The 62,759-nt window shown below is 31.9% G+C and overlaps 2 protein-coding genes and 1 non-coding gene across 3 annotated transcripts; 1 reads left to right on the plus strand and 2 right to left on the minus strand.

Annotated features, from left to right (window-relative positions):
* The first annotated feature begins 39,753 nt into the window (after nucleotides 1-39,753).
* On the plus strand, nucleotides 39,754-41,390 carry LOC145032929 (expansin-A6). Its single transcript, XM_078981894.1, has 3 exons — nucleotides 39,754-39,985; nucleotides 40,100-40,418; nucleotides 40,761-41,390. Exons 1-3 carry the CDS (start codon nucleotides 39,838-39,840, stop codon nucleotides 41,068-41,070), a joined length of 777 nt encoding a protein of 258 aa, XP_078838020.1. The 5' UTR covers nucleotides 39,754-39,837; the 3' UTR covers nucleotides 41,071-41,390.
* A 7,468-nt stretch (nucleotides 41,391-48,858) lies between these two features.
* LOC145032996 (small nucleolar RNA snoR143) lies at nucleotides 48,859-48,990 on the minus strand. The gene has a single exon (XR_013677264.1). It is a non-coding gene; the product is annotated as a small nucleolar RNA snoR143 (small nucleolar RNA).
* Nucleotides 48,991-53,718: 4,728 nt separating this feature from the next.
* Nucleotides 53,719-57,024, minus strand: LOC145032930 (protein INVOLVED IN DE NOVO 2-like). Its single transcript, XM_078981895.1, has 7 exons — nucleotides 56,844-57,024; nucleotides 55,442-56,389; nucleotides 55,168-55,349; nucleotides 54,984-55,073; nucleotides 54,616-54,900; nucleotides 54,305-54,514; nucleotides 53,719-54,197 (listed from the first exon to the last, which is right to left on the minus strand). Exons 2-7 carry the CDS (start codon nucleotides 56,364-56,366, stop codon nucleotides 53,961-53,963), a joined length of 1,929 nt encoding a protein of 642 aa, XP_078838021.1. The 5' UTR covers nucleotides 56,367-56,389; nucleotides 56,844-57,024; the 3' UTR covers nucleotides 53,719-53,960.
* Between the last annotated feature and the right edge of the window lie 5,735 nt (nucleotides 57,025-62,759).

Raw genomic sequence — 62,759 nt, forward strand, 5'->3', positions numbered from 1 at the left:
CAGTGTAATATTCTATTTACAATATTTCACGTATTTTAAAAAACAAAAACGGGATTTTTTTTTATTTATTTATTTTTATTTTTATTTTATTTTATTTTTATTTTTTTTAGTTAATTCAAGTTCCGAAAATAATATTTAAAAAAAGAATTTTTGGATATTTCCATTTATTTTGCATTTTAAAATTATTTTTAGATTTGATCTCACGGTCTTACAAAATTAGAATGATCTCAAATGAACCTGAACATATATATATATATATATATATATATATATATATATATATATATATATATATATATATATATATATATTAGTTTATAACCTGTGGGAACCACGGTTACAAAATATATTAAATTTTCATAGTAAAAATTCATAAATTATTTATCAATTACTTTAAATAAATCATTAATTATGAGATATACCAAATTTTTAAAGTTATTATAGCTTCAAATTTAACATATAATTAGAAAAAGTAAATTTCAATTTTAAAGTGTTGCCTAATATATCTCTTTGACATATGGCATGATATTAATAAAGAGTTGTATTACAGTGATACATATCAAATAGAGATTAAAAACTATTAATTTATTAGAATATATATATATATATATATATATATATATATATATATATATGTGTGTGTGTGTGTGTGTGTGTGTATGCTTAGATTCATTTGAGACCATGTTAATTTTGTGAGACCGTGGGACTAAATCTAAAAATAATTTTAAAATGCAAAATAAAAAGAAAAATCCAAAAAAAAAAATTTAATTATTATTTTCGGAACTTTAATTACCTATTAAAAAACATATAAAAAATAAATAAAAAAATTACCGTTTTTTTTTTAAATACGTGAAATATTCAAATAAAATATTACATTGTAAATATTATAATATGATTTTTAGAATTTTAGAATATTATACTAGATTTCTTAGATATGTAAATATTTTATTTACTCTATTATAATATGTAAAAAATGCATTTTTTTTATTCTTTTAAATTTTTTTGGTATTTTTTTTGGAAAGTATAATTTCCGAAAATAATATTTGATTTTTTTTTTTGAAAATTTTCAATTACTTTGCATTTTAAAAATGTTTTTTGTTTTATCTACCAAATAAATGGCTAGGATTGCGTCTCACGGTCTCATAAAATTAGACCGTCTGACATGAACGTAACTATATATATATATATATATATATATATATATATATATATATATATATATATATATATATATATATATATATATATACTCCTAAACTACTTCTAAAATCCATTTATATCATCTGGGGACTTGAACCCTTAATCACAAGAAATAAGGATAATATTGGATACCACTAGGTTATAAGCCCATTAGACGCAAATGCATCAGATTATAACAAAACATACTTCCTTTTTTTAGTTTAATTTGTTTTAGGTCATGTTGTTTACCAAAAAAAAAAATTAAAAAAAAAAAAACGAATATACCATTGTTCGTGATTTTTCTTCCTCTTTCCATAGAGATCTATATTGATATATAAAAATTGATTTTTTTTTTCAAAAAACTCACTTCATTTTTTTTGTTGAAAACTATATCTATTTTTTATAGAAAAAAATATAATAAATATATCAAAATTCATTTTTTTGTGCTCTTTAAACATAGATTGATGTTTAAAAAAATTGATATTTCAATTCAGATTCAAATTTGAACATGTTCAGATTGACATTGTGAACTTTTTCAGATTCACAGTGTGCATAATACTAAGTCATATTCACAATGTGAATCTGAACTGATCGAGTTTTTTTCACATTGTGAATGTTAAAATTGAAATTTTACAGTTTAGATTCACTGTGTGGATTTACATTAACCGAGGTTATTTTTTAATAGTCGGTGTTGATGTTTATTAATATGGTACAAAAAATTAATATTTTTGGTATAATTTTTTTTGATAAAAATAAACTTAAATATTGAAAAAAAAAACTAATAAAATGAAGTGAGTTTTTTTTCGAGAAAAAAAATTCATTTTTTATATATCAACATGAATCTCTTTGGAAAGATAACGTAAAATCGAGAATAATAACGGTATATTCGTTTTTTTTTTCGATAAAAATGTGGCCTTAAAAAATTTTAAACGGAAAAAAGACATGAGTTTTTTGGTAAAGAGGTGGATTTTTTTGTATCATCCGGTGTGTGTGCATCCAATGTACAAGTGCACATCTATTTCTTTGGTAGTTGATCATTATGATTTCCAACGCTCACGATTGATTAATTGATTCTTTGTTAATTATAGTTTTCTATTGAACCTCACTATATATATATATATATATATATATATATATATATATATATATATATATATATATATATATATATATATGTAAAGGTTCAAATGAGAACCAAAAAAGGTTAACACCGTAAGAACCTCTAATTTTAGATGTTTACAAAGGGTTTAGGGTTTAGGGGTTAGGGTTAAGGGTGTTTATAAAGGATTTAGGTTTAGGGGTTAGGGTTAGGGTTTAATGTTACGGGGTTTTGGGTTTAGGGTTACCCTAAACCCTTTATAAACATCTAAAGTTAGAGGTTGTTACGGTTCTTAACCTTTTTTGGTTCTTATTTTAACCACAATATATATATATATATATATATATATATATATATATATATATATATATATATAGTATCTTATAAAAGAAATCATACTATTTCTAAAAATAGATTGAATATAATAATATTATTTTTTTAAGACGTTCAAATTATTAAGCTAATAGTATAAGTAGTTATTAATAAAATAATATTAAATTTTAACCTGTGTTTTGAATCCTTATATTTCTCAACAAATTCTATCTCCTTCCCTGAATTTCGGATAATTCAAAATTTGAAATCATCAAAAAATACATGTTGATTCAAATATCTCTACTGCAGATGACTCTTTCTTAACATGTTTTTATTTTAATCCTTACTTGTAATTGATTTCATCATTTTTAACTTTTTGTATTTTTATTTTATAAATATATTGGGTGAAGGCTTTATTATATCAGGTTTGTTCCTAAAAAGGTATTTACTATGTTTCTTTAATGTGTTGGCTTTGTAGGTTCAAAGAACTCAACCAAGAGGGTCAGTTAGAGCATTGTATTATCGTTAGTTTGTATATTTTGGCATATTACTTTTGCAATAAAGAACGGTTAAACACGATATTTGATATGATTAAGGTAGTTTGTATATTTTTCATCTTGTTTAGTCTAAAATGAAACATTTTTCATCATTGGTCCTTATAATATCAAGTTTCATCACATGGACTTCCTGATTACGATGATTATTGTCCTTATTATACGGTTCTATATATACATTTTGTTCAATATTTTAAGGTTTCGAGAACCTAAATCAATATGAATCCTTGAATTACATACCATCGTTGAAAATGTTTTAATTTGTGACCAAACTTGGTTTAAAATCACAATGAACAAGTTGACACCTGAGTATTTTGACCTTCTCAAAAGCATATTTATTGACTTTTGAATCACAACACCTGATATTCTAAAGGTTTATTTTTATAAACTATTATTTATATATTTTAGCATTTTACTTAGTAGGACATTAAATTAATAAAGGAATTAAGGAAAACGAAAAAAAAGAGAACGATGAACAGTACAAGTGGTTTGTGTATGTATAAATCGAAGTAATAACCATTTAGGGGGTGTTTGGCAAAAAAGCTTATTAGCTTATAAGTTAATAAGTAAGTGTAGCGTAACTTATGAAAAAATGACGTATTAGAGGTTCCCCACCGGAATAAGTTATTTTAATCCAAACACTTTTTTAACTTATAGTGATGTGGAACCTAATAAGTTGTTTTAAAAATGCTTAGCCAAACACCCCCTTAATATGGTATGGTAATGCTCTTGAATAATAGATGTCATTTAATATTCATTTCTCGAAGTGAATGCAAAATGGTTTTAACTCTAAAGAGATCAAATTATTCGCCGTCCGCCGCTTTGCGCGGGTACATGGCTAGTATGTGTATATATATATATATATATATATATATATATATATATATATATATATATATATATATATATATATATATATATATATATATAGGGTTAGGTTCATGTGAGACGGCCTAATTTTGTGAGACCGTGAGACACATTTTTTATTTTTTATTTTTAAATTTTTTTTAGTTAATTCAAGTTCCGAAAATAATATTTAAAAAAAGAATTTTTGGATTTTTCCATTTATTTTGCATTTTAAAATTATTTTTTAAAATATGTCAGTGTAATATTCTATTAGAATATTTCATGTATTTTTCAAAAAACTGGAATTTATTTTTATTTATTTTTAGTTAATTCAAGCTCCGAAAATAATATTTAAAAAAAGAATTTTTGGATTTTTTCCATTTATTCTGCATTTTAAAATTATTTTTTAGAATATGTCAGTGTAATATTCTATTAGAATATTTCACTTATTTATTTTTTTTAAAAAAAGGAATTTTTTTTTAGTTAATTCAAGTTCCGAAAATAATATTTAAAAAAAGAATTTTTGGATTTTTCCATTTATTTTGCATTTTAAAATTATTTTTAGATTTGGTTTCACGGTCTCACAAAATTAGAATGGTTTCAAATTAACCTGACTATATATATATATATATATATATATATATATATATATATATATATATATATATATATATATATATATATATATATATATATATATATATATTGTGTGTGTGAAATATCCATACGAAAGATTTGCATGATATATGTGTATGTCAGTCACATGCCATGTGTGTATTTTTGGAACAAACTCACATGAACTTGTGCGTATCATAAACAATATTGTTGTTTGTACACTATATGCAAGCCATCTTCTTGTTAGGTTGTTTTTTTATATATGGTTTTAATATTGTTGCAAATACAAATATATAATTAAAAATATGCATATTTCCTTTTTATTGTGTATCTTTTGGCTGGTAGAGTCATTAGGTAATACGTATAGTTGTTAGCTCCTATGATCAGATTTGGACTTGAATATATATAGCCCCCCCTCCCCTATGAATTTATGGGGCTCAATTATCTTGTTTAGCCGTTTAAAATTCAAATATGAAATATCATGCATGGCCATAAAATATATTTTGGGTCGATACATAAATTAATAAGTTTGAAGTAAAATCCATAGTTGTCATCAATATTCCTATCATACGAACTTACCTGTTAATGTGATGTCGGTTGTATGAATTTGGGATAATTATTTAAAATGATAATATATTTTTCGATTTTTACATATTTAGTCACTGAGTTTTTTTTCTTCCGCATTTACTCCTTCAACTTGTTAAATTATACATATTCCGTCCTTATGATCGGTTACTACAGGTCTGTCGGGAAAAATGACTTAATAGGGTAATATATTTCTCATTTAGTCATTAATATTTTTGTACACATTTAGTCCTTAATATTTTTTGTTTCAAAATAAGTCATTTTTGTTTTTGTACTCATTCAATACTTATGAATGATTTATGTAGTTTTTTCTCACAGTGTCTTACATGAGACAATCATTGATGAAGTGTGTGGGGCTGTTGATATTTTTGTGCAACGTCTTATTTTCACATCAAAAAAATTTCATTTTTAAATAAGGCAAAAGTCTCTAATTATAAATCCATTATTTAAAAAAATCGTTTATTCCAAAATACATTTATCGAAAATCAGAGTAATATAAGAAACGCAAAATTCTGAATATTGTTGACAGTCATGCCTTCGCCTTCTCATGATCAACGATAGAACTTGAAAACATAAATAATTGGGTAAACACAAAGTTTAGTGAGTTTCCCCCCAAAATATCGATACAAAAAACGTATTATCATGCACAACGGGCCCACACTCATCAGATTGGAATACGTTGGACCAATCAGTCATCGGACTGGAATGCCAACATGCAACATGTCCAATCACTGGAATGCCAACATGCAACATGTCCAATCAGTCATCGGACTGGAATTCCATGGTTTTTCGGCATGCCACCATAACCCAACTGCTCTTTTCGAGCCTTCGTGCCTACGGCTTACAGCAGACTAGCACCAGGTATCTTGGCCTACAACATATAGCATGACCACATCAATCTATCATACCACCATATGACTATCCTATATAAGATTTTGTAAGAAAAATCTAAAAAAATCATTAATAAGTATTGAATGCGTAAAAAAACAGAAATAACTTATTTTGTAACATATATATATATATATATATATATATATATATATATATATATATATATATATATTAAGGACTAAATGTATACAGAAATATTAAGGACTGAATGTGTACAAAGTGAGAAATATTTTACCCTATTAAGTCATTTTTAGTTTTTAACGGTTAACCTAGAGTAGCCGATCATAAGGACTAAATGTGTACAGTTTAATAAGTTGAAAGGATAAATGTGGATGAAAAAAAAAATCAGTGACTAAATGTGTAAAAATAAAAAAATATACTCTTTAAAGTCATTATTCTTATGAATACACGAGGCTAAGTTTTCTTTAAAACATTAAAAAACTATGATATACATATACTAAAGTAGATTTTCTCGAGCAATCTTATGGGTACGTCAAGAACATCAATAGGTCACGCCGTTTTCATGTTTTCTGTGTTGGTTTTGATATCCACCGGCATTGTTATATCTAAAATATATGATAAATTACGTAATCCATCATTCCAGCATGCTTCAACTTATGTGGTTGGAACCAATTTCATTTTCCTGTAGCTAACAAAACTGATATTTGACTATAAGTTAATATACAGGCATGGTTGATTCGCAAACTATTTTTGTTCCTATTTCTTTAAAACACGTTCGGTGTGTATGGCGGTTGATTTTTTTAGAACTTGGAGTTCGTAGTTTTTAACAAAAAAAACTTGATTAAACAAAATATTTTGTTTGAAAATACTTTTTTTTTTTTTTAGTTTAAACAAAAATCCTCAAATTTAAAAACTACTTCATATAAGAAAAACCTACATAAAAAATTATATATAATTTCATCAAGTCTGCATCTGTGAGTATAAATCATCTAGATGATGAGGTTATAGATGTATCTTTTATAATATAGTTCATAATAATTACAATGTTTTTATCCTGAATTAATATATAAGTTATTGTACCCTATGATACTTTAGAAAACAAATTGGTATTGTAAATCCAAATCCACCTCCATGCATGATCTACCCATAAATCACTAACCATAAAATATATGTTAGTTTCCTGTATATAGAACGGGATGTTCTCACACCACACCTCCTTCCAAAAGATCGTGTTGTGACTATTACCATTTGTTTCCATAAGGTACAATAACCTTGACATGAATTTTTCGAATCGCCAAAGTAATCCTCGACCACACCTACGTTATTCGAGACAAAACATTGACTTCATCTAAGCCTGCAAAGTGATTTTCAATCCATTAGCGTAGGGAATAAATATAACATTGGTATGAGCTATGGGCTTAGCTATATAGAATATGAGACATAATTTTTACCGATATCATATGAGTCATAAACCTTTAGATCAAATGCTTCATTTTTTATACGATTATGAAAAGAAATCCCATAATCTAATAAATAAGAGCATTTTTGCCACGTGACATTCTCTTAGCCCGCTCCCCTCTATTTTTCCTGCTTCTATCATCTAGCTGATTTTTCGAAATTGCCCCTCCTTCCTCTTTTATCTTTCCTTCTTGAACTCATCTGATTCCGTATCAATGTGAAACCAAATCAATTCTGTGAACATGAAATTAAAAGATGATCTCCACTTATCGCCACCGCTCCTACTCCACTATTGTTCTTCTTCTCTCTATGAATACCACTAATCTCATTTGTAACTTACAGTCATAGAATCCCTTTTGCAGAAAATCCTAAAATCCTCTACACATCTTCAACCCCGTTTCTCCCAAATCTCTTCGGACTCCCTCATTACTCTCTTTAATCTCCTGCAGGCCTCCATTAGCACTAGATGTCATCGCTACCGCCGCCCTCCTCTTGATGTTGTCTTTACCTCCACCGACACCCCTCTACCGCCCCGCTTCTACCTTAAGTCGAAATGAGAAACCCTAAGTCTATCTCACCGCCACTATCAACACCACCATCACACACCGTTTACTGGAAACCCTAACCCTAAAATGGCTCCACCATCCCCACCAGGCACCACTTAATATTCTGATCCTGAAGAACATGACCTGTGAAGCTTTTCATTATGATCCAAGAAGTAAAGTTAACGAGTACTAAGGTAATTTTCTAATTCCCTAAAGGTTTAACTTCTTTCCAGAAGGTAGCAACAAGTTTGTTTGTAAAGGTTCAATTTTATAGATTTCTTCATTTCATACTTCTTATTGACGATATTTTGTCCATTCTTTGTCTGAGTTTTAATAGAGAAATGAGAAGAAGGTTTTTGTTTCTTCAGAAAATTTTCTCCCCTGAAAGTTTTAGGTATATGGTTCTTCATCGCAAATTTGTCTACCCTTCTTTTTAATATCATAAATCTTAGAATAATTTTATATATACAGATCGAGTTGCACTATGATTTTGCTTCTATATGTTTGTTTTTAGTCTGAACTACAGGAGTTTAATCCCCCTTTCAATTATTGGGAAACTGAATGTTTATATTGTATCCATAGAATTGAAACATGTAACAAGTTATAAAGTTGGTGTCAATGGCTTTCAAGTCATTGAGAAGCATGATGTCTCTAGGTTCATTTTCCTTAATTTTACTGATATATATGATATTAATCCCAATAGATTTAAAACATATTAATGAATTTTGGATTTTCAAAAATGATGTTTATGAGTTTTGATGAGGTTTATCATAATTTAACTAAGTGATGTTTTGTGATAGTTTTAAATTTGAGTTTTGAAACCAATATTAGAATGAGAAAATCAGCCCAAAACTTAAATTACTCTCTTTTAAACTTGGTATTTACTTATTCATTTTCTTTTAATTGCAGGTGACTAAAGCTCAAAAACTTGATGTAAGGAGGAACAAAGAGTTTGCAGACCTCAACAATCTTATTTGCTTACGTTATCAACTATTATTCGAGAAATGTAATCTGAACATTTCCCAGTTGAAACCTTTTCACAAGTGGAAAAGGTGATGGAAATGTAGATGCCCCTGAATTTGTGAGTGGTGAACCTAGCCTACTACAAACTTTTCTCTATTTTTGTTTGTATTTACATATATGGTAACCCTAATATATATCATTTTATATACTTTCCTAAAGCTTATCCCACATTATTCCTTCAAAATGCAATATGGTAAAACCCTAAAATAGATTTCAACAATAGACTTTATATTAGAAAACTTTATTTTGGTTTCACACATTAATTATGTCATTATGAACAAATTCCGTAACCATTTTCTTTAAACGATTACTCTGATTTATGAAACAAAACATAAATAAATCGGTCTTTTCTCGCCGTGAAATTGGGGATGTCACAATTGGTATCAGAGCATTAGTTTAAGCGAAATAGGAATTTGTAGGATTTCTAGACTTAAACTTAGAATGCTAAGCGATGATTGTGAGATGAGTGTCTACCATATTTTAAGACACGAGCACCAGTATATTTTAGGAAAGTTGCCTAAAATGCTTTTGTGTGCTAAATGTTATATGTTTTAATATGTGATATTATTTGTTAGGATCTATGGTCTGTTGTCGACCGGATCTGGAAACCTTATGTGTTTAGGATTGTAAGCTTATGTCTACGGTATTAGAACTAGCATGTAAATGTTTCGGAGTGATAAAGATGATTTGAATATCTATCGTGAATGAGGATCTAATTTCACCTTATTCGGTGTATAGATAAAAAATGGTGAAGACAAGGAGTGGAGTTGGAAACGTGGACGAAAACAAGAATCAAATACCTGTAATAGAGCAAGTAGCTATTGCAGGAGCAGCACCTGAGCCAATAACAATGACCGGAGTGCAATTGATGATTCAGACGATGTTGGATCGTCAGATGGAGGAAACTAGACGTTTGGTTAGGCAGAATCGCGAAGAACTATCAATTCACGTCGAAGAGCCCGAAGTAAATGGAGGGCAGTCTGAAGGAGGAAACTTTAGTGGGATCATTGGTCAAGACGACCCACCGATTGTTAGGCAGAATAACCAGAATAGAGGAAATGATGTGTGTGGGTGCAAGTATAAAGATTTCATGGCATCTTCTTAAAGGTCGAGTAAAAAGTTCATTTATTTGAATACTAATTTAAGAGTCTCATCCCTAAAATTATGATATAAATTTTGTATAAAGGTATGTTTTACACGTTTTATTTGTTTTAAAGATTACTTTTTTCAAATTCGAATTAAATTATCTAATATTTTCGAAAACTATTCATAACCACATTAATGAATTTTTGCATGTTATTTATTAGTCATTACAAATTAGAATTATCAAAATTATTATTTTTATTTTACCCGTGGTTTCCACGGGTTTTAACCAAGTTTATATATATATATATATATATATATATATATATATATATATATATATATATATATATATAGAGAGAGAGAGAGAGAGAGAGAGAGTGTGTGTGTGTGTGTTAGGATTAAATTTGAAATTACAAGTATTGTGTGAAGTATGATCAAATTCTAGCCATTAGATTAAAGAAAATAAAAAGATATGATCTTATGGTGTATGTTATTAATATTGACTGCGCCTTATTATATAATTACACTTATTTAATTATAATGGAAAATTTGATATTTTATGAGGAGAGAGAAATATAAATTACCTATATTTTTTGCAACTAAAGTCAAGGTAATTAATAAAAAATATCAAATATTTTTTTTTATTCAAAGCCTTCAAATTAAATCATATTGTCTAAGAATACTGTGTCATTCAATATACATATACATATGAACACATATTTTCATTCTTACATTCTTAAAGAATCTAGGTTCATTCAAATAGTTTTTTTTTAGAATTAATATTCTTAAAGAATATACATGCATATATAAGACAATAACATATCATTCTTTAAGATATATGTATTGCATTATTATCCTAATATATATATTATAAAATAAAAACCATTCTTATAACATAAAAAACAATTTTTATAACAATAAAAAAGAATGTATATAAGAAAATTTTGAATAATATATAGGTTCAAAAATATTTACCAAACTAGTGTTTTCTTGTTTTTCTTATATATTTTCATTTTTCTTTGCTGTTTTTATTTTATTTAAATATCAGGTTTTTTTTTTTTTTTTTTTTTTTAATTTCAGTTTTTTTACATTTGTTTTAAATATCAATTTTTTATTTTCTTTATTTCACTTTTTTTCTTTTTTAACATATATTTAAAATAATAAAAAAATACACACAATCCCATGCATTATTTGTCAATTAAAAATAAAATAGTTTAAGATAATTATGGACTTCGGTAAAAAAACAAGGCACCTTATTACTTTCTCTTTTGTAAATAGAAATCAAAATAATAAAAAAAAGTAACAAAATGATATTTAAAAAAAAATAAAAAACACCAATTTGATAAATATTTTGTAAAATGATATTAAAAAAAGTAACAAAATGATATTTAAAAAAAATAAAAAACAGTAAAAAACTGAAATAAAAAAAAAACAACATTTAAATGAAATAAGAACAGTAAGAAAAAAACTCAAAACAGAAGAAAAATGAAAAAAAAAAAAACACCAATTTGATAAATATTTTTGAAACTGTATTAGATTGATAAGTATTTTTTGATATATATATATATATATATATATATATATATATATATATATATATATATATATATATATATATACACGTATAAGATTATTCATTATTTTGATTTCTATTTACAAAAGAGAAAGTAATAAAGTGCTTTTTTTCTTACCCAAGTCCATAATTGTCTTAAAATATTTTATTTTTAATTGACGAATAATGCATGGGATTGTGTGTTTTTTTATATTATGCTAAACATATGTTAACAAAAGAAAAAAAAAACTGAAATAAAGAAAATAAAAAATTAATATTTAAAAAAAATGTAAAATACTGAAATTAAAAAAACCTAATATTTAAATAAAATAAAAACAACAAGAAAAATGAAAATATATAAGAAAAACAAAAAAAACACTAGTTTGGTAAATATTTTTGTAATTATACTAAATTAGTAAATATTTTTTTCAATAACACTATTTTGGTCATAAACTCAAGAATATATCGTGATTCTTGAAGAAGTTAGGACATTTGAACCGAAACCAACAAAGAATATATATTTCTTCATTCTTACAATCTGTCTTTGCTTTGTCAATGTCTTACCTTTGCACATTTGAACCGAAACCAACAAAGAATTCAATTAAAACTTTTGTTTCCCTCTTATAAACAAGAAAGTGAAAAAGTTAGGACATTTGCTACCAATGCTATATATTTTTTAATTAGGGAAAAAAGATTTAATCATAGAAAAACCAATTTTTCCCATGATCGAATTCACAAATTTGGAATAAGCATTCTGAAAAACAAAAATGTTCATTCTTAAAGAATGAGTTAAATTTTTCAGTAGACTCATACAAGGACACACCATCTTTAAGGTCATGTGATGTATGCAAATGATATTTTCATCCACCACAACAAAATTAGTTCAGAGAAACAAATGAAGCAACAAAAATAGTAAATTACAAATGTTTTATTTAAATATGTGTATGTTCATAAATTTTATTGGATAACATTTTAAGCTTCTATGTCTACAAATTCAAATAAAACATTTAAATATGTGTATGTTCATAAATTTTACTTGAGAACATTTTAAGCTTCCATGTCTACAAATTCAAAATAAGAGAATGAATGAAATTGATTTTTATAATGAAAATTTTCAAGCTCCAACATTTTACCATCTTGGTTGTTTGGAGTTTTTTTTGTATTCTTTACTAAGTGGGTCTAAGTTTGGATTTAGATTTGAGATCAGTGGGATTTCAAATACAAGTTAAGGACCATCCTCACTGTGCTATGAGTAGTTTACAACCTGAAATAGAGAATATAAAATTAGGAATTGATAAAGTTATCAATAACTTACAACTAAACACATGTAACATATAATTGAATTTCGATTCTAGGCCATACTAAAGCAAATAAAACACAAAAAAGGCTATAGACAATTCTAAATTAACTATAGATTTACCATGAACAAACCAAAAGTGATTATGCATTGATTTTTTTTAATTTTTTATTTATAAGAAAATGGTTAGAAAGTAGCATGCTACAAGTGCCAAACGTAGCCACTTTATTCTAAGACTTATCATTTAGAGATAAAAAATAACTACAAAAATAAGAAAATTTCAAGGGGTTATAAACATGTAATATAATTCACACGATGCAAAAATGTATTCGTGTTTCACTTTATGCAAAATCCGTCATGTACCATTTAGCAAAATTTCTAAAAACCATGGAATAAACACCATAAACTAATGAAGTTACATGATTATAAGATATATATGCAATTAAATTTTCATTCCAAGTTTCTTCAAGAATACCCTCAAGAAGTTTAGTGCTACAAATTTAGTCGGACATTGTAAGTAAAGAGTTTATGATGGGTTCACCCTCTGTACCCTTTGTTTTAGTGGTTCCTCCACGAGTCCTGAACAAATAATAAAACAATGTTATGTTCGATTCAAACTAGAATTTTGAACACATTATTAATCCAATTCAATAGCTTATAATAGTATTTTCAATTCCCATGTTATGGTTATTACAATAGCTTAGCATCTAAATGCAATATCCACTAAAATATCGATACTATGTACACGTACTTAATTATGCATATTGAATAAATTAATTTAGGAATTAGAATAAAATTTATAGGTAAAACATTGATCTTATTCTCATGATGGTTACAGAAATCAAGGAATACCTTGCGAGCGCATACGTAGGTGAGAATGGTGCCCCAACCATCATTGTTGAAACTTTAGAGAGAGGATAAAAGATACAAGAGGTAACACACCATTCTTATGCAGGTGACTGTGAAACGAACCCGATCAAATATTAATAATGAAACTCTCTTCGAATAAATCAATTAGACAACGTGAACTGATTAAGCCCTAAACAAGCTTGTTGCGGTGGTCTTGATGTAATCAGAGGGGTTTAATGGTGGTTTCTGGTGGGTTGTATTGGAGAAGAAGATGGCGATGGAGATGTTTGATGAAGACGGTGTATCTAGGGCTATAAAGATTAGGTAAACGTAATTTAAGGAGATAAAACATGATCTTAGGCATTTTTATTATAATTAAACTTATTATTATAATTATATTATCATAATTTACATATTCACCTTTACAAGAATTATTTAATATTTAATTAATTCTAAATTCCTATTGGTTCATACATTCGCACAATACTTGTGGGATCTATATGAACCTAACACACACACCCTCTCTCTCTCTCTCTCCATATATATATATATATATATATATATATATATATATATATATATATATATATATATATATGTATATATATATATATATATGGGAAAATGTTATTGTAACACAATAAACTTTTGGTATTTTCTTGATTTGGTCATTAAACATGGATCTGATAATACTAATGCTATTTTTAAGTTACAATTAATATGTACATGCAGAATTTCACTTAACTCTTAAGGGCAAATGCAATGTAATGGATATATGACTTTTCTCAATTAATAGTAACATACTTATGAAACAAAAACTATAAACCCTATGAATCAAATTTATGTATAGAACCACATACCTTGTAGTTTAAGTCAAATTAAGCAATAAAAAACTCTTGATAATCTCCTTGAAAAACTAGCTCCAAAACTATACGAGCCACTAATGCGTCACACACAAAACACGAGGAAAACCCTAGAATCGAATACGAGAGAGGAGAGAATGAAGAAATCTGATTTCTTGAGGTACAAAGGTATCAATGAAGAGTATTCAGTTTTAAAGCATAATATTACAGAATTTGTTTCTAGAAAATATGATAAATATATTATCAAAGCATTTTTGAAGAATGGATTTTGTTTATATTAAAACTTTGGAATGTCATCGTCAATACAGAAACATAAGCATAAACAGACTTTGTTTACACTAGTGATTTACATCTCCTTTAATCTCTCGGTGTAATGTAGTTTCGTATCAACACATGTGATACAAATAAACTGAGTGGGTCTGGTTGGGAAGACCGGTAAGTACATAGGGTTTTCAACCCATACTAATAAATTTATTATGTTTTATCATCAAACAATTAACCGAATTATCCATCCCCATTATCTTCTTTATTTCTTAAGGATCTGCCCTAAGAATCATTTATCATTCACTCATTCATTCCTAAGGATTGTCCTAAGGAATAGGCACGAAGTCCATTGTCGTCAAGGTTTGAATAACACGCACTAAGTACATAGATGCCGATGTTATTTGTTAGGCACTAAGTCCACAAATGTCAGGGTTTATCTCTTTTATAGACAGTATTATTTTAGGGAGTCCACCCGCAATACATGTCGATGGGTTTTAGAGTACCTCTGATGAACATATTGTTCACAACACCTACTGGTTGCAAGCCTACTAGTGTTCTACTGGACTGACTAGAATAGTTTGTGGATGTCATATATACTCTACTTGATGACTGGGCCATCACTTGGTTCATCGCTTCTCATCATCTTTCACCTCTCATCATCTATATCATCATTCATCTCTCATATCATCTCATCTTTAATCTACCTGTCTTTACCCATCATAATTATAAGTATAAAATACATATACAATTTAAATCGAATAAAACATGTATATTTTGTTCATCCAACATAGATATCAAGAACACAAATAATATGCACGCATAGCATGTAATTTATATTAAATACTTCATATATATATATATATATATATATATATATATATATATATATATATATAAGATAAAAGTGACTATGCATTCACTTGTTAAAGTGGTGACTTCTAACTCGGGCAACGCTTCGCTTTTAACAATAATATTTTCCTTCGACGAAACCTACTATTATTACTGCTAGGTTTTAGTATAATATTTATTGCAACTATTTACAAACGATATTTTTTTATAAGTGTTAAATAATATTTTTCAACTACTATGTATAGACATGGGCCAGACATGAAACACCGGAGGGCAGGACTATTTTGGCATTATATCAGTTCTGAAATCCAGATTCCCCGTACCGCGAGTAGTTAAAAGATATGATAATAACAGTTTACATATTATATTTTAATATATATATATATATATATATATATATATATATATATATATATTGTTTATAATTTCATAATAATGAAAATAAACTTAAACATAAGCTATACTTAAAGTAGGGTAAACATAACTCACTTACTAGGAGGTTTGAGTAGGAAAAGGGATCTGCGGGAGCAAAACTTTCGAGCCGAAAGCGCTTCTTATCGGAGCCTTCTGGCGCTCCGGGACTCGCCTCTTACCACATGTGTAACATACACATTTAATTATCGTGTTTTGTAACTTTTAAAAGTAAATAATATTATGAAATATTATATGTTTATGAGCGTTGAGTTCTAACGGATAGTTTTTACTAGAATTGAAGTAAAACTACGTTTAGAATCATTCAGAAAGTATTGGAAGTCTTAGAAGATTCCAATCAAATGTCAACTATTGAAATTAGCAAGTTGAAAATAAGTAAAATTATATTAGTGAAAGTTGTAAAAGATCTCGTTAAAAACATTTAGGCGAAAACCTCATCGAAATCTGAGTTATAACAAAGAAGTTATGACTCCTTAAAGTTTCGTAACAGAACCAACACGATGTCATATGACGTAAAAAGTGAGTTTTCGATAAACTACATTTTAGCCTTTATGATCTAAATGAAAGTTGTAGTATTCGTTAAACCGAGAACTTTTATAAAAAGAACGTCAAAATCTGAATTCGTATGAGGAAGTTATGATTTTTTAAGATTCGGTATAGCAGTAGACAACTAAAAACTCGAAATAAAGATCGAGTGATTTTTAGCCAAGACAGCCTAAACAAGAATCGAAGGTCTCATCAATAGTAGTACAACAGTAAAAAGACATACGAAAATGGACGTCGGATGAAGAAGTTATGAATTTTAAACGGATTTATCATGTCTCGGACTGTTAAAAATATAACTTTAAAAATAAACTAAAAATTAGTCGACAGAGTCTAAACAAAAGTTTTAGATCATAATCTCACCTTCACGTGGATATAAAGAATGTCAAAAACGGAGCTCGTATGCAAAAGATAGGAATTTTTGAAGTTTGTGGCACAAATTACAATGTTGGACCGGAGAAGTACGCCTAGCGTACTTCATTCGTACGCCTAGCGTACTTCATTCGTACGCCCAGCGTACTAAAAAACAAGGTCAGGTGTCGGCTACATCGTCCTCTCTTTGCATAATCGACACACAACAGCCACGTCCGAGGCCCAATTCCGAACCATCAACGTGTGTCTCATACGCCCCGCGTACAGCGAGACTACGCCTCACGTAGTAAGGTGCTTCAGACCCCTATAAAATGGATACAAGGCTGCCCGGTTTTAGGTTACAAGTTCTTACATATTTCACTCTCTACTCTCCTTTTTACCTACTTTTAACCCATGAGGTCCCGGTATCATCCCCGACACACGAAGCAAGTCTCGACGCTCTGAAGTTCCCGAGAAAATCATATTTCCAGTTGAAACTCTGCCCGCGCAAGATCCGATTTTCAACAAAAATCCCCAGTTTCGTCAAAGAAAGTCATATTTAGAGGCGAAAGTGCTGCCCAAATTATCATTTTATCAATCGACTATTTAACAGTGAGTTCAATATAGGAACAATTGTATGTTATGGGGTTATATATTCAATGTAATTTCCTGTGTTATATCGGATTTATGTCTTTGGCCATGTAGAGCATCATTCGTATAACTTCTGGTATTGGCTTTGTGCCTTTGGCCATGTAGAGCATGACTCGTATAATTTCTGGTATTGGCACATGGCTATGTAGGGCTGAAAGCATGTATAAATGATAATCTGAAATTGTATTTTCTGTGCCATTTGGGCTGAAGCTTTATTGATGTATATCAAGTACGAAAATTATTATGTCTCATTGATTGTAAACCATTGAATCAGATCGTTGGTAAATATGGAAAGCTTGTCATATGATACACATATGCCTTTGTCGTTCTTTGTCCCTCTTTGCTTTTGTCATATTGATATGTATATGACATAGCGTTATATTGTAATTATTATTGAACTCACTAAGTGTCACCCGCTTATCCCTCTCAATGTTTAAATTATTGTAGGTGAGAAGCATCCAGTATAGCCATGTATTGGTAGAAGTTGTAGAATAGATAATATTATAGCTTTTGTATTTAGTGTTAAATTTCCTAGGAAGTTATGTAATATATATATATATATATATATATATATATATATATATATATATATATGTATATATATATATATATAAAATTTTGTTAAAATCTTAATAGTCGGTTTGTATCAAGTCTTTTGTAATTAAACTATCCATGTAAAAATTGTTTATAAATATACATGTAGCATGTTTTTGGAGTAATATGATGTAGTTATATCGAAAGGGATTCTCTCAACTTGGGAAGTACTAGAGGATGGGAGAGGTTTAGAGAGAAGTTTGAGAGAGAAAGAATGGGAAAGGTGTAAGTTTTTGGGGTGATTTGCGCCTCTATTTATAGGTTGAGTTCGGTGCGAACGCAGGGCGTCCCCTCCTTGAACGTTGGGTGTTTGTGGCAAGGTGTCATAATCTAGTGCCAAGCCATGGTGAGGAAGCAGTAGCTCAGTTCGCGCCACGTGTCACTCGCTGGTTACTCCAAAAACTAATTGTCTTCTAAAATACGTAACTTTTGCATACGAGCTCCGTTTTTGACGTATTTTATATCCACGCGTAAGCGTCGACGGGATATACAACTTTCGTTTAAACTCCATTGACTAATTTTGAATTTATTTTAAACGTATATTTTAACAGACTTAGAAAGTTAAAATCCGTTAAAAATTCGTAACCTTTTGATCCAACATCCGTTTTCGACTGAAACTATATCGTTGAGCTCCTATTAATGAGATATTCAATTCTCATTTAGGTTGTTTCGGCTAAAAGTCGATCGATCTAAAATCTGATTTCCAGGATGTGGACTACTATGCTAAATCTTAGAAAAATCATAACTTCCTCAAATGAAGTCAGATTTGGATGTTCTTTTTATCCACGCGTAACTTTTGCATACGAGCTCCATTTTTTACATTTTTTATATCCACGCATAGGTATCAACGGGATCTACAACTTTCATTTAGACTCCGTCGACTAATTTTGAATTTATTTTTAAAGTTATATTTTAACGGACTTAGAAAGTTAAAATCCGTTAAAAATTCAAAACTTTTCCATCCAACGTCCGTTTTCAACTGTCTTTATACCATTGAACTCCTATTAATGAGATATTTAATTCTCATTTAGGTTGTGTCGGCCAAAAATCGATCGATCTAAAATTAGGCTGTGCTAAATATTAGAAATATCATAACTTTGTCTAATGAAGTCAGATTTGGACGTTCTTTTTATGCACGCTCTCAGTTTAATGTATACCACGCCTTTCGTTCATATCGCTAAGGAAAAAAAATATTTTATCGTAAACTCACTTTTTATGATTCCCGGTGTCATGACAATTTTGCTGTAAAACTTCGACATGTCATAATTTCTTCATTATAACTTGGATTTCAACATTCTTTATATGTACGGAACCCTTGTGACATATACTATAAATTGTTTAAGATTTTTTTATTCTAAATAATCTTCTATCAAAATGTCTTTTTTAACGCTTATTGTCTCTAAATTGGCTAGCACGAATTTGTGGGTGTTACACCTTTACTAGTTCGGTATTCATCTCTCTACATACATTGTCTTCATTTACTTTAATTGCATATTTGAACTTGAGGGTGTATAGATAACTTAGATACCAATAACTGTCTAGCAACACATCAGCTCGAATGAAACATTATGTAATAGTAAGTTTGCTATTTTTTTTTATTTCTTTGAGGATTTAAACAAACATGTGGTGTGCGACATGAATTTATATTTCAAATGAGGAATAAAAATTTATAACTTTGGAATCCATTAAGAACTTTGGAATCTATTTTTGAAACGGTAAAAGCAATGATCTTTTACACCACATGTGTATGTGTGTGTGGATATGTGACAGAAAGAAACACAGAAGATGAAGAAGGGTTTTTATATGAAGAAGGATAAATTGTTAAAGATACATATGTGATACATGATTCGTGCTACTCCTTGAATCTTGATCATGATACTTCCTAATCGCCACAAGAGAGAAGAAAAGGGCATTTCTCCGACAAAATTACAGTGTAGGTGCTACTCCTTGCTTCATGTTGGTTATGACCCTCTTATAGTGGTTAAGTTAAGAAGAGAGAGGATTACTTTTTAGATTAACTGGGTGAAGATGAAGTCGTTGCGTCTTAGAACCCACTTCTGGATGTAGGCGTCCAAAGTCGTCTACAGTTTATTTGCAATGGTGGCTGACTGAGAAAAATCCCCCCTTTTTGAAATCTTGTGAAGTGATGCACTTTAGTTTTGAGAGAAGAAATGAAACACATATGGTTTTTTAATGTTGAGTTAATGATTTTGGTTGGTGGCATCTAGTTTTTACGAGATTTTACAAATTATTTTGATTTTATTAAAATAATATATAATTTTTGATGATAAATTTTTACAGTGTGAGTGGAATTGGTAGACATGGCGATGACATGGCCAACTTTTTCTACAAATCACAATGCTAAGTCATCAACTTTACCAATTGACCTCCTGAAATTGAGTAAAATTGTGTAATTGACACGTTTTAAATGAGTTAAGGGGTCTATTGCATAAAAAAATTGTGTAGTTGATGTTAGAAATATGGCTTTAATGGAACTTGGAAATCTGAGAATCGTGATTATCACTTTCAAATCGAAGTATTTGGGTGTTACTCCCAAATCCCCAATTGGATAAGACTCAGAATAATTAGAGAGAAAGAAAGAGAATGAGAGGGTATGTTTTCGTGAGTACCAAAAAACAGACTAAAACTGAATTTAGATCCTTGTCTGAAAACTGTCATATGACAGTTTAAAACTGTCACAAACCTCCAAAACGGTCATAAAACGGGTTTTTTGAATAAAAATCAAAATGAATTAATTATCGATCCCAGCCACAGGATCTGCCCCTTGGACCCCGACAGGGGCTGCCGACCCTTGGACCCCGCTCCCAAGGGCACTCTCCTCGGACCCATGTTCGTTCAGGGGCTTCGCCCCTAAATGACAGTGTACTTTGATACTTGATCTAACTTAAACAAATGTGTACTCCATACCTTCCTTCATTATTTAATATTTATCAAGATCACTTTTGGTTAACAAATTAATCTCATTACACTTAAATAACATTGATGATAACAAATCACCTATAAACCTCCCCCATTTAAGTGTAATCTTGATTAACTTAAAATGAAACATAACACCAACAAAGCGATGCATAAATGAATTTTCGTGACGATTGAATTTCACATTAGTATATTATACAATCCAAATATTCGAATATCATGGTGTCACTAAGGATTGAACCCTTTCTATCCATAGTGAATACATGAAGATAAGACACAATAGTTTACATTCTCATAAGCTTTAACTTGACACTATATTTTACTAGCTTGTGTTACATCCTTCAATAAGCATATCAAAGCCAAGTACTAACTTCTTGAAGCAGGTAAAATTCATGTATATATAGATTATGTAAATGCAAATTTTCAAAAGCATTATTAAGAATATAAATCCAACCACCTTTACTTGTGTGGCAACCCGAACCTTTTTCCTTTAACGTTAGCTCGATTTCGTTAAATAAATTTTGAATTTTTATTTAGTTCTGTCAAATCCTTATGGTTTGGAAAATCATTTAGGTTATATAATTAAATTTTATATAAGAGTCAGAACCAAAATCGCGCGAAAACCCGAGTTTCTTTGAAATCAGCGAAAACTGGCCTGACTGGTGTTTATGGTCGTGAACCCGATCACGGCCGTAAACCGTTAATGGCTGGTGGACCCCACACTAACCTTGAACCCAGACTATATATGTGTTCCTATGCCTCATTTACACTTTTCTGGCCGAAAGCTCATCCATTCTCTCTCTAACGTCTCAACCGTAAACACAAGAATACCCATTTTCTTCTGAAAATCATCAAAAATCACCTTTGGTAGGTGTTGTGGAACCTCTAAAATGAATTTTTCATCAAATCAAGCATTGTTGTTCTTGAGTTCATGACTGCAAACCCTTCAAATCTTCAAATCGTCAAAGGTCGAAATTAGTTCACGGTCGTGAACCCTTCAAACCTTCATATTTTCTTGAAGAACAACCGATCAAGGCTCTAAACCATTCAAGGGGTTGTTCACGGCCGAGAATAGTTCCGGGCGCAAACATTCCGAAGCCGTGAACTTTGCTGAAAACCTGCTTTTTCCAACACTATAATTAATGGTTTCGCTAATATTACGTGTATATGTGTGTTTAATTATTATTAGAATTCTGTTAATTCTACGTACAACAACTCGAAGGCCCTCATTCAGTTTCATAGTCCGACATCTTCACGCAACTAACAGTAAGTTCATACCCCTATGCTTTTACTATTTTTAACGTTTTTTTTGTGTGTGTATGTGTGTGTGTGTGGGGGGGGGGGGGGACACAAGCCAAACACAATTGATTTTGTGAACTTATACAAAAGAATTTCAACATGTTTATAACTTATGAAATTGATACAACCAAATGATTTCCACATTTTATAAAATATTTAGAAATTTTATCCATTTTGTAACGTGCTGAGCATAAGGGACATTTTCAACTTACAATCATAATTCCATAGTTTTCAGATCAATACACGAACCAAGTACATAACATACATGCAAACTATAATAGGTATAGTTTGGGATTTTCATACACAGTTTACAAATTCAGATCTTATACATTAACAAACATATAAAGTATGACAAACTTAGTTTATGATATACATTACTACTTTTGGATTTCAAGACTACAACATTAGATAATTATTTAACTATAATTATTGTTACACTACAAGTATACAAATGGATTCAAATACAAGAAAACAATACAGAACCACACATAAACTAGTTAATACAGGGTTGTGAGACACTACTTCAACTGTACTCTTCAGGGTGTTGGCTAAATCCCATCATGGTATAACCAGAGTCTCCTGGAGGGAGAGTACGAGATTTATGAATAGATCTATTTGGGACTAACTATCCCACACCTGAACTGCTAGCTACAATTAGGCAAGCATGTCTGGAATGACAAATGTCATAACGTCTGACGCCTAAAGAACATCGTAGGGGTCACTAGGTCATATCAAGCATGGTTATATGACTCACAACAATATAAACTAAACTTCGTTTATAAGATTTCATTCTTCATTAGTTTTTATTTAATTAATAGAACTACTTTACATTACGCTGGAGGATTCCAGGGGATACAATTCATGGTTTTATTTTAAGTAATGAAACTACTATGCATACTGGTGGTGACCAAGGTTTTCAAACAGAACATTCTATACAATAATGGTGATAGCCAGGGTTTTCATACAAAGGGTTTTCATTCAAAACAATGATATACAACACCGCTGGTGGTAACCAGGCATACGAACTAATACATTATACACTACTACAGAACACAGTAACAAACATATATATTAGAATATATTGGCTTTTCTTGGGAAACATACAAACATTTTCACAGATTCAATGACAGGTTTTCATTACAAAAACATTCTTATGAACTCACCAGCTTAATGCTAATACTCTTTCAAAATCGCTTGAATTCGGAAATCAGTAGACAGGTACTCCCGCATGCTTTTGAGAAGATGGAGCGTATAAAGTCATGTCTTTTATATTTTGTTATACGTTTGATGTATACAAACGATGTAACAAACAGATGCATATACCTATATTTCAATGTAGTGGTTGTGTTTACTTTGATTACTATGATGCAATTATTGTGATACTGTACATGACGTCCTCCACCAACGAAAGTTTCTGCCATTTCGGTTTGGGGGTGTGACAACTTGCAGTACTGAACACATACCTTGGGATGATGATAATAATGTGTTCCAATGTTCAAATATCAAGCTTTCTACATTGAATTCAACATATAATATTATATTAGATATGAATTGGGTATCTCGATATAAAAGATTTTAAGTGGACTTTAAATCTATCCCTATAGCCACCTTGTGCACAAGATCTCTTGCTAACCTGTTGGTTAGATGATCGGCTAAATTCATTTGAGTTCTTACAAACTCCACAAATATCACATCAGTCATGATGAGCTCACGAATCATGCTATGTATAAACACCTAAATGTCTAGACTTTCCATTGTACACTTGACTATACGCCTTAGCCAAGGTTGCAACACTATCACATCTGATAGAAATGGTAGATATCGGTTTGGGCCATAATGGAATTTCATAATTCAAATTCCTTAGCCACTCAGCTTCTTTACCAGCAGCAGAAAATGCAACATACTCAAATTCCATGGTTGAGTTAGTAATACAAGTCTATTTCTTGGATGCCCAAGAAATGGTACCTCCTCTCAGAAGAAACACTCAAACACTTGTAGATGAGTGGTCCTCTAAGTTGTTAATCCAACTGGCATCAGAATAACTTTCCAAAATATAAGGATATCCAATATAGGTTAAACCATAATTCATGGTCCCTTTCAAATACTTGAATACTCTACTCACAGCTTGCTAATGATGTGAACTAGGATTACTAGTATATCTATTAAGCCTTCCCACAACATAAGCTATATCTGGCCTAGTACTAATCATGCGTACATTAGACAACCAATAGCCCTTGAGTATTCAAGTTGAGACACTGGAGATCCTTTGTTAGGTAAAAGCTTAAGACTAGGATCTATAGGAGTGCTAACATGAGAACAATTGTCAAAGTTAAACTTTTTCAATATCTTCTCAATGTAATGAGATTGAGAAATTGAAATCCCATTGTTTCCTTTTCTAATTCTTATATCGAGAATTAGCTAAGCCTCCCCCATGTATTTCATATCAAAACTAGATGATAAGAATTTCTTGGCTTTATCAACTTCACCTTGATCAGTGTGACATCTCAAAAATCACGGCCAGAAAAGACCGATTTTGTTTATGCTTTATAAAAATCATAGTACTTCATTTTATAAAAAGGTTGCGGAATTTGTTCCCAGAAAAACACGATAAATACGTTATTAAAACATTTTCGAAGAAACGTATTTTTATTCATCTTAAAACGTTTGGGATGTCATCGTTAATACAGAAACATAAGCATAAACAGAACTTACATTTATTTACACTAGTGATCTACATCTCTTTAAATCTCTCAGTGTAAAGTGACTTCATATCAACACCTGTGATATACATAAACTGAGTGGGTCAGGTTGGGAAACCTGGTGAGTACATAGGGTTTTCAACTCACAATAATATAATTGTTATGTTTAATCATCAAACAATTAACCCCATTACCCATCCCTGTTATCTTCTTTACTCTTAAGGATTTAACCTAAGAGTCGTCTATCCTGCATTTATTTATTCCGAAGTCCCTTACTTCCAGGGTTATAGGACTGGCACTAAATCCATAGCTGCCGATATTCGTTCGTAAAGCACTAATTCCATAGCTGCTATATCTTACTTATCGGGTACTAAATTCATAGCTACCAGTGCTCAACAGGTACTAAGTCCATAGCTACCAATTCCTACATGTACTAAATCCATAGCTACCAGTGTCTAACTAATAGGTACTAAGTCCATAGCTACCAATTCCCAACAGGTACTAAATCCATAGCTACCAACGTCTAACAGGTACTAAGTCCATAGCTATCGGTGTTTGTCCCATAGGCACTAAGTCTATAGCTGCCAATGTATACTCACGTCATCTTCTATCTCTCATCATTCATCTACCCATCATCATACCCAACATATTCGTGTATATAAAATACGTATACAGTTTAAATCCTTTAAAACATGTATAAAACGTTCATCCAGCATAGACAGCAAGTATTCAAATAATATGCACACATAGCACGTAGTTTATATAAAATACTTCATATCTATGTGTAAGATGAAAGGGACTATGCACTCACAACACGTAAATTATATAATAAATACTTCATATCTATGTGTAAGATGAAAGGGACCATGCACTCACCTAATTAGGTGGTGATTCCGAACTCAGACAGCACTTCGTTATCTCAAAACAATTTTCCTCGACAAAACCTAGTATCAATACCACTAGGGTTTAGTTTTTAACGTTAACCACGACTAATTAATAGTCTAGCTATTATTACTATTATATAAGCGTTAAATAACACTCAATATAACTTATAATAATAGCCCAAATAATTATTTTAAGGTCCTAATAATGTTACTATAATTAAATAAAAGCTATATTAAATATAGTATAGGCATAACTCACTTACAATGGGTTTTTATTAAAAACCGGGCTTCGTTGGAGCAGCGTTTCCGAGCCGAAAGCTTTTCTTCTCGGAGCCGTCGGGCGCTCCGGGGCTTTCTTCTCGTGATAGGGAGGTTCCGTAGACTTGGGAGGGGTTTAGGGAGGCTAGAGAGAAGTTAGAGAGAGAAAGAGAGGCTTATGGTGTGAAGAAAATATGAGGAGTTCACCCTTGTATTTATAGGAGTTTTATAGTAAAGTAGCCTCTAAGCTTCGTCCGTAACTTTTGAATACGAGCTCCGTTTTTGTCTGTCTTTTTACCGTTGAGATCCTATTAATGAGATCTTCAACTCTCATTTAGACCTCATTGGCTAATTCTCATTCTATTTCGGATTTACAAAACTGTATCGAATTCGCCGCGCTCGAAAAGTAGCGACTAAGCTTCGTCTATATCTATCTCATACTATCTCCGTTTTCGACGTTCTTTATATCCATGCGTAGGTAAAAATAATATCTACAACTTTCATTTTGGCTCCGTCGGCTAATTCTCGACCGATCATAAATTTAACAGTAGGAGGCGTTTAGACTGTTAAATGATCCCGAAGAATTCGTAACTCTTTCATACGAACTCCGTTTTCGTCCATCTTTTTACTGTTGAGTTCCTATTATTGAGATCTTTAACTCTCATTTAGGTCGCGTAAGCCAAAAACCGCTCGAACTAAAATTCGAGTTTCGGGCTGTACACTACTAAGCTGAAACTTTGAAAAATCATAACTTCCTCATACGAAGTCAGATTTGGGCGTTCTTTTTACGGATTTTCTCATTTTAACATACTCTACGACTTTGGTTTAGATAACTAAGGCTAAAAAGTCCTCTATCATAAATTCACTTTTTACGCTTTCCGGTGTCGTACCGGTTTTGCCGTAAAACTTCGACGGGCCATAACTTCTTCGTTATAACTCAGATTTCGGCGTTCTTTATATGTACGGAAACCTTGTGACATATACTATAACTTGGTTAAAATTATTTATTCTAAATAATCTTTTGCCAAAAAGTCGTTTTCGACCCATATTGCCTCTAAATTGACTTGCCCGGATCTACGGGCGTTACAATCAGTACCAAAAATTAACATATCATCAACATATAGACAAATTATAACTCCTTTACCAGAAGAATCAAACTTTCTATATACGTATTTTTCAACCTGGTTTAATGCAAAACCATTAGACAAAATAAATCATCAAACTTTTGATGCCATTGTTTTGGTGCTTATTTCAAACCATATAATGATTTCTTCAACTTGCACACCTTATGTTCATTACCAGGCATAACAAATCCTTTAGGTTGTTTCATGTAAATTTCCTCATCTAAGTCACCATTCAAGAATGCAGTTTTCACATCCATTTGGTGAAACACAAGATTATGTATAGCTGCAAGAGTTAACAATAATCTAATTGTGGAAATTCTAGCAACAGGAGCATAAGTATCAAAGAAGTCAATTCCTTCCTTTTGCCTAAAGCCTTGGATAACCAATCTAGCTTTATACTTATCAATTGTGCCATCCACCTTCATTTTCCTTTTAAGGATCCACTTACTTCCTAAGGCCTTGCAACCAGGAGGTAAATCAGACAATACCTAAGTATTATTGTGCATGATAGAATCAATTTCATCCTAAATTGCTTCTTTCTAGAAATGAACATCCTTAGAAGCTATAGCTTCACTAAAAGTCTTTGGATCCTCCTCAATATTAAAACAATACTGATGTTGACATATAGTCTCATTCCTTGTTCCTTCAGCCAGATATAGTTGAAAATCAGATCCAAAAGACTTAGCTTTTCTAGCTCTTGTGCTTTTCCTAGGTTCAGGTACAGAACTTGCACCTCCAGAAACATCTTTAGCTTAAGTAGTACTCTTGCTGAAAGATTGAAGAATCATGTCCCCTAGTCTAGGTATAGATGTAAATATTTTTTCATGAAAGATATAAACTCTTTTAACTCTATCACTATGTTTACATACACTGAGTCATTAGATTCTAAAACATAGAATCTATATGCTTTGGAATGCTCAACATATCCAATAAAGATACAATCTACACCTCTCTTACCAAATTTTTCCTTTAGTTCATAAGGAATATTCTTGCTCCTTTTATTTGGAGTTCTATTCAAGATGTAACCTGCAGTTAACACTGTCTCACCCCAAAACCCTTCACTTAATAGGACAATATGGAATTAACCATTTCTTTCAAAGTACTATTCTTCCCTTCAGCTACACCATTTTGTTGTGGTGTATAAGGAGTTGTGGTTTGATGTATTATTCCAGTTGATTCAAAATAAACTGGATCATAATACCCACCACCTCTATCAGTACGCAAGACTTTTATTAATTCATTTTTTTGAAGTTCAACCTCTTGTTTATAAATCTTCAAATTTATCAAGAGCTTCATCTTTAGAATGTAGAAAATAGACATAACAATATATAGATGCATCATCAATAAAAGTAATAACATACTTTTTGTTTCCAAGGTAAGGTGTTGCATGGAAATCACATAAATCCCTATGTATAAGTTCCAACACCTTGCTTTCCCTAACAACATCTTTGAAAGGTTGTTTAGTGATTTTAGTTAGCATGCATGTTTTACATTTTCCATTATTTTGCATATCAAAAACAGGAATTAAACTCATTTTAGACATGTCTTTTAATCTCTTGTAATGAATGTGTCCTAGTCTAGCATGCCATAATTTCGTTTTATTAAAATTATTGCTAGTACTATTAGAAGCCATGTAAACAAAATTATCAATAAAAGGATAATAAATATTAAGTCTAATCATTCCATTTCATACATATCAAAATCCCATAAAAGAACCATGTCTTGACAAGATATACTTGTCACTTTCTAATACTTGTTTATAACCACAATTATTAAAAACAATTTCAGACACAAGATTCTTTCGAATCCCCGGTACATATAAAACATTGTTTAGTCACAAACACTTTCCAGAAGTAAAGTAAAGTAAAATAGATCCTAAACCCTTGATTGGTTCAGTTGCAACATTTCCCATTTTCACCACATATCCATCTTCAATTGATTGACATTCCTTGAACCAACGAAGATCCTTACATATATGGCTTATTGCTTCCGAATCAACCCACCATGCAACATCATCATGCTACACATAAAATGCTTCAGAAATCACAGAAATATAATTCTGAACATATTTAGATTTCTGCATGGAAACAAAAATCTGACCTTGTTACTTTTCTAGATCCTTGGATCCATTTGGTCGAGCACCATCCAAGTTCACTTTGCGAAGACGACACGGTTTGTTACAATTCCAACAAACCAACTTAGCCATTTTGTTGGAAGACTTGTCATCCTTTCCTTTAAACTTCCTTTTTCCATTAGACTTCTTGGGATTCTTTGAACTTTCTCTTTCCACCATGTTCATAGAAGAGGAACCAACTTGGTTCTTGCATTTAGGATTCTTATCAAGTTCTCGAGTTCTTAAGGACTATTCAATCCGTAAATGACTTCCAAGTTGAGTCAAAGTTAATCACTCTTTATTATGTTTCATATTATGTTTAAAACCTTTCCAGGAAGAGGGTAGTTTGTCAATTATCACAGCCACATAAATGGCTTCATCCATTTTTAGATTGTGTTGAGCAAACTGTCACAGGATCCTTAACATTTCATGGAATTGTTCCATAACAGTCCTGGAGTTAATCATCTTGTAACCCATAAAGTTACCGATAAGAAACTTCTTGTGTAACGCCCGTAGATCAGGGCTAGTCAATTTAGAAACAATAAGCGTCAAAAATGACTTTTTGATAGAAGATTATTTAGGATGAATAATCCTTTTAAAGTTGTAGTATATGTTACAAGGTTTCCGTGCATATAAAGAACGCCAAAATCCAAGTTATAACGAAGAAGTTATGACTTGTTAAAGTTTCACGACAGAACCGGCACCACGCTGAATGACGTAAAAAGTGAAATTACGTTAGAGTGATATTTAGCCTTAGCGATCTAAACGAGAATCGAAGATCTCGTTGTTAGTAGCGAAACGACGAAAAGTTAGGCAAGAACGGACGTCGGACGAAGAAGTTATGAATTTATAACGAAATTTTCTGCCCGACCTATCAAAAATAAATAATAAAAATAAAAGTCAAAATTAGCCGACGGAATCTAAACGAAAGTTGTAGAACGTAGTCTCACCTTCGCGTGGATATAAAGAACGTCGAAAACGGAGTTCGTATGAAGGAGATATGAATTTCCAAAGTTTATTAAATAATTAATAATTAAAATTAATTATTAAACCCCGGCATTATCCGAAGAAGAGTCAGCGGTCCGATCCGAAGTACGCCCCGCGTACAGCGAATATGTCGACACTCGCACTCGAGGACTTCGGATGACGAACGCAGTGACGATTTCGGACCAGTACGCCCCGCGTACTGGCGTACTCCCCGCGTACTCTGAGGCTCCAGCCTCCTATAAATAGGATGCAAGGGCAGCCGGCTTCTTTTCTATTTTTCTCCATTCTCTCTCCCGTTTTGCATCGTTTTGCATGCCAAAAATACCCCGAAGCCCCGGTATTATTCTCGAGCCCCGAAGCAAGTCCCGAGATCCCGAAGATCCCGAGAAGTGCGGTTCCCGAGCCGAAGCTCTGCCCGCGAGAAATTCAATTTTTGTGGAGATCTTCCAGATCTACCGAAGAATACTACTTCTGCAAGTCGTAGTGCTGTCCGATCATCTTCTAATCAAGTGAGTGTATACTACCTTTCATAAACACGATAATAATACAAGTATGGTTTGAGTGTATTAAGTTTATTGTTGTTTATATGTGTGAGTGTGTAGTTACTTTCTTCTAACACATAAATATGACGTATTTGCTATGAGATACGTGCTATGTGTTTATATGTTATTTGTCTATTTGAGATGGGCATGGAAATTGGAGTTTTATACAAGTGTTAAATGATTTAAACTGTGTAAGTATTTATATCTACAAAATGGTTGGGTAGAACATATGTAGATGGAATAGTTGGTGACTATGGAGTTAGCGCCTATTGTATAAACCTTGGCGACTATGGAGTTAGCGCACGTTGAGTAAACCTTGGCGACTATGGAGTTAGCGCACGTTGAGTAAACCTTGGCGACTATGGAGTTAGCGCTTGTTGAGTAAACCTTGGCGACTATGGAGTTAGTGCTTGTTAAGTGAACCTTGGTGACTATGGAGTTAGCGCCAGATAACTATGGATTTAATACTTGATAAATAAGCTTTGGCAGCAATGGAATTCGTGCCAAATTTCTTACGAATAAATGAATGAAGGATAGTTGGTTCTTAGGGTAAAACCTTAAGAAGATAATGGGGATGGGTAATTGGGTTGATTGTTTGCTGATTACATATAATAATTATATTATTGTGGGTTGAAAACCCTATATGCTCACCAGGCTCCCAAGCCTGACCCACTCAGTTTTCTTTTCATTACAGGTAATGGCACAAGGGTATAAGTTGATGGACTTGACGAGATATTTTGGATTATAGATCAGTAGTCATAAATAATTGTTGTAAGATTTATTTTATATTGTTTATGCTTTTGGTCTGTATCGAACATGACATCCCAAGGTTTTATTATTTAATGAAAATACATTCTTTTCGAGAAATGTTTTGATAAATGGTTATCATATTTTATTCTGGGAACAAATTTCGCGACTCTTTTAATTAAAAGATTACTCTGATTTTATAAAACAAAGCATAAACAAATCGGTCTTTTCTGGCCGTGAAATTGGGGATGTCACATCTTGCTAGAAGCATCTTCAGCCATGTATTTAGATTCAATAGAATCCCACAGTTCTTTTGCAGATTTGAAATTTTGATAGATATCAAAAAGAGAGTTAGACATACCACTGAGAATATGACCACGACATATGTAATCATTATTTTCCCACTTTGATCTCCTTCTTGTTGCCTCCAAAGGCTCATCTGCAATAGATTCTAGTAAGACTGACATGGGTGTACTCAGAACATACACCACTTTCAGAGTGGTAAAAAGAAAGTGCATATTCTTCTGCCATCTACGAAAATCTTGCCCTTGAAACTTGTTCAATTTGTCAAACTTGCTTGTCATATCCTTTACAGAATCACCACTTGCCAAGATCACAGATTACTTCGATTTTGGTTAGAAATATGGGTTTAATGGCACTTGGAAATCTGAGAATTATGATTATCACTTTCAAATCGAAGTATTTGGTTGGTACTCCCAAATCCCCAATTGGATCAAACTGAGAAAAATCGAAGAGAAAGAAAGAGAATGAAAGGGTATATTTTCTTGAGTACCAGAAAACAAACCAAAACTGAATTTAGATCCTTGTTTGAAAACTGTCATATGACAATTTAAAACTGTCACAAAACATCCAAAACAGTCATAAAACGGGTATTTTGAATAAAAATCAAAATGGGTCAATTCTCGACCCCATCTAGGGGCTCTGCCCCTTGGACCCTGCTCCCAGGGGTGCTGACCTCGGACCTCCGTTCGTTCAGGGGCTTCGCCCCTAAATGACAATGTACTTTGCTATTTGATCAAACTTAAACACATGTGTACTCCACACCTTCCTTCATTGTTTAATATTTAACAATATCGCTTTGGGTCACACAAAGTAATCTCATTACACTTAAAATAATATTGATTATAACAAATCACCAACAGTTGACGTGTTTTATACGAGTTAAATGGTCTATTGCGCCAAGTCATCAATTTTTACCTATATAATATATAAGATAAACAAAAAAAAACTAATATTTTCCAATGTTGTAAAAATCTCGACTATGGCCTGATTAATCTTTGATTAGTCTGTAGTCGCTACTCGGCCGATTAGAAGGCGCTAAACGATTAATTACTACTTAGACGGTGATGCATTGTTAATAGTGTCTACAAATTCTATATTAATAGAAACTATCTAATGAATGATTAGTGCAGTATTAATCACATTAACATAGTTTGTTATGTTATTAATGGTATTTAGTAACTTTATGATGATAATTGTTATATTTAATTTTATTAAATTGAACAAATTTATTATTAAAGATCTCTGATTCATACCCGTCTACGTTGATTAATCATTTAACTCTAGTCAAACAACTAACTACCATCGAACGTTTTTTGAAACCTTGATATTTTCGATATAAAGAAGTTATGAGCATCAAGCCCTTTACATTGCTTAAGTGAGCTCAAAGCGTGAAACCAAATAAGGCGTTGTTTGTTTTTTTTTTAAGCACAAATCCATAAAGTCTATGGACCACCTCAGTAGAAGGGGTGGACCAAACGACTGCAGACTGTAATAAGAAGCGTGTTTGTTTTTTTAACATTTGCATGTTGCTGTAGATATTAAAAAATTAAAATAAACTGGTTTTATAATCCAAAAAATAGTTTGTTTAATACCGAAAATTTAATAATGTATAATATTTCTGCAATAATTTATGATATTTCAACAAAAATAATGATATTTTAACAAAAATAAATAAATATATTTTAGCATAAAATAAAGATATTTCATCAACAAATTAATATATATATATATATATATATATATATATATATATATATATATATATATATATATATATATTAAAGATATGAAAGTTAGGAATAGTAAACTTAATAAGTGTTTGGTAAGATTGGTCTCTATGCAGGTTTGCTCATTTTTTTTGTTAATTTTTTTATCATTTTGGTACTCCAACTTATGTACATTTTAAAAACTACTTTTACATTGACCCTTCACATTTATGCTTTTGTTCACAAACAACCCTTTCACTTTCGTTTGAATTTTTCATAACCCTCATCTTTTATTACATATTATTAGTATCTAGTCTTTTGGCAGAAATGGTCCCTCATTATTATTATTATTATTATTATTATTATTATTATTATTATTATTATTATTAGACAAAATTACACGATTGGGCCATGTGGTTTACCAGATTTAACACATTAAGGACAACGATGGCGACCGAAATCACTCTTTTACTCCTAATCGATTTTTTTTATTAATTTATATTTCTCTTTTTGGTTTTAAATTAATGTTTTATTTATTAAAAAATACTCACCCAATACCATAAAGCCACCCATCAGCTGTCATCACCACCACCGCCAAAATTACATTAATGCTCTATATGGTTTACCCGTCGTCACAAATTCAGTCCCTACTACCTTAAAAGACCAAATTACCCTCACATTAACAGACAATAAACAACGGTCTATATTTTTCAGATTGGTTTTCCGGTCGCCGCCATACATGGCAATAAAGCTCAATTTGTGAGACAATTTCTTTATTTTTTCTCATTTATTGCAAGAAATAATGATTTATATTTATTTACTTATGTAATTAGATGACATTGTTTATCTTCCTTTACTAGATTATCTCAATGCAATTCAACATGCTACTTTACTTTACAAACAATACCTTCCGACCCCGGCAACGCCGGAGAATCTTTTCTAGTTATTATTATTCAATAAAAAAAATCAACAAGAATAAACAAAAAAACGAAAAAAAAATGGGAAATAAGATTTCAGCAATATATAATCAATATTTTAGCAAGAAAAGAAAAAGAAGAAGAAGAAGAGATTGGAAGCGGCAAAACACGTGCTGCGCCAAAAAGAACACGTGCATATGTTTTTTAATCCAAATACTTTTGAAAAACAAACAACTGCAAGATAAAAAGTGTTGTGCGTGTACTGCACCACGCAACAATAAAAGGTCTGAAGATGATTTTCCAAAAAACAAACAACACCTAAAACCAAGCTTCATCCAATCAAGCTCAAGGATATTATATTTTAATCATTTTATAAGCCTTGTTTAAAATTCTGCTAAACTTGTTGCAACCTTATTCGTCAATATGAACCAAGGATAAATAAGTTGTGTAATTTTTTTAACGCCGAGTTAATATATGTATGTGATTGAACCAGGGCCGTTCAAACATATATGAGGTCGGGGTGAAAAAAAAAAAAGCTCTTCAAAAACAAATATAATAAATATTCAAAAAAATATCATTTATTTTTCAATATAGACATGTTTAATTAGCAATAACAAGAAAACTAAATTATTTATCTTTTAAGCTAATTTGAGTTTTAACCAACTTTAAACCCTAAAAATCATTTAGGTAATAATTTTTTTTTTATATATAAACTAAATAGCGCATAAATTTTGCCCCTTCTGGAGTCGTGGGCCCCAGGCGGTCGCCCAGTTTGCTCACCGTCTGAACCGGCCCAGGATTGAACTCATGACCTCATTGTTATACAGGCCAAGTAAATAAGCCCAAAATTTTACTAATTAAGTGACAAAGGTAATAGAGTAATATAAAAATATACTTGTGGATATTTCTAGAATTTAAACATTTTTTTTAATATTCGTTAACACGTTAAAACATGATAATTTTAAAATTATACCATTAACAATAAGATGACAATAAATAATAGTTATTTTTAAGTGTTATCATAAGCAAACGTTCTATAGGCACTAATGTTATCATATCAATTAATTTTTATTTTTGCCCTTAAATATTTTCAGATAAAATAATAAGACAAATTTTATCGAGATAAGAATAAAGATGAGATAAATTTGTTGGTGATAAGGTATGATAGTGAAAATATGATCGATCCCCACTTCTAAATTGAATATATGCCGATTCAAGTTAGACAAGAATATTTTCATCATTTATGTGAATGTTTTCTATATGTGGTGTTTAATTAATGTTTCATTAGAGATAAATATATATTTTCCGGTTTTACACGTAACACAAATGGTGGATTAATTATAGTCGGAGATGAATCTGATACGAAACATGGACCATGCATTACGCTAAATCTTTCAAAATGGGTTAAAATTTAAAATAAACAATAATTTTTTTTTTTTTTGGAAACAAACGAAATTATAAATACTTATTATACCGGAGGAAGTTGTTGCGGTTCTACCGCTGTTTTGCCACGGTGTCAAAAAGAAACATTGCCCCTAGTGTGCAGTTTGAGACGTGGTTTTACCGCATGTGGTAAGCTTTGGTAGCACCTTCTCTCTTTCTTTACTACCTTTCTCTTCCCCCCTAATAACCCTTACTTTTTCAAACCTAAATGAAATTCTTATATCTTTCATTTGTTTTATCTTTAAATTCTATAGAAAATGTCGGCATTTTCGTCTTCAGAATAATTTAAATTTATGTGTGATGCTATTGTTAGTGCTGCTCAAATAGCGGAGCAAATGTATAATGCTTTATCCAATGACGAAGCCGAAGTTCGGAATGGAGAACACAAAGATATATTTAAAGAAACTGTGAATCAACCATCAACTGTTGATGTAAGACTACTTTGACGATGATGTTATTTTTTAAGGGTATTATTTTCGAATATGCTTCAGAATTTTCAAACTTTTATATGAACATATAATTGAAGATTTAACGAGGGGCTGCAGTTTTTTTCCAACAACGTCCTGATGCTAGAAGTATATCCGTTTTCACTCCCTTACAAAAATGCACAACCACACTTCGTCAATGAGCTTATGGCATCCATGATGATGTGTTAGACGAAAGTTTTAGGATGTCTGTTAGGATCATGTGATTAAGATTTATGGTAAAAAAATATTTTCATAAACATACACAAAATGACATCTTACAATTGCAAACTCATCATGTTAGCGTACATGGTTTTCCTAGAATGATAGAAAGTTTAGGTTGTCTCCATTGGGAATGAGAAATTTTCCCTACCTCATACCATGGTCAATTTACTCGATGTAATCATGGTCACTAACCGTCATACTTGAAGCGGTGGCGTCATAGGATTTGTGGATTTGATATATTTTTTTTGGTTCTCCTGTTTTGATTAATCACATTAACATTTCTAATCGTTCACCTATATTTAACAACATATATGACAGTTTGCACCAGATTCGTCTTTTCAAGTGCATCTAACGTCATATAAGTATGGTTATTACATTGTTGATAAGATCTATCCTGAATATGTTGTGTTTGTTAAATTATTTTCGTGTCCACATGATTCTAGAAGGAAAAATTTCAAGAGAGAGCGAGCCTTTGGAATTTTTAGAAACATTGGCACATATTGAAAAAACCAACACTTCGTTTGGCGAGGGAAAACTTCAATAAGTCATGTATGCATGTATCATATTGCATAATATGATTATTGAAGATGAATGAAGAGCGATATATGCGTATGATGAACATAAAACCATCCCCGAGACCCGACCATTAGAAATTAGTGGTGATGAGTACATGGGTAGGAAATGAGATATACGTAGCACCGAAACATTTTACAATATCCGTATAGACTTAGTGGAATATATTTACGAGATTCAACACATTAACTTCAATTTGGAGCCTCCAGATGACATAGAAGACGAGTTGTTGGATGAAGATTTTATGTAATATGTTTTTACTTATTTTAATTATGCTTTTTTTTTTAAGTTTTTTGTGTTTTTTATTTTTCAAGTTATTTTAGTTATTCTATTTTTTTTAAGTTTCTTATGTTTTTCATTTTTTAAGCTATTTTAATTTTAGTATATATTTTTCTTATTTGAATTAGTGAAATTTGGTGTTATTATTTAAGTTAAATAAAAAAAGCTGTGGCACCACACACTTAGTGTGTGGCAAAAAAAAAAACACAATTTTGTGGTAAGAATGATATGATAATAATATAACATGTCAAAAATATGATTGGCAAAAAATATGGTTTCAATGACATTATCCCCTTTAGCCTTAAACGATTTTATAAGTGACTGAAAATAGTGAGATACTCCTGCAAGTTGTAATTTTTTAATTACAATTAAATCTATAATTAAGTGTTTGAATTTTGAAATATTCTCGTATTTAAAAGTAAACAAATGTTTGACAATTTAATTAAGTAGCTCATAAATAAGAGATTCGGACTTCAACTACCTAAGAATCGATTCTTATATGGTAGAAAAAGCGAACCCCTATTCAAATAAGGAAACATGATTTTGGTTTGATATTGATTTTTGTATCGCATATAATTAATTTAATGGATAACTGTTAAGAAACGAACAAATAACGTTTTTATTTCAATATTTAACACCAAAAATGTCAGGTCACGGAAAATGGATGCATAATATTATCGCACAAAATCTATTACTTTTCCATTTTCTTTACAAAAAGCTATAATATGTGTAAATCGTGAGCGTTACATGCTTTTTTAAAAGTTTGATGTTTATTGTTCTGAAGAATCTTTTAAGTCATCATTCGGGATAAAATGATGTTATAGTGAAAATGGTAGGAGAATAAATGCAAGAATATATATTAGGGACTGAATTTGGAAATAGGAAAAAGTGAAGGGGTATCAGTAGCCATTATGATTATAGTAAAGATGGTTTTAATGGCACAACTTCATATTCAAGCAAAGCGGCAAATTTTGTGGCCCTTTTTCACACTTTTATTCTATTCTTTGTTCACAATCCCGAAGATTAATGTGAACTCGTTTTAAGGTTAATAACGAAATTCCAGTTTTAACCCTGTTCTTTTCTACAAAGATTGTCAGATTCTGGAAGCCTTTGATCCGGTGGAAGGGTAGTTTAGTCAAAGTACGGAAAGTACAATAAAAGGGTTTGTTGGACAAGATGACTTATCTTGTCAATCAGAATTAGAAAAATCCCCCACCGCTAGTAGTGGCTCTAATTAAGGAATCACCAGACACTTATTCTTTTTAATCACATAAAAAAGAGAGGGTAAAATAAGATCAATGTACATGATTATAAAAATATATATTTAACTGATTAACATTTTTCTTTGAATATCTTATTAAAAATACAATTAATGCTTTTTCTGATATTTATGAAAAGAAAACATGCCAAGACTCAAATAAATGTGAAAAACATTATAATATTCATAAAAATGCTAAGTATTTTACATATTTATTGCTATGACAAGAAATTAGTAACAGTTTAACTTATGAAACTTCTCCATTCCATATTTATATTGTTTTGAACAATCATTTCTAGATAAACTAGACGATGTTCTTGTTAGTTAATTTGTTAAAATTAAACGATGCATTGATTAAAATCAAGAAAGTGAAACGTATTATATAAAGTCTATGAAGTATACATGGATACATGCCCCACTCTAATCTATAAATCTATAAAACAAGTAATAAATAAATCTGCCATTCAAACCAATGGATTCAATTAAATCGTGGAAAATACGATTAAAACTTTATTCAACTTTACGTTAAAAATGGAAATATTTTGTACATCGATACCTAAATTGTGTCTTCCCTTCCTTTCTTTTTCTCTCTCCTCACTCGCCGCAATAAGTAGCGATACAGATTTCATTCTCTTCCACATTTTCAACTCCCACTTCTCACATTCCTTCTCTGTGTGAAAATGGAGGCCAGTGGTGTGGGTTACTTTGTAATTTTGTGTGCCATTCTAACAGCCGTCAACGCTCGTATACCGGGAGTCTACACCGGAGGGAAGTGGGAGAGTGCTCACGCCACCTTCTACGGCGGCAACGACGCCTCTGGTACAATGGGTACGTCACCATTTTCATTTCCTCACACCCTGTTTCAGATTCCCAGCTAATTCATCATCCTCTCTTTCAATTACTCTGTTTTTATGGAAGATTGAATAAATGATTATTTTACAGGTGGAGCTTGTGGGTATGGAAATTTGTACAGCCAAGGGTATGGCGTCAACACGGCGGCGCTAAGCACGGCTCTGTTCAACAACGGGTTGAGTTGCGGTGCTTGTTTCGAGTTAAAATGTGTGAATGATCCAAGGTGGTGCCACTCCGGCAGCCCTTCTATTTTCATCACGGCGACCAATTTCTGTCCTCCTAATTTCGCTCAGCCAAGTGACAATGGTGGGTGGTGCAACCCTCCGAGGACCCATTTCGATCTTGCCATGCCCATGTTCCTCAAGATCGCCGAATACCGTGCCGGCATCGTCCCCGTTTCCTATCGCCGGTTAGTTTCTCCGACTTGTCTCCATTTCTTCCAATTTTGGAAATGGAAGTCTGAAATTTTATCATCTACTTAAATTATGCGCTCATTATTTATCCATATTACCTTAAAAAATGTTTTAGCATTTGACTTTCCAACTGACAATCCCGAAAAATGGGGGACCTCAACTCCCTAAAACCGCGTTTGTGCTTGTACGGTTCAATTATGTTTATTTACAATATTACCCTTGAACAATTAGAGAATAAAGATCTTTTAATTTGTGTAACAATTCTACCTTTTTAGTTTTTATAACATTTTTCTATACAAAAAAGTTGAATTACATATATATTTTTTTTTATCACATAGGGTACCATGCCGAAAGCAAGGGGGAATAAGATTCACCATCAATGGATTCCGTTACTTCAACTTGGTTTTGGTTACCAACGTGGCGGGTGCAGGGGATATCACTCGAGTATGGGTGAAAGGTTCGAGGACTGGGTGGATGAGTCTGAGTCGTAACTGGGGTCAAAACTGGCAATCAAATGCAGTGCTAGTTGGTCAATCACTCTCTTTTAGAGTGACTAGTAGTGATCGTCGCACTTCTACCTCATGGAATGTTGTTCCAGCAAATTGGAAATTCGGTCAAACTTTTACTGGAAAAAATTTCCGAGTTTAGTTAAAAGCTAAGATACTATACCAATTGTTTTAAACTTACCAATAGTTATCACACAAGCTTTAAAATAAAAAAAGGTTTGTGTAATGGGTGTGATTTGTATTTTTAATTTAGGTTTGAAAGAAAAAGAGAGGCTTAGGAGAAAGTCTAGGGTTGGTTTGTTGGTGGGGTATTTTTGACAATTCAAGAACTGTGTAAGAGGAGCTGAAGTGGCTATAGAGTCATGCCTCAACTCATGACGGCCCGCAGCTTTTTTATTATTATTATTATTATTATTATTATTATTATTATTATTATTATTATATGGATACATTTAAATTTAATTCTGGCTATCTGTTATTTTCTTGATTTATAAATGATAAAATATTTAGCATATACTCTTTATACATACGAGCGTTTTTTTATTTATTTATTTATTTATTTATTTATAATGTTTGAGATATTATTTAATTAAAAATAATATCATGCAACAACTTATTGAACCAAAGTCCTAAGCGTGACCAAGACAAAAAGAAAAGACACAAAGGTCAATGATTTTATTCAAGGCTCGAGGCATAAAAAATCCACTCACACTTAAAAGAAGTTAATTACTATTTATATGTATCTTCAAAGAATAATTATTTATTATCTTTTAAAAAGAATTTCAAACTAGATCTAAATCATTCATTTGTATTGTATAAAGATCAATAAAATAGTTATCTAATTAGTAAAAAACAAAAAAATTCAAAATATCAACTATATTATCAATATGGATACTGAATTTACTAAAGCTCTACGGGTGGAGTTTATATATCCCTTCTAACTCATGTAACATAGTTGCTAAATCATTTTCACATCAATTTTTCTAGCTTTATTTTTTTCCATGTTTTTAGATCTATAAACATATAACAACCAATTTTTCCCAACTCACTAAATAAAAAAAACATGCAAACTACACCGTATAACAAGCACAATACAAATATACGTAAAAAGATAGAGCAGGTTAACCAACTCAATGTTGCAAATCAACGATACCGATTTTTGAGGATTCATCATCTTGGAGGTTCTTCCGGTGCTATTCCAAAATAATAATAATAAAGTAAAAAATAAAAATAAAAAATGAATCACACCGTCCATCCTAACAAGGAAAACACAAAATTAAGAGAAAAACAGAAAATAAGATATGCATCGATCAATTATACAAAAATAAAAACAGGACATCGAAACAAATAAATCTATATTGTTCTTGTTTAAACTTTGAAAGACTGAGTTCAAGACATCTCCAACAAGGTAACACTATATCCAACACGAGGACCAATGAAAATGATACAAAGGGTAAATCATGTATAGTTTGTGTATGTTCAGATTGAAAAACCAACCAATTAGCAAGCAATACATTTTTCATTGTATGAAAACAAAACAAAAGTAATTTGACTGTCCATCTTAACAGGGAAAACACAAAATTGAGAGAAAAACAAAAAATAGGATATGTGTTGATCAATTATTAAAAAGAAAAACGGGGCATTGAAATAAATAAATTTCTTTTGTACTTTGTTCAAACTTTGAAAGATTGAGTTCAAGACAACTCTATCGAGGCAACATTACGTCAAACCTGAGGACCAATGTAACATCCGGACTTTCAGGTATATTATTGCGTGTTTAAATTTTGGAATTTATGGAGTGACTCGATGAGTTGTGAGTCTAACTCGTTGAGTAGGGTCGAGTTGCCCGCGTGGAATTAATGAGTGGACTTGACGAGTCAGAGAGCTGACTCGCCGAGTAGGTGCTGGGCAGAGAAACCCTAATTTCCCGGGGTTGGGGCCTATATAAGGGAACTTATGCCCCATTTTCGCCTCACCAGTTACCCAACACTCCTGAGAGAAAACCCTAATTGCCACTAGAGCTAGAAAGTGAGTGAGGAGCTAAGTTGGTGGTTGTTGGTGCATTCCTTGAAGGAGAAGTGAAGAGTATTGAGGTTGGGACAATAGGAAGCTTTGGATCCTCAGATTCAGTAGTGTTTTCTTGAGGTAAATATGTTAACTTGCTCATCTTCTAAGGAGATCTTGATATGGGGGTTTTCTAGGGTTTTCTTCCATTTCTTAGAGTCATTGAGCCTTTTGTGTGTAATTTGAGGTTGAAACCCCAGATCTGAAGTGGAGAGGATCTTGAGAGCCCAAAGACCTGAACTTTATTGAGCTAGAGATTGGACTTTGAGCACCTAACCCTTTGTAAGACTAGGTAATGGCATTTTTGGGCATATATGTCATGCATGAGCGTAAATGTCGAGACTTTACACATATTATGTGACTTTAAGGACTAGATCTAGAGTATAGTGTGGTAGATCTTTCCTTGGACATTTGAATGAGAAATCAGATCAAAGGGACTCACCGAGTCCATGTCCTGACTCAACGAGTTGGTGAGGGTTTGTCCCGATGAGCTTGATCGTACGATAACTTGGCGAGTTGGGGGTCAACTCGATGAGTTGAGCTGGACTTTCTAGAGACTTATGAGGAAACAAGGGGACTTGACGAGTCACAAGAGTGCATACAACGATTCGGGTCAAACATGGACTGTTGACTCGAGTCTGACTTCTGTTGACTTTAGGGTTGGGTTAATCATGAGTAATGGAGACCATGGAGGGGTAAAATGGTCTTTTATCCACTTCAAGAGTTAGACAGAGAACAAAAATAGCCTTTGGTGTATTTGAGTATGAATAAGAGTATTAATTAGATATGTTATCCTATGTGTTAGGCGAAGGCTAGTTCGAGATTTCCGAGTACGAGATTGTTATATGTTAGCTTTTGAGATGAATCTTCTCACTATACTTTACCTAGAGTGGTATTTATGTGTGACCAGAGGGTCTTATGTGATTACTTGAGTTATGTATTTGTCTGTGTGATATGTATGCTATATTATATGTTACTGAGACCGGACCGGAAGGTCCAACGAGCTGTGAGACCGGAGGGTCCATTGAGTCGTGGGACTGGAGGGTTCAACTGAGACGCATATACCGGAGGGTCTTACAGAGTTATAGCCTCAAGTGGCTAATGCATTGTATGTGGTATTTTGGGGAACTCACTAAACTTCTTGCTTACCGTGTTATGTGTTATGTGTTTCAGGTATCTATCAGGATCACGAGAAGACGTCGGCTTGATTGTATACACCAGTGAAAGAGTTATGTTTTGAAGATCCTGGATTTTAATCAAACAATTATGGAGTTACAAATTTGTAAATTAAATAAATGATATGTTTGTGAAATGTGTTATGAGAATTATGCGATTTAAAATGAAAATTTTATTTGAAATTTTACGGTGTTACAACTTGTAACACCGTAAATTTCAAAACAATTTTTCTTTTGAAATGTATAATTCTCAATTTTACTTGTACTTATTGGTTATCATCTAGTGGAGTGCCCTAGGGACTGTATGTAGTCATGTAGGATAGCCAGAGAACTCTTAATTTAGGCTTTATTGCATGTTCCTTGTTTGGTTATGGCTCTAAAGTATGATCATTTGTTCGGGTGGCTATCTCACCTCTGGTTACTTATGGTTACACATTTCATGGTGATTAGATGGTAACGAGACTATGCGATGTGAGAGGACTAGTAAGCGGGAGTGCATTGTATGATTGTTGTTTGTATGTATTATGTACCTACTTGATCCTTGTTTGTTTATATGTCGACATATGGTAATAGTAGGTTGAGGCGGTCCTGATATGTATTGTAGGCCAAGGTACTTGGTGCGGGCCGACTGTAAGTTGTAGGCACGGAGGCTCTGGAAGAGCGGCTGGGTTGAGGTTGTAGGCCAACAAATCCTGGGTATTCCAGCATGATGGTTGAGTAGACCCGATGCATGCTTGTATATTTATCTTATGGGGTATTTTAGGGGAAACTCACTAAGCTTTATGCTCACCTAGTTGTTTATTGTTTCAAGTATCATTGGTGGCTATGGGAAAGTCAAGGCGACATTGTACACACTCATCAGCAACAGTTAGGATTTCGTGTTTTCTATGGTACTCTGATTTTTAATAAATGTAATTTGGAATAAATGGTTTTCTTAATAATGGATTTATAAATTGAGAGGTTTTTCCTTAGTAAAAATGAAAAAAAAAATTGGTTGTGAAAAATGGGACGTTGCAAGTTAGTATCAAAACCTTGGTTTGAGCGAATTGGAGGAACACTTCCGCTGTAACACCCATAAAATTCATGAAAATTTAAAACTTTTTCCAACATTCAAAAACCATTATTTATTACAAAATGTTTTCAAAATAGTATCATATCAGAGTATCCCAAAAATCAAAATGATAAAATACGAGGAGGTGCACGATCTAGCATTCGCTGTCCCGTGATAATCCGAAGTACCTGAAACAAAATCCAAAAATGTAAGCCCGAAGCTTAGTGAGTTCCTCCAAAATACCAACGCCATACAAACCATAACCATATCATAGCAAACAAACATTATACATATAGAGTCTACAATATAACTGAATCGCCCTTACTGGACCTGCAGTCTATCTGGCCCACTCTCAAAACCTTAAGCATGTCTGGTCCGCCCACCCGGGCCTTCAGCATGTGTGGTCCGCCTACCCGGGCCTTCAGCCTGTCTGGACCATTCTATGGGCCTTCGGCATAACTGATATGCCCTAATGGGTCTACACTCTATCCGGTCTGCCCTGGGTCTGTTGGCCTTTAGCACGAAGTAGGTCCTGCCTCAACTCAACCCCATATATACAATCAACACATAAAGCTTGGAGCTTCACCTTTCCACCACACCATGTCATACACCGGTTTGAAGTTTTCCAGTTATCAACTATAGATGACAAAGTTGTCATGGAGTATTGAGGACCCCGATCAGCCTGTAACACCCACAATTTTGGGCTGGGCAATTAAGATAAAATAAGTGATAAAATGACATTTTGACAGAATATTATTTAGTATAAATAATCTTAACCAAAGTTATAATTTATGTGACAAAATTTTTATGCATATAAAGAACTTTGAAATCCAACTACATATGAAGAAGTTATATTTCTTTGAAGTTCTGCGATTAAACCAACACGGTTATGCGTATCGTAAAAAGTGAATTTTAGATAGGTTGTTTATTAGCCTAAACAATCTAAACAAAGCTTGTAGTAACCGTAACACCAAGAACGTACATATAGAGAACATCCAAATCTGACTTCATATAAGGAAGTTATGATTTTTCGAAGTTTCAGCACACTATGTTAGCACAAGAATCGAAATTAAAATCGATTGGTTGTTAGGCAAAACAACCTAAACGAGAGTTGAAGATCTCATGATTAGGAGTTCGTAGGCATAAAGAAATACAAGAATGGAGTTCGTATGAACAAGTTATGAATTTCGCGCGGACGTTAACAATCTAAATATCAATTTTAGTTAGAGTGGCAATTAATGGTGGAGACCCTAATGAAAGTTCTACAACTCCTCGATAGGATTCAAGGGATATAAAAAAACATTGAAAACAGAGCTTATATGCGAAAATTATAGTTGTCCACAGATCTCCAAGAATTTATCTAGATTGATGATGTGGTAGCATCTGGTGCGCTACATAGCATGGTCGGGTAGCCACCTTCTCTAAGAGAAAATGTGACATGGTCTAAGGAACGACGGACACGTGGCACCATGAAATGGTGGCACATGGTTGCTTTTAGATGAGTGAGAGGTAGCCAAACTGAACGATGACACGTGTCACAAAGCTCGAGGGCATGAAGCGCCTCTTGTTGGTTCGCGGCTCGCGCCTGCTGCAGTATATGTGCCCCCTCAAATTTCTTCATTTCCACACCAATTTCCAATATCTCTCTGTAAGATACTACTCTTTCTTAAGCCCAATTTTAGGGTTCTTTGGGATATTTAGCAAGGTTCTAAGGGATCTAAGTATCCGGCAAATAGAGCCTTCGGTTTCGGATTTTTGCCCGCGTAATTTCCAGGTTTTCACTAAAAGCTATGTAAGTTAAGTTGCATTTATTTTATTTCAAGTGTAACTTATATTTATGATCGTTATTATGAACCTATAAATAAGATTTATCAATGATTCCAAATCATTATACTAATTGAACTACTTAAAAGAATGATGTCTATGCTGGATTTAATGAGATGTTCAAAGTGAGATTTTCAAACAGTATATTCTATATATCAAACTTGCCATAGCTCCGATATGATAATATATGTTGTTCCGTACTTGATAGATCTTGATATAGATATTGAGATTAGTGGGGAATCTAAACAATCATTAATCGTAAAAAAATATGAGGCTAAGACTTAATGATAATTATACCTAGGTTACATCAAAAGAAAAATCAATATGTTAAGCAAAACGTTATCGAATTCACTAGTTATCCACTTTATCAAATGAATGCATAGTTATTTTTATTTTATATTGATATGAAGTATTTAGATAATTAAATGTTATATATGTCTATTATCTGCAGTTAAGATATTCTGTTAAGTAAAAACAAAACTTTTTTTACGAAATTCCAAAATTGTTAAATTGGATTTAATAATTTCTATGAATTTCGAGTTTTATTCTTTTATAATTTTTTTTCGAACTTCGGAATTCAAAATTCTAGTCCTAAATGCATTTTTATCACAAAATGTTTTTTCTTGAATTGAAATACATTTTTATGTGAATTTGAAATGCCAATTCCAGACCAAATGATTATTTTTTTATAAAAAAACAAATTTTTTTGGTTATTTCCTCTGATACATGTTAAATTGTAGTTAGAACTTAGAACACTAAGTTTCGTAAATTATAAATTATTCAGTTATAATTATTAGCGAATAGTTTCAATCACCTTCAAAACATGTACCAAAATCATCAAAATAGTTGCATAATTATCCGATTTAAAATTGAAAAGAAAAACTTAAAACTATTTAGGGCTAAAACGTTATCTATAAATTTAATGATTTCTTTTTTTTTTATAAGAAACGTTTTACTTCATTAAACCATGTATACCATGTTAAAGCCTTTGCATGACCCACACGGATTAGGCAAAATTCATGGATTGTATGTAACAACCGATTGGTTTGCAACTTTGCAATCACAAAAGTCCAACTCCTTTATTGCAAAATCCGTGACTATTCACATGAAAATCGATCCATTAGGCCTCCATATCTTTAGGACAACATGCCTTTGTTTCTCCCTTAGAGTATAACTAATAAATATATTTATTACAATCTCGTTCATACAATTAAACATTGACAAACTATACAAGGATTTATTCAAACAGATTAATAATTAATCTGTTATTTGATTGCAATTTTTGCAAGATATAATAACCCACGATTGTTATTTAATAACTAAGCAATTGTCATCATAACTTATAATAAATATTTGATTAATTAGGATTACTAAATATCTAACTATTCATATTATAAAATAGAAAAACGAAAACAAATACGAATTCCTTTTAATAATCAACTTCCTATTTGTTTATCCGTTTTTTTCCCTAATTGAAATTTCATTTCACAAAAATTAGTTATCACAATACAAAGAGTAATAACTAAGATCCAAAAGTCCAAATTTGGTTTCCAAGCAAAACATGTTAAGATCCATGAAATATCCCAACGAGAAGGTTATGAACACAATGAAATGAGTATCTCAAGGCAAATCCCAGAATCAGAGATGTCTTAAAAATTCATTGAATCAAATTCTGAAGCATTTCCGACGAGTTATATAACTTGAGTTCTGCAAATACTGATTATTATTTGCCCCAATTATTCAATACATATCGTCAATAAATTAATAAGCGAAAACAGAAATCGTGTATGAAAAAAATGATAATTTAAACTTCACAGGATGTGAGATAGAATTTAGTAGACGAACAGATGGAAATAACTGTTCATCTGTGGAAACCATCTCTACGGTTGTCTGGCCGCTGCCTGATTTCAAACAAAATGAAGAAAATCACCATTGATAGATAGCGAGATCAACAGATGAAGAAATCAGGCTTTCGATTTAAGCATTGTTGTTTGTAAAAAGAGAAACGGGATTTTAAATAAATCCATCTCTATCTACAATTTTAACGTAACAAATGCAATTAGGTAAACAAAAAACGATTCTAGAAATTATGAGAGAAGTGACTATGGCGTCGGCTGATTGGAGGGTTTTTAGAAATAAATCCATCTCCGAAGATGTGCGTTCTAACGTCTTTCATCGCCTTGTCAAGAGGCGTTCATTGTGTAGAAGAGAAAGCGATGTAGGGTTTTTAAACCCGAAACACATCAAGGGTACAATTGTAAATTAACTCGTAAATTACATACTAGGTATAAGATTTTATTACATTTTCATTTTTGTCACATTAGTTTGTTAAAATGTTATTCATTTGTCTAATGATTTGTATTTGATAATGATCATTTTAACGTCTATAATTATTGTATTACTTTACTCCTATTTCCACAAACTTTTATTTTATAAACACTGACCAAAACTCACTTTAATATATTAACTCTTTTAAAAAAAAAAAAATTAACAAAATTGTTCCAGTCTATTTTCAATATTTATAAAATATTCTCATGTAATTTGTCATTTTTAAAAAAGACATTGTATTTTCTAATCATATTATTTTACATGAACAATAATAAACATAACAAACATCTTAATATGAAAATTCAAACAGAATTTACAATAAAATATTACTTAATATAGACAAACAATTTATAAACATACTACATACCGATAAAATAAGTTTTAAATAGGTTTTTTTTTAATTGTTAAAATATATTAAATAATGGTTTAAATAATCTTTACAAATACATTGTTGTATAATGATCTTGAACAACTTTTCGTCATTTTTTTTTTTTTTCCTTTTGGGTCTTATGACGTTTTGCTTTGGAGTTTTAGTTTTTCTTTTACTACGAAACTCTCAAAATTGTCACCATTTGCCACTAAAGCTTTAATTGTGCTAATTAAGTTCTTAAACTATGAGTTTTGTCACCATTTAGCCAGTAGAACATTATATATCATGTTCAATAGGTAACTGCCTAAACATGCCATGTCATATAGGCAAATTTTGACCATATTTATCTAGGTGGTGCTGAACTCCATGTGGAATTAAATTTATTAATTAGAAAACCACGGACAAAGCTTACACACTGCTGACAACCACCATCTCCGCGAACTACCACTATGTTTGACAACTACCCATAAATCCGACAATGGTGTCTCAAATCAAAGTTGACATCTATAGTGTTCTTATCATGGATGCTACTTCGATGGATGTGGATCTTGTTCTCGAGTTGTTCAATCATCAAGAGCATGGGCTACAAGGTTTACTGACAGTGGTGTCTCAAATCAAAGTTTGCTCCTTGTTTAGTTGTATGGCTAGATGAAAATGGTCTTGAACTATCCCGTGCCATTAAGCCTCCAAATGGTTTGGCAATGCTTGTTGGTGATTTCAGTGTCACCATGTCATTTTAAGTAACTGGAACTAACATGTGAGCTAAGGGTTTCATGATTTGTACTCTAATACATGTACGGGTTTGTGCGGAGTGTACGCATGTATAAGATCGAATCAAAAGATGGTTCGATGACTAGTTGGGGGTCCGGAGGCAGCCCCCGGGTCTTGGGTTTCCAAAGGGGCAGTGCCCCTTTGGCGGGGTCTAGGGGCAGCGCCCCTAGCGGGGGCCAAGGGGCAGAGCCCCTGGCTCGGGTAGAAATAATAGCTTACGTTTTCTATGCCTAGAAACGTAGGTGTCCGCTTGAATTATCCTAGGCTGAATTTCTTGTAACCCAAACATAGGGTAGAAATATCAGTTCGGAAAGTGATATCACGATCCAAGCTGATATTCATATCTCCACCGCAAACCCTAATATTCCCAACAATGCTTCCCCTTTAGTCTTCTTTTTAATAAATGGTCCCTTATGATTAAGTTTTTGCCCCTTCTTCACGTATTAACTAATCAATTGATCATATCCACAAGAATAATTAAGATCAGTGATCCATATTTATTTTTATAGTAATCCTTAGACTCGTATATTATACATAAGTAAATTTTAATATATATATATATATATATATATATATATATATATATATATATATATATATATAAGTGTCACATTAAGCAATTTAAAAAAAAAATCGAAATAAATACAATCGAAATTGTGCATTAATTTTTTGAATCTCTTTCAATTTAAGAATTTTAAAATTAGAAAAAAAAATTGTATTATTGAAATTGATATCCATTATTATTACATTTATTACATATAAATACATGAAATTTAATAAAAAATTTAAAAAATAACATAAAATAATATGTGAAAAAAAAATACTTTAAAATAACCATAAAATGACATGTATCAAAATGAATATATATATATATATATATATATATATATATATATATATATATATATATATATTATTCTCAATAAATCTTATCAAATTTGGTCCCTTACCTATAAAACTAATTTTAGAGGAATAAAAAGTTTTTTTTTAATTATATATGGATGGTATGTCAACATGACATAAATAATAAAAAAAAATTACTAATCTAACCAAAATTGCTAATATTTTTCACTTAATAGTAAAAAATTAACCATTAGCCAAAAATACTCAACTAAACCGTAAACGAGATTAAGTTATCCACGGTTTTGACTAATAGCTATAGTTTGGAGAGTTCCAGAGGGTATTGACCTACAGTTTTTTCAGTTGAGCACTTGAGCTACTACTTTACAACACATCTATAGTTTAGGGCTATTAGCTCAAAACATATAAAGTTCCATGTTTTAAAAGCTAGGGAAACTCTCTACAATGGCAGCTCCAAATATGTTCTTTTAAACTTTTTATTTGTTTTCTATCTTTTACCTTTTAACCTAATAGTATCTAGTATATATTTTTCTGCAAAAAAATAAGTAAATAAATAAACCGTAGATGGGATATGTCACCTGGGTTGTACAAGATGTTGATACACAAAATGTGCATGAGCAGTTTGTATACCATAGATGACATACCTCATCTACGGTTTTCAGTTTTTTTTTCTCCGTTTTTTTAGTTTATAACATGTATAGTGATATAGTTTTATTATGTGGTATGATATTTGGGTTGATTCGACACTTTGAACGAAATAATATTTAAATGTCACGAACAAAATAGTAGGTAGAGTGATAAAATAGCAAATGGAGTCTTCCAAAACCGAACTGTAACTTAGTTGATAACACAATATTCTAAGTTCCTTTATGAGAGCTTATCAACTTGTTGACTTAGTTTTATCATCGAAACATCAACTCTGTTGATTAAGTTTCACTATAACTAAACGTCCTTATTACACTAAATTACACACACAACCATTTCCCTAATTACTAAGGATTAAGAGTAAATTACACGAATGGTGCCTATGGTTTGGGTTAGTTTGCGCACTTAATCCCTAACTTATTTTTTTAAACTCAGAAGGTCCCTACTGTTTGTTTTTGTTACACGTTTGGTTCATACTGTTTGTTTTTGTTACACATTTTGTTCATTTCTTACCTAAAAAGATTATTATTTAAATAAGAAAAAAATAGTGAAGTATATAAAGTAAGATGAGAGGATGAAGTTGGGGGTGTTTTTATTTAAATAAATAAAAAAATCAAAGGCAAAATAGTCTTTTTATGTAAGACATGGACCAAACGCGTAAGAAAAACAAACAGTAGGGACTTTTAGAGTTAAAAAAATAAGTTAGGGACCAAACGTACAAATTACTCTAAACCATAGGGACCATTCGTGTAATGTACTCAAGGAATAAATAACAAAGTTCATAAACATTACCATTTTGTGTCCCCATTAGTCTTAGACAAAGTCGATCACAACAGTTTCATATTATCACTATTATTCTCAAGATATCTAAGAATAACAAGTCTACGAAAACATTCTCAAGATATCTAAGAATAATTAAAAGCTTTATTTATTCATGATAACAAGTCTACGAAAACATTCTTTATAGACCAATTTTTTTACCACATACATGATGCCCAAAAAGGCATACTTTCATCACTTGGTCAATGATAACTCGAAACACATTGTGGTTCTACATTATCCTAAGACACTTTATGAAAAGATCATCCCATTTACCTATAGCTAAGGGTTTCAAGTTTTCTCATAATGTTTTTTTCTTACTTTCCAACCAAAATACCCATTTTATCATCTACATAACAAAAACTTGAAGCTAATAATTAGCTCTTTGCTTCTTGTGCTACAACTCATTTTGGATCTTGTTGTCGAATATGAAATCAAGTTGCCTTTTGCACTTTTAACTTAATGGTTGGTTCTTCCCTACTTGAGTTCGAATCCTCACCTATTGCTACTCATAACCAATCAAAGCGCAAGTCAGCTCTGCTTATGTGATATGTAGCTTTTTTTCTTTTCTTTTTATCAAAGAAACTCCTCATATCAATGATTTTAACATCTTCAACATTCTCATAGATCGATCAAAATCCTGGTAAGCACGAAGTTGCAGAGATTAAGACTTTTATGGTTAAAAAAATCAAAACTCCTTTTGCATTTGTATAACTTTAATAATGTTTCCTTGATATTAACATTTTTTAAATATATTTTTTTCATTTCAAAATTTATTACAAATAAACTCTCATAACTTAGGTAGAAACCTTAATTTTCATTAAGGCTTGTTATTATTTGTATGTATATATATAACCTTCATATTTTTACAATATATATCACTTATTAATTATTTTGTAAATTAAAGCGGGTTAATAAGATCCTTTAGGGGTAACAAATTACAGACATACTCAGTCTTTTCGCCACAAATATCTCAATAACCAACAATTATTAGCACAGCCTAAGTCTGAATACATTTGTTGGAGAGTCTTATCATAAAAGAAAGTCTTATAATCAATCACCTCTACTAAGAATCTGAATCCATTAAGAACCAGAATCCCATATCATATTCTAGAAATCCCTCATCACATGATTCGCCTGCGTTTTTGAGCAGAATCCCACAAGTCCAGAAGATAAGAAGCTCCCTCCTGCAAAAGAGCTTTCCTTCCTTGAGCAAAATTCCATAACTCGGTTGTAATATACGATCCACTTGGATTATAATCATTAATCTCAGTCAAAGCAGTCGTCACAGCTTTATACACATCTTCACCCAATTCTCTCTTTAAACTTTTCAATTTATCATCACTTTCATCAATCAATCTCTGCAACAATCATATCAAAAACTTTCTCACTTCAGTCACACCATTTACCAGACTTTCAATTAATCATATCATGTTTTTTTTTTTTTAACTTTAACACCCACACCCACCTGTGATTGCTCATCCACAGTGATGACCTTGAAAGGATGCCAATTTGGATCTCTGAGATACTCTTCCCACAATGAACACATTTCTGAAGCCCTATCTTCAGCATCCATGTCACCATACTTCCTCTTCATGGCATCCAAGAAAGGTTTATTTTCAAGCTCCCCCATCCTCTTCACCCCAATATGTGCACTTTTTGGTAGCTCCTTCAATCCCTATAGTTATTTTTACACAATGTTATATATAATAAGTTAAGTTTTTACATAAATGTGTAACTTAAAGAAAAGAAAAGATTGTGTGTGTGTGTGGGTGTTACTTCAATTAATTCTTTGCGGGCATCTTGCAACTCATCATTTCTCTTGCGTTCTTGAACAACAAGAGTTTGATTCAAACTTTGGATATGTTCAAGCTCTTCTTCTTTATCCCTTAAGTTCTTGTGTATCTCTTCCACTTCCTTCAACACCTCCAAATCAACATCTCCAATGTGTTTCATCACATTTAATTGTCCCTTTAAACGTTCTATCTCAAGCTCTACAGCTTGCTTTGCATCTAGCTGTTTCTCAAGATTAATAATTTTCTTATGGAGTTCTTCCTTTTCCCTCTGAAATTCAACAATCACACTCACATTATCTCAACCCAACAATCAAATATTCTAAATTAACAACAAATTTCTTGAAATCAAACCTTTTGATCTTCAGCAAGTTTCATCACACTTTCATCGGCTTTCCTTTGTTCATCAGACGCCATCTGAAGCAAACTATTTTTCACAACATTCTAGCACAAGAGGCCAAAAAAAAACTATTAGTTTTGTTTAATGTTTAGTGCTTATAAAATGATGGTTGAAAACTTATAAAGTGTCATGTCACACCTCTTCAATCTCTTCAGTGAGTTTTTTTCTTTCATTTTCATTTACCACTTCACGTTTCTCAAGTTCATTACCCCTGAGCTCGAGTTCCTTCTTCTGGTTTTCCAGCTGGAATTTAATCTTTTCATGGTCATTAAAGATTTTTTTAAAATGATCATGTGCACTGGCTTGGATTTTCTTTAACTCTAATCAACACCATAATAAAGTTAGCAACTTTATGTTATAAACAAACCAACAGAAATAAACTCAACTCAAACAAAAAGAAAACATCAACAACCATCATTATAAGACTGATGAAGCAAATCTTTTTCTTCGATTACTTTGCTAAGTGAATGCTCTGTCTCAACATATTTAGTCTCCATTTCTTCAAAGGTTCTCTTTTTCACCTCAACTTCTCTTGTCAAGGTTGAGACTAAAGTATTTGCCTTTCGTTCTTCTTCTGCCATGATATCAGAAACAGTTCTAAGATCACCAATCTTGCGAAGATGCTCTCCAATTATATTAAGAGCTTTGTAATCATCAGCACGAGCAACCCAACCATAAATACCAGATTTTGGATCATCATTTACTTTCCAATCCCTTTTACCATGATGATCAGCTTCATAAGCTTTCTCAAATGACATGGCATTCTTAAAACCATCCCATCCTTTGTTAAATTCAACCACTGCAGATCCAGAATGACCTCGATAGTTCCATAAAGGGTGCACTCGTGTGGGATTAAAACCTCTTGCAGTTAAATGGTCTCTCATGTTTGACCCACTTTTTCCTACATATCTCCCGTCTTTTAACTCGGTTGGGAGATTGACCACAATACCCTTCCATGGCCATACAAACAGCTCATCACCATCATGATCTGCAAGGTTATCTGCCTCCTCTTTAGGTTTTGATGGGCCAGAGTTTGAGTTTCCAGATATGTCTTTTTGAAGAAACTTAACTAGTGCAAGATGATTTGCTTTGTCTTTTGGGTTTCTCTTTTGTGAATCGCTTTTTCCCACCATTGTAGCGTGCTGTAGTAGATCTTTGTACTGATAATCACGCTTTTTCTTGTTACGACAATAGGGACAAGTGAATGTTTCATCAGATAACTTGACTTTGTGTTTTCCGCTTTGTAGCTCTTCATAAGATTTATCCACGTACTCCTCTACCTCTGAATCACTTCCATCGGTGTCTCCTCCAGAGCTTTGATCCATATAATCCTCCATTTTTGTTCACCAAAGAAGGTTGGCTAACAACAAACAAAGTAATTATAAGATAGGCAATTTGGTACATTTTAGAAATGAAATGCGAGTACTTTGTGGTGCCCCTCCTAATTTCGACTAGAATACATTTCGGAAACACAAACAGCATTTTGGTGAATGCTTGAACAAAGTTGCAAATCAGAGAATAAAAAATGTAAAAGCCCTAATTTTCTTAAGAAAATGGTAGAATGTAGGATGATAGAACACGAACCCCTAATTTATACATCCAATTGCAAACCATACTCAACGATTCGATTTCGAATGTTACTAAAAATCATAAATTTGGTAAATAAACACAGGCTCAACATAACGGAAAGGGAAAATCTAGGCAATTGCTAACTACGTAGAGACATAGGAACTGGTGTACGAGCCTGCACTGTTGGTGTGTGCAGCAAGAACGGGAGAACGAGATTGATAGATAGATAGAGAGACAGCGCTTACCTCGAATCAACCGTACGAAGTGGAGATTAATTTGTAAACCAAGGTGATGGAATTATAAGAAAATGAAATTAGGGTTTTGGGTTTGGCGAAGAAGAAGCAGCAAGTGACTGAAGAGGGATTGTGACTTGGTTTGACGAGAAAAGCAAAATTCCACGGAAAGATACAGAAAAAGTGAAAATTAAAGTGCCATTTGGCGTATATTGAATTTGTAGTTCCAAGACTCCGACAGGACCCAGTACGTATCACATATCATAAATATATACTGTCACAAAGATCAATACAAAATATATAGTTAATCATAAAAATATGAAAAAATTACTAATCTAGTCGTATATTAAATGATGTTTTAAAAAATATTTAAAATATTAGTTTTTTTTTTCAGAAAGAAGTCATGCGGTTACGTCCATTTGCTATTTAGTACCCTCTAGGTTCGATTTCGTATATTTGGTTGCCATTTGGTACAATTTTCGACGCATGACCTAGAAAAATGAGTAGCTATAAAAGTTTTGGGATAATGATTTGAAAGTAGGGGTGAGTATCGGAACAGGGTATTCGTTTTCGGAACCGGAACCGTCGGTTCCGGAACCGGAACCGCTTAGGCGATTCCGGTTCCGGTTCCTAAAATCTAAGAACCACCTTAAGCAGTTCCGGTTCCGGTTCTCATTATCTTGGAACTGGTATCCGCTGGGTAACCAGCGGTTTTGGTTTTTATATCGGGTACCCGGAACCAGTGGGTAACCGGAACCGGAACCGGCGGATACCCGGTCTTTTAATAGCTTTTTAATAGATTATTTAATATATTTTTTCCAAAAATAAAAATAATATGCAAAAGTTAAATTACTAAAATAGTCTCGGCTAGGGTTTTATGACTTTGGTCATTAGTGATCGTTGTAGCCTGGATGTCTTGGCCGCCAATATTCACAAAACACAAATTCACAAACACACACTTCAAGTCTTCAATCACATTCTCGCTACAGGCTTGCAGCCTACTTGATTTAATCGCAAATCGTTCTCGGCTTCTCGCAATCTCGCATCATCGCTCCAGCCTCCAGCTTAACTCGTTCTTACTTCAATCGCACACTTCAATCGACGACGTGTTCAATTCAGTGCCCAATTATCCATAGTGAACGTCGACAACTCGTTTCTTTGGATCCGACATACCTGCGATGACTTCTTTGCCTCCACATCGAGTCAGCGACGACTTCTCCGGCTCCACAGGTCAGATTCTCTATTTCCTTTCGCTATGCTGATTAACGATTCCTTATTTTCTATGTTGACTAACGATTCCTTCTTTCCTTTCACTATGAGATTAGGAGCAAGGTTGTCCCCTCTCTTGATTCTTAATAAAAATTGTTTGTTGTTGGTTAGTTAGTTTTCCTAATTTTTGTTTTTTGTATTTAGAACATATAGCACTAATTCACTAAACACGTTATCTGATTACTTACTATTTCTTTGAAATTTTAGGCTAGCCAATAATGGAACAACAGCAGCCCATAGATTTGGATCGTGAAAGTGATGTTGAGCAACAGAACACTCAATCAGTTAGGGACAAAAGAACAGTAAACGTTTGGCATAAATATGTTGATATTCGAGATCCAAAGACTAACAAAATTGTAAAAGCCTAATGCAAATTCTGCTCTAGAGTGTTGAAGGTTGCTACAAAGAATGGTACATCATCTATGGCTAAACAACTTGTTACATGTCCAAATAACCCCGGAAATATAGATAAGAAACAAAAGAAAATTAGCATTTTTAAAACAAGTCAAAATGATGCTACCACTGTTTCAAATTGGGAATTTAATCAAAATTCCATTAGGCAAGCTTTAGCTAAAATGATTGTTATTGACGAGGAACCATTTTCTTACGTGGAACGTGATGGATTTAGATATTTTGTAGTGTCATTCCACAATTTTGTTTGCTATCACGTTTCACGGTTGCTAGAGATATTGGTAAACTTTTTTTAAGTGAGATGGAGAATTTGAAAAATACATTAAAATGTGTGCCATCTAGGATTGCTCTCACTACCGATTGTTGGACTTTTGTACAAAATCTAAACTATTTGTGTTTGATTGCGCTTTTATTGATGACAATTGGAAATTACATAAAAGATTTCTGAATTTTCAAGTAATGGATAGTCATAAAGGGAAAGAAATTGGAAAAGTATTAGAGTCTTGTATTCTAAATTGGGGTTTAGAAGATAAGTTATCTTGTATCACTGTAGATAATGCAAGCTCAAACGATGTTGTTGTTGCTTATTTAAAAGAACACCTTATATACAAACTTGTTTTAGGGGATTAGTTTTTTCATATGAGATGTGCTGCCCATATCTTAAACCTAATTGTTAAAGATGGTTTGGATATGGTTAATAATTCCATTAATTCTATTCGGGGTGTTATTTTATATGTGAGGAGTTCTTCGGAAAGATCTAAATTGTTTGATGATTGTGTTTTAAAATCAAAAGTTTCATGTAAAGGGTCAGTATCTCTTGATGTACCAACACGGTGGAACTCCACTTACATTATGTTAGATACGACTCTTAAGTTTGATAAAGCGTTTAAAAGAATGAAACAAGAAGATCCCCAAATTGAGAAAGATCTTAAAGATAAGTTTCCCTCTCAAAAAGATTGGGATAATGCTAGAGCTTTATCACTTTGTTTTAAACAATTTTTTGATGCCACAAAAAGGATGGTTGGCACTTTGTATGTCACAACCAATATGCATTATCATGAGATCTTGGGTGTATTAGCTTCTTTGTTGGAGTGGAAACAAGATATGGATCCTAATATTGTTAGTATGGGGGATCAAATGAGAAAAAAAATTGACAAATATTATGGAGACTTTGGAAAAACAAATGTCATGGTTTTAGTTGCGGTTGCTCTTGATCCAAGGTACAAGATGAGGTTTGTCAAGTTTTCTTTAAAGAAGATCTTTCCTTTGCAGAGAAAGTTGAAGACATATATAATGATGTGTATGATGTTTTGAAAAGGTTGTACAATCATTATGATAATGTTTCAACAAAAGCAAAGGATGATTCTTCTAGTTCTTCCCATTGGAAAGATGATGATGGCCAAAATTTTGCTGGAGTGGTTAAGAATAAACAAATGACAAAAATCTATGATGAGTTCTACGAGAAAGATGTTGAGGATGCTATGGAAAAATCTGAATTGGAAGACTATCTTGATTCTCCACCTGAAAAAATGAACAATGAATCCTTTGAAATTTTGAAGTGGTGGAGTGACAAATGTACAACATATAAGGTGTTGGCATCAATGGCTAAAGACATTCTAGCCATTCCAGTTTCTACAGTTGCTAGTGAATCTGCTTTTAGTACTTCCGGTCGCGTGGTGAATGACTTTCGTAGTGGTTTGGGTTTTAAGACAGTAGAAACTTTGATATGTACTTAGGATTGGTTAAGAGCATCAAATGTATATATTGATCTTGAAAAACTATTAGATGATGTGGAAAAATATGAGAAAGGTATGTTACACTTTTATTTTGTACTTTTAATTATATTTTCCTATATTGTGTATATCTTTATTAATTTGAATTTGTTTGTTTAATATCTATTGCAGAAATTGGTGACACGGTTGATATTACAATTGGTCGAAAAACATAATAATTATTTGCTTTTTGAGGTAACTTTATAACTCCTACTGTTTTGTTATATTTTTCTGCACATAATCCATAATAGATATTGTTTTTTTTGGGTTGTTAACATGTTTTAGAATTGTGATGGGCTGTTAAATGTTTGTTGGTGGGTTATTTGTTGTTGGACTATTTGTTGTTAGGATTTTAAAGGTTTGCTGTTAAATATTTGTTGTGGGTTGTTTGCTATTGGGTTGTCACAAATATGTTGTTGGGTTGATGCAAACTTGCAGAATTGTTGGGTTGTCACAGAATTGTTTGAGTTGTTATGACTTTTGTTTGATGTTGAAATGTTTATTTTAATAACTTTTGCGATGTTGAGTCTTAAGTGTTAACTATTAAAGACATGCTAGACTTGATGTTGATCCTTACAATTGAATTAAGCTAAGGTTGTTGTAGTTTGCAAATGATGATGATCTTTTAGTGATAAGGTGTTTATGTGTACTTTTTCTTGTAAATTATTGTTGGATTTGTTTTTTTTTTTTTGTTGTAAATGCAAATGACTAGTTGTTAAAGTTTACATAAAACTATGTGGGTACCCGGAACCGAAACTGGTTTCAAGAATTAAGGAACCGGTGTAGGCGGTTCTCGTTCTGGTTCCGTCGTACTAAGAACCGTCGGTTCCGGTTCACGTTAAATTGGTCGGGTACCCGGTTATGCTCACCCCTACTTGAAAGGGTAACGCACCTTTTGCTCACATTTAGTCCCTATTTTTTTTTGTTATCTATTACCGGTCATAAGGGTAAAATGTGAGTAGTTTTAATAGCTCAGTGATAAATAGATAACAAAAAAAAATTAGTGACTAAATGTGAGCAAAATCGAAAGTGTGTTTCTCTCTAAAAAATTTCAATGATTAAATGTGAACAAACTTCCTCTTGTATTATGTTTTAGCAAAAAAAAAATTGTTAAATTCTAGCAACATTTGTTGATGAATAAATTTATAAAACTAATATATATATATATATATATATATATATATATATATATATATATATTAAAAAAACGAAAAACCGAAACTAAAATAAAAAACCAATGGTTTGGTATTTTCCAAAATAAAAAATCAAAATTTCCAATCTGATTTTGGTTTTACAAAAACTCAACTTTCGAATTTTCATATCTAAATATTTCCATCTTTTCATGATCGAAAAATGATTATAAAACCAAAAAGAGAATGAGAAAGCGCCCAATTCAAAAAAATTCTATCCAAAACTCCCCCTTAACAAATGGCATAAACATTTTGCTTCAATCTGGAAAATCCAAAAAATTTTCAATTTTCAGCTTCGTTTACAGTTGACAGAATTTTGAAATTGACAATTTCTACCCAAATTTTTGTCAAAGGCGGTCCGTGAACGATGCTAAAAAATGAAGATTTTTTGGATTTTCCGGATTGAAGCAAAATGTTTATTACATGTGTTAAGAGTTTTGGATAGAAAACTTCCAAATTGAGCGCTTTTTCATCCCCTTTTTGGTTTTATAGTCATTTTTTGATTATAAAAAGGGGGAGAGGTTTAGATATGGAAATTCAAAAGTTGAATTTTTCATATTATGCGGACTTGAAGACCGAAGTGACCTCGAGTATTTGAAGTTTATGAAATTATTCGATTGGAAATTCGGAAGTGATTTCGGTTCATGGTGTGTTTGGACTTATTGAAGGTTCTTGGAGTGTGCATAAATGCTCAAATTTTGGGTAATTTTTTGGAGAATGAGAAACTCCTAATTACCTTTCGATGTTCGGTTTGTATGGTCTCACATTTTAGAACCCAGATTGAAAAGTCATGGAAGAATTGAAGATTTGATGTTCATCTCTACATGTATCACTTTTAAGGCTCGGTTCGTGAAGTTGCTCGATTTTGGAAGATTTGATGTTCATCTCTACATATATATATATATATATATATATATATATATATATATATATATAGAGAGAGAGAGAGAGAGAGAGAAAGAAAGAGAGAGAGATGTAAACACCTCTATATAAGATGGGTTCATACAACATGTAGATGTGTGTTTGAGAGATGTAACATTGAAAGTGTTAGTGTATGTTAATTATGTAGATTTACATCTAGATCTTTTTTTATAAACACCTTTCATAACCGAATGCATCTCTTAAACACTCAAGTCACCATGTTCTTTGTGTGTTCTTTTGTAAAACCAAAATCAGATTGGAAATTTTGATTTTTTATTTTGGAAAATACCAAATCATTGGTTTTTTATTTCGGTTTCGGTTTTTCATTTTTTTAATTTTTTTTTTTTTGGGGGGGGGGGGGGGGG

Source organism: Lactuca saligna, chromosome 2 (genome assembly GCF_052625555.1).
Source record: "Lactuca saligna cultivar CGN05327 chromosome 2, ASM5262555v1, whole genome shotgun sequence".
NCBI classification, from domain to species: domain Eukaryota; kingdom Viridiplantae; phylum Streptophyta; class Magnoliopsida; order Asterales; family Asteraceae; genus Lactuca; species Lactuca saligna.

Coding starts and splice junctions, on each gene's coding strand:
- LOC145032929 (XM_078981894.1), top strand. CDS start 39,838: ATGGAGGCCAGTGGTGTGGGTTACTTTGTAATTTTGTGTGCCATTCTA. Junction 39,986..40,099: donor CGACGCCTCTGGTACAATGG/GTACGTCACCAT, acceptor ATTATTTTACAG/GTGGAGCTTGTGGGTATGGA. Junction 40,419..40,760: donor GTCCCCGTTTCCTATCGCCG/GTTAGTTTCTCC, acceptor TTTATCACATAG/GGTACCATGCCGAAAGCAAG.
- LOC145032930 (XM_078981895.1), bottom strand. CDS start 56,366: ATGGAGGATTATATGGATCAAAGCTCTGGAGGAGACACCGATGGAAGT. Junction 54,515..54,615: donor CCCGCAAAGAATTAATTGAA/GTAACACCCACA, acceptor AAATAACTATAG/GGATTGAAGGAGCTACCAAA. Junction 54,198..54,304: donor CTGTGGATGAGCAATCACAG/GTGGGTGTGGGT, acceptor TGATTGTTGCAG/AGATTGATTGATGAAAGTGA.